We start from the raw sequence: 70,090 nt of genomic DNA, 5'->3' as shown, positions 1-70,090 counted from the left end.
CAGGGAAAAGAAAATGCGTCATTCCAGAGGCGAAGCCGGAGCACCCGGAATTTGCCCCCCTGCCAGGCTTGTTTTGGAGGAGATGCTTCACCTGTGGCGGGCTCAGCAGGAGAACAAAACATTCGGGGAGAAGAATGGAAAAAGCTCTTTGATGCATTCCCACAGCTGCCTGTGAGGGAGACACAGGAAAGGCCTGGGAACAGCGAGGTTTGGAGCTTTGGAACCCTTCAGTGTCCCAGATTTTGGCAGGATGGAAGGTCCCAGATGCCAAGAGCAGCTCAGCAGGTCGCCGAGGCAAAGTCTCACCTGGGAGCTCCCACATTCTGCAGGCTGCCTGCACACGCTGTGGTACTGAACCCAGTTTCTCAGGGAGAGTCCAAGATCACTTCAGGACTTTTTTCTAGACCCAGACTAACTTTAGGCTGAGCAAGACTCTGTGGGAGTCCCAGCAAAGCAGAAGGCAAAGCTCTTATTTGGCAAGGTGCAAATGGGGTGACAACAGCAGAGGAAGATGAAAATCTGATTTGGCAATCTGGGATGAGAATTTCTCCTGAGCTCCTTCCCCTCTGCCCTTGCACCCGAAGGAAGGGATGCTGCCAAGAAAGACCAGGACAATCTCTCCTCCTTCCTGGGATATCTGGGCTCTCCCAAACCCCAGTCCCTCCTGGATTTGATTCCAAAATCTCCATGTGCACAACCAAGTAGGACTCTGGGAGAAGCATTTTGCTTTCTACATAAAAAGGAATGGTCTTAAAACTCTACGTTTCTTTTAAATCACACTTGAACCCAAAATATTTTGCTAGAGCCTCGCTCTATTGGTCATGCAGAGATTTCAATCCACGAGGAAGTTTCCTTGCCTAATTCCCGTGTCCCTGCTGACCTTCCCTCTGTCCCACATCCCAGCAAAGCCAGCTGAGGACCCGAGGAACTCTCTCCGACCACTCCGCCTCACTGGGGCATCACTTCTGCCCCTGAGCCCTGCTTTTGGGAGCTCCGAGCTGTAAACTCTGTCAGTGTTTGTTGGTTTTCCTTCGTCTGTTACCCATTTAACATCTTTACACGTCAGAGCAGCCTATTTACGGTCGCCTTCTCCGGGAGGTTCCAGTGGCTCCCTGGGCTGGAGCAGGAGCTCGTAGCCACTGGCCACCTCAAGCAAACACAGCCTGAGAGATCTCTTTGTGCTGCAAATTGTGCTGCTCTTTCAACTCCGCCTGCAGCTGAAGCCGAGCGGGAACACGGAGCCCAAATCTCCCAAGGATTCTCCATTTCACAAGTGAAAATTGAAATTTCCTCGCGTTTTGCTTTCATTACACTCAACTTTTCGTTTGTTCTTTGGCAAAAATGGGAAGAAGCATCTCATCACCAGCCTGAAATGGCAGTTAAGGACTTAATCTGTAGAGGGCTTCTCACACTGCTTGGGAGTTAATTATTCCGCTAGATGGACCCAAGAGCGTTCCCAGTGTCCTGTGCCCCCCAGGAAAGGTCTGAGCAAGGGGACACCAATTACTCAACACAGTCCTCCAAGACAGGATTGCGGGATCCCAAGATGGAAAATCTCATGACAACGTCTTCCTTTGTCCCACATCAACACTGCATCCCCAGGGAAACAATTTCCTTCGGTTCTTTGCTTTAATTAAGTGTGTGTGTAACAACAATCTATTTAAATAAAGTTACAGCGAGACAGCCGAGCTCTGCTCCGAGCCCTCAGCCAGCACTGGGCATTCTCCTCTGCTCTTTATTGACTGCGGTAGTCCCAAAAAATGGGGGAAAAAGGATGCAGATTCCTAGCAAGCTGTGCCATCTGTCACCCTGGCCACTTGTCCTGGAGGATGGGTGTCCATCAGGCCAGTTGGTGTTTGTGCTCCCCAGCCCGTGCAGCAGTTACAGATGGCCTGGCCCTTCAATATTTTATCAGCCTCTGCCACCACCAAAAATCCCCAAAGCAGCTTCATTTCTGCTTTCCTAAATCTACTGGAATGGAAAGTTTACCCAGAGTGATTTTCAGCCAAGATGACTCAAGCCAGAGTCCTCAACTGAACTCACCTCCCTCTGCAGCACCAGAGCCGTCCTGAGTTCTCTCTACCTTCAAACAGAGGTGGGATGAAAGGATTCTGCTCTCAGAAGGCTCAGCTGAGCTCAGCTCATCCCTGCCAGTGCCTGGCCACAGCCATGGAGCTGCTGAAGCTCTGCCAAATATCCTCATGCCACAAATCCTTGTGGCATCCCACAGCCCAGCAAGACGAGGAGTGGTCCGGGGAGGATCTGTGACCATGCTGGCAGCCTCACTCCAAAGGGCTTTCCAGTGTCCTAGAGAACTCCTGGAAAAACAGCAGCCTCAGAGAAAGCAAATCACTGCAGCTACTGCCTGATCCTCTGTCCTGAGCAAGTGTTAAGATATTTATAATTAACCACATTGAAATTAAAAGCAGCTCTGATGACCAGGCTCGGTTTAGTGCTGGGGTGTCACTTGTGGGCTGCACTCCTGGCACTGCAGAAAAAATCACGGCATTATTTAGGCTGGAAAAGACCTCTCTGACCATCGGGTCCAGCCTCTAAACCCTGTCCCCAAGGGCCACCTCCATGGGATTTTTGAACCCTTCCAAGGATGGGGTTCCAGCACTTCCCTGGGCAGCCTGTTCCAAACCCAAGTGAATGGAGTAACAATTGTTGCTTCAGAGGAGATGCTCAAGCAAATACAGGAATTACACAGCATCGCTGAACTTGCCTTGATTCCTCTCAAAATCCTCCCCAGCCCGATTTTTCCATGAGTCTGACCCTTCCTTGCTGGTGCTGTCAGCACCTGGTGGCTCCCTCCTCTAACCACAGCACACCCAAACTGGAATGTCACCCCAGAGGAGGTGACAGTCCCCTCTGCCTTGGCACAACACTGCCAGTGACCAAAACAGACAGAAGGATGGATGAACTTCAAGGATGTCCAGTTTATTCCCTGCAACAGCTTCCAAACCCAGGCTCTGGAGAGGGAATGCTGAGGATCCCTCCAGGCAGGACTTCTTGTGTTTCCACAACACTGGAGCTGCTCCAAGGAAACTGGGGAAGGATGTACTCACCCAATTCCTCTGTCCCGTTCACAAACTGAAGACACTGCCCCAGATTTGGTCCCAGGCATAGGTGCAGCTTCCTGGTCAAACCCCACCACGAGGAAGGTGCTCCTGACCCAGAGGGTCGTGGCTTTGGGCACATGGAAGCCAATTATCCCTTTCCTCATTTCCCCATTCATTTTCACCTGTTCCTCCTGCCAACCCCGGGCCCTTCAGTTCAATTAGCACCCTCCCCACGTGAGATGAGGAACAAGCCTTGGCAGCAGAGATTTAATCCTTCCAAAGCCAGAAAAGATGGAATGAGACCCCAGGCAAGGAAATGTCCTCTCCCCAGGTCCTGCTGCATGGTGGCTCTGCGCTGGGGGCACCTCCTTGCTTACGGCATTGCTGCAGAGCAGCTTCACTTCCAATGGGCATTCCCTGCTCGAGGAAACGCTGGTTTTCCTACAGATTTACTGCTCTGCTCAGCTGACAGCAGCAATTACCTGCTTTGCTTTGTCACATTTGTATTACGGCAAGCAGACGTTTTGATCCGGGCGCTGGGGAATTGCTGCACCATCCAGACTTTCCTGAGATGACTGGAAAAGAAAGGAGCTGGGTTTTTTGTGGTGGGTTTTTTTTTTTCTTCATTTATTTTGATCCTAAAGGTTTGAGGTTCTGCCTAGTGGCTGCTGATAAATGGTAATTCAGTCACCCCCTGCAACTCAATCTCCTGCAACCATCATCCCATATCTTGGGGAACATGAAAAAGATTGACTGGGAAAATACAGTAATTCCTAGGGATGCTTGGATTCCTAAGGATCGACCCCCTAGGGATCCTAGGATTCCTAGGGCACCACAAATCACCTAATCTTTGGATGTAATTTATATTTATGTACCCATAGAGCACCTTTGTCTCTCCAGCTGGATGTTAAACCAGCCTGACCAGATCCACAAACACAACACAAAGCAGCAGAATTCCCTGGCTCCTCTTGCCAGCTCCTGGGTATTGATGTTTGTTTGGGTATTTGCAGAGTCTCCCGTGCTGAATTTTCCACTGGCTCCCACTCAGGTGGCTCCCAAGGGCACTAATTGGGATTCCCTTCATGGCAGAGCAACCTGAGTCCCTGGGCAGGCTCAGCAGCCTCCATTAGCATTCCAGGGTGGCTCCACTCATCAGATTTTCTCTGGAATAATTATCCAGAATCTAGAACTGGGTGACATGGCCCAAGAAAAAAAAAAAAAACTCCCCAGCTGGAGATGCAGCAGCGTGGCTGATTTCTGCAGGTTGCATTATAATCCTCCATCAGACTTTCTAATGACAATCCCAGCGCCGGCTGGGTTTGCCCTCCTGGAATATATTAATGTCAGCTGCTCTGCCCCATTCCAGGCATTAAAAGCCCTGCTGGATTTGAGCTGTAATCCTTGAAAAGTGTAATCCAAGCAGGACTGGTACACGTGTGCAGAACTGGCCAAAAGACCAGATTAAAGCAGCAGCATCTGCCTGGGAGCAGCCTTTGGAATTCCTGCGCTGCTCAGCACAAGGAAATGAAACCCTGCCCTGCTTTAATTTTCATTTCTAGTGCAAATCCTCATTTCTCATCTTCTCCCTGAGTTTTGGGGAGGATTACAGGGAATGTTTTGGGCTTGCTCTCCCCTCCCCAGCACACAGTTACTCGCTCACACTCCTGGGCTTGCTCTGCTGGGTGACACAGAGGGTCTCACACACCCTGTGGGCACGAGTCCCCCTCCCCAGCCCTGCTCTCCTGGAGGGTGCAGTGAAATCCAGCAAAAATCAGGGGCTGTTTGCTCGGCCCTTCCACATTCCTCCCAGGTTTTGGGCTGGCAGCAGGAGGGATGTGTGAGAGGCACCTGGAGCCCGAGGAGGCTGCAGGGCCGAGCGGAACAGCTTTCAGTTCTCACGAGCCTCAGCCCTGGGAATGAAAATACCACCATCCTGCCGTGCTGCAGGGGCTGCCAGCAAGGACATCTTCCCAAAGCCGTGGTTTCTCTCTCCTGCGTGTCCTGCTCGCATCCAAACCACCTTGGCTGCAGAGAAACAGGGATGAGAGAGGACAAACTCCTGGAAGCAAAAGGAACAGGATGAATTTGCAGCAGTTGAGGCTCCTGCTGGATCTGCTGGATCCGGGCAGTGCCGGCTGCTGCCTGGACCTTTAGGACCAGGGTCCAGCCCATTCACACGTAGAATGGGGAGCTCACCTCGGGAAGTGAGAAGGAATTGTGTCCCTGCTCCAGGTTTTGCTTCTCCCAGCTCGGAGGTGCTGAGCTGGAGCCCTGGAGCGAGGCTGCTCGGTTGTCTGAGCACGCTGTGCCCAACCCCACCCCCTGGTCCCCTGTCACGGAGCGGCGGGGCAGGGACCCGTTTGCACATCCTCATCACAATCGCTCCTTGTCTTTCCCCCTGCTCCTCCCAGCACCCTCATTTGCAATTTTGCCGTGTTTCTGCTCTGCCTCCCCGGCCCATAAATCACATCACCGAGAGAGGCAAGCTGAGCTGACAGAAGACATCAGCAATAAGTCAGACGAGAGAAGAGATACCATGGCAGCAGAAAACAGGAGAGGGCTGTAATAATAGCATCTCTTTTATTTATCATGCCATCTCAAAGTTCTCACTGGCTGCGTCTCGGTGCTCCGTGCCAGGGGACAGGAGGGACAGCTGAAGGTAATAAGAGCTGACCTGAGCTGTTGTGGAGAGCTCAAACAAAAGACAACTAGGAAAGAACCCAGAACAGTCTCACTAACACAGTTCTGCTGCTGCTGCCTCGTTTTTCTGAGATCTTCCAGGGGTGATACTGACCCAACAGCGCTGCTGGATCTGTCCCTCCTTCTGGGACTAACGCCTGGGATGGGGTTGTTGGGTTTCCTGTTACAGCTGGCATTGTTTGCACTGCTCAAAAGGGTGTGAAATGCCACCACCACCATCGGGAGTGCCTGGCACTGGTTTTGCCACCCAAAATGCCATGGGATAACAACCAGATTCCTCAGGCTCCCAGAGCTTCCTGTAAGGATGTTCCATGTGTTGACCTGGACATGCTCATCCCACCCATTGCCCTTCCCCAGGCTGTGCTGCTGTTTGGCACACGGCAAAGTGGGACAGGACCTTCTAAATATAGAGCTTTCCTAATGGCTGCGAGGGGGGAAAAATATCCTGGATCCATTTATCTTTGCAAGGGAGCACCGTGGGGATTTCATAATTAAACTGTGCACATCCAGTTGCTATGGAGCTTTTCCCAGTGCCTGTCTCCATCAGCCAGAGGAAAATGGGTCAGTGTAGCTCTCTGCAGGCACCAGGTCCCAAATCTGGTTCTTCCCTTGCAGAAGAGGCTCTGAGCTCGTGGTATTGGTGGAGGTGGCCAAGGTTTGCACCAGCAGCCGGGTGATGCTGAGCCAGGACCTCCCAGGGGCATTTTGTAGCTCTCACCTTCACACCTGAGCCACGGCCAAGCCCTTGGAAGTCTCCACCGGGTCACAGCAATGGCCTTGCAAGGACACGTTGGAAAATCCGCCTTAATTTTTCATTCCTTCAACAGAGACAGTCCCAACTTCAAAAAAGATAAATAGAATTAAAACCCCAGCCTTGCTGAAGAGCCCAGAGCAGGCTGGCTGCTGATTCTGTGTTTCCTTTTCTAGCCATACAATTCCAGTTGTAGCCAGGGATGTTCTTCCTGCAGGTTGCCTGTCCCTACTTATCTTGATTTTCCATGGAAGCCATTGGGAGCCCTTCCCCTCTGAGTGATTCTTTGGGAATCACACCCAAACCACTTCATTCAAACGGCTCTGGGAGTTGTATTTTGTGCATTCCTTGGTCACCTTTAACGAGGTTTATGTGAAAGGTCAGAGCAGCTGCGTCCTCCGTGGATCCCAAAGAGGAACAGACAGCGGAGCAGCTGTGCTCAAGGTGGGCTTGACCTTATCAGATGGAGGCAATGTAGGAAAAATTAAAAAAAACCTTGCTGGTGCAATTAAGCAGCTGCCTGTGAGCCTGGGACAGTGACAATTCCTGCACAGCCAGCGTGGGATGTGGGCTGGAGCAGCATCACCCCCGGAAAGCAGCAGGCTCTGGGAAGCAGTGGGGGTGTGCATAGATTGTGGATTTAATTATCATCTCCCAGCCCACCTTTTGGAGCAGCCAGAGGGAGAGGTTGTTGTTGTTATTATTAATATTATTACTCACTTGCAAGAACTTTCAGATCTGCTCACTTTTAATCAGTCAGACTCCTGGAGATGATTTGTGCTGTGCTGCCTCAAAAAAAAAAGGTCCTTGGCAAAAGTCATCCTGCTTTAATTCACTGCCTTCAGCAAGGGACAGCCACCTCCTCCTGGGCATGGCCACCAAGGGCAGCAGGATGGCACCAGGGCAGCCAAGGATTCTTCCCATTATCCCAAACTGGTTTGGGGTGGAAAAGACCTTAAGGACCATCCCATTCCACCCCCCTGCCCTGGGCAGGGACACCTCCCATGATTTTTCCTGCTGTCACCCTGAAGGCACCATAAAAACCCCCACGGGCGTGGCAGAAGGAAGACACCGAGGGCTTTCTTTCCTCACAAACACCCAAAGCTCCTGGCCAAGGCGGTGATTTATCAGCCTCGTTATGCCATCAAAACCAATCGCCTCAAAACACAACCAAGGCCTCTCCCGGCGCGTTAACAGCCAGGGTTGGAGGAGGGAAAAAGGGCCGTAAAAATAACGAGGAAGGGTTTTATGGGAAAGACTTCCGCAGGGAAGAGTTGATGGCTGTGCACGTCCAGAGGCCAGGAACGCTCAGCTCAGGATGGGAAAATGTCAGGCAACCACCAGCAGGTCGAAAACCCTGGGAACAGAGGGACGTGCAGGGGGAACCCCCGCAGCGGCCCCGCACAGCTGGGGATTGGACCAAAAAAGCCAAATCATTCCCAGCTCCCACTCGGGACTACGCAGGGTCTCACCTACTCCTGAGTCAAACGCAAAGCCCTTTAATGAGGTTAATTAACACACAGAGCCGGTGCCGTCCCGCAGCTGCCGGCACATCAGCCTGGCCATCAGTGCAGCGGGTGCCGGCAATTAGAGAAGCACCAGTAATTAATTGCTCTGTTTTTCTTGGTTTTGCTGTTGTTTTTCCCTCTCTTCCAAAAAAGGGATGCAGACCCCACGCACCCTTGGATAGAGCTGGGAAGTGGACCCTGCTCTGAGTTAGATTTGGAGGGTTATCAAAGCCTTGGTGTACCCGAGGCTCAGCTGAACTGCAGGGACAGAGGAAATTACTGAATTTTGGTGCAAAAAACTAATACTGCAACAGAAAAATGAATCAAAAAATCCCATTCTTTGATATTTCTAAACAAAAGGGTGGTCCCAGAGGTGAGCTCCAGCCCTGCCAGGGAGGGGAAAAGCATATTGTGCATTTCTGAGGTTTTCCAGTGCTGTTCTGCGCTCCCGAGGTTGTACTTGGTACATTTATTTATACACGGCCGACTTAATTAGATGTTCTTTTGTCTCCAGTGGCAGCGAGGTGAATCAGCACTCTCTGTACACACGGCAAGGTCTCTGCTCAGGACCAACTCCTCGGAAACTCACATTCCCAGCCTTCCAAAAAACCCTGGCAGGGGTAAGGGGGCTGTGTTTGCCCTGACCCAAAGCTCCCAGCGCTGCGTTTCTCCAACGCGGCTTTGATAACGCAACCACAGAGGTTAAAAGCAAAGGCAGCACTTTAAGGGGGAAAGAAATCCCCAGGAATCACCACATTCCCAGGAATGAGGGGCTCACTCAGGGCAGAGAGTGGCAGCACGAGTGGAGCTGCTCCTGCCTCTCCCTGCCACCGTGAATCACCTGCAGCTTGTGTTGCTCCAACTCCTCAGGCACAGGAGACAAACACAAGCTGATGAAAAGGATTTTTACCATTATTTCTTTTCCTACCTTTGGGGGTTATCCCCGGAGAGAGCAGTGCCCCCCCCCCCCCCCCCAGTCCTGCACACCATCCCAAACCCCACGGGAGCGCTCTCGCCTTCCAGCCCAAGCCAGGTGTCCTCTGAGAAGGCTGTGGAAAAGCTGCAGAGCTGAAGTAATTTATCCAATTAACAAACGCACACAAGCACCTGCGAACCCGAGGGTGTGGTGGGGACATCACCGCCTTGCTGAGCCCCAAACCCGCCCAGCTCACAGCAAAGCCACCCAAAGGACCTGGGCATGAGGCAGCCTGGGGACATTTGAGTACTGAGAGGTGTTGATCTGCCCCAAAACAGGATTCGAGGGTGGTTCCACACCCACTGGAGCAGCCACAGCCGTGTCAGCGCAGCTGCTGCAAAGGGGCCCTGATTTATACATTGATTTTTGCTGATTTTTTTCCATCAGCAGACCCGGTCACTTGCTGTTTTATCCTCCAAACCCACTCGGCCATGTTCAAAGCAATGCAAGACTGAATGCCAAAGTTTTACACATTTTTTTTCCCCCCTCTCAGTGTCTGGCTTCATTTTTCATCAATGTTTTCATGCAACATTGCCAACATCGTATTGTGAGGCGAACGCGTGGCTGTGTCAGCCAGATGTCTGCATTCCAGCACTTCCATTTGCAACCAGCAATTCCTCCTGCCTCGGGAAAAGCGCTGCCCACCCTGCTGGAATACTGGAATGTGGAGAATGGAGCAGGTGCTGATGCCCAGGGGAGGATGTAGGATGAGGCGATTCCTCCCGGCTTTCACTCGGGCGGGATTTTTCTCTGGCAGATGGGAGTGGGCTGCAGCATTCATTATTTCATTGCCACCTATTCCTGGCAGTCTCACAATCTTCTGTTCCACCGGGGCGAGGAGCCATTTGTGGGCTTTGGACGCGTGAGTGGGAAGTCGTTATCAGGCGCTTTCTCCTCAGCCCAGCGATTATGCAACAGGAGGTGGGGTGTCCAACCCGCAGCCTTGCAGAAAGTCCTGGTCTGGGTTGGTTTTGGGTTCGTGGAATCCCAGACTGGTGTGAGTTGGAAGGAATCTTAAATCTCATCTCCTTCCACCCCCGGAGACTTCTCCCTAGCACAGGGAGGAGGTGACAACCCACCCTGCTCCCACCTCCTCGTTCAAGCCTTGCTTGTTGCTCCTCCAAAAGCAGTTGGATTGAGGGCTTGCAGAAAGTCTCCTTGCACCTGTGTTTTCCATGGGACATGGTGGATTAGCAAGGAGAAGCTGGCTGTTCTTGCTGCCCGCTGAATCCCCCTTAACGAGCTTTCCTCAACAACCCCATTTCGGAGCTAAACCCATTCCCAGGGTGAGAGGGAAATACCCTGAAAGTGTGGATAACTTCAGCACAGGAGGGAATTCAGCAGGAGTGAGGCCTCCCAGGCCTTTGCACAGCTCTGGGTGTCTCCCACATTCCCAAGCCCTGCTGTTGGAATCGTGCATGGAATTTGCCCAGCTCCCAGCCGCGGCATCCCAGGCACGGGCATCAGAGCAAACTTCCCCCTCCACCTGCTGCTGTTATTGCATCCACAGCAGGCACAATTTAATTTATTGGAGCGTTTTTTATTTCCCAGTGGTTTCCCCAGTGCTGTGTGTGGAGGGAAGATGAACTCCCTCACTCCTGCCCTGCTCTCTGATCTCATCACTCTTCCAGCTGCTCCGTGGTGACGGTGACACGTTGGTGTTTGGGCCTGCCCTGATGCCAAGATACAAACAAAAAGAGGGGAAAGAGGATGGGATGGAAGTGCAAGTGTGATGTTCACTCCAAAATCCCATTATCCCGGCTTTTCCTGGGAGATGAGCATGTGCAAATGTGACTCTGCTTGTCTGGGGTGTCGCCGGACACAATGTGTGATATCTGCAGGCAGGTAGGGAATTTGGGGATTTCCAAAAAGCATCTGTGACCTCCCAGCTGCGCCTGCAAGGGGCTGTGTGCCCAGAGTGAGGGGAGATGGAGTTCCCAGAAGAGAGATGGATTTCCCAGAGCACAGAACTTTGCTGCTCAAATCATCCACCCCAGGACATCCTAAGCAGGCCCAGAACAGTCCTGTAAAGGCTCCAGGAGTTTTATTCCGGTTCATAAAAGAAAAATGAGATTTTTTTATCCCTCCATGTAGCACAGCACCACACATAAGGCAGGGAAAACCTCCTGGAACTTGAAAGCTCAAAGGGTGCTCGCAGAGAGGTTACGGGGCCTCTGTCACCTGCCTGAAGTGGGATATTTAGGGCAAAAACTCCACAGAAACTCATGGAGTATTTTAGGATATAAAAAGCAAAGGGAGAACATGACCAGATGCTCTCTGGATTCGTCAGTGAACAACAGAGACACCGAATGGTTCAACTTGCTGGATACTGAAAGACAGCAGAGATTAATTTCAGCACTTAATTAGAATCCCTCTCATCTCCCTCTTCATCCCTGTTTCCCTTCCCTTCCCTTCCCTTCCCTTCCCTTCCCTTCCCTTCCCTTGTTTGTCCACATGTGTTTCCAGGGAGCGTCCTTCAGGGAAGAGGGAGGTGTGAGATATGCCAATGTTTATTTTAACAGCTCCTTTTTTAGGGCTCTGCTGTGAACATGCTCCTCCTGTTGAACGGGCTTGTTGCTATGGGATGAAGTGCTCCAAGTTCCTTGGGCTTGTTCTTCTTCTCCCTTCCACTTACACTCAGGTCCCCACTGAAGGATATTTTTGGGGGTGTTCCCATGGGGTGTCCCTCCTTCCCCTCGCTAATGCTTCCAGGGAATTAATGACCCACTGAGTTCGATGTCCTCACGGAGTTTCAGCTGCAGCTGGGCTGAGGCCCAGGCTGGACAGGGCTTGGAGCAACCTGGGCTGGGGAAAATCCCCGGGGTGGAAGGAGATGAGATTTGAGATTCCTTCCAACCCAAACTGGTCTGGGAGACCATGAACCCCAAACCAGCTCAAACCAGGACTTCCTGCAGTGCTCGAGCACTCCTGTGAGGCTCGAGGTGGGTGTAGAGCACCTACCACACCTCCCTGCTACACCTCCCGCAGCACCCCCAAAAATCCTGCCTTAACAGCCGGCAATCCCGGCATTAACACTCTATTTATTATTTAAATAAACCGCATTAGAGCATCGCCGAGCACTGCCAGCTCTGGTGGCCTCTTTCCAGCTTTCAGCAGAGCATTTCAGCTCCTCACACAGTCCATTAGACACCATCACCCCCAGGACAAATTTCCTGCTGACCCTTCGCTGATTGCCCTGCCGCAGGTTTTCTCCCATCTGCTCGAGCTGCGCGGGGCTATTTTTACGCCGAGGGCTGGAACATTTTCCAGCTCTTTATCCCGGCTTTGTGCGTGCCCGGGGCTGGACCGGGCAGTGGGGAGCCTGTGGCTGCTGGAGGGAGCAGGGATGGGAACATCTGGCAGCGGCAGAGCAGCGCGATTCGCTCCCGTTACGGTAACGCGGTAACGAGGGCTGGTAATTAAACGGCTGGCGGCTTTTTCCTGTGCAAAAAAACCCCGGTTTATCGAGTTTCCCAAAGCAAGTGTTGTGGCTGGAATCTGGGCACGGAGCCCTGCTGGTTTACAGCGCTTCAGCTTCCTCTGCTGCTGCTGCTGCTGCTGCTGCAGCGAGGGCTGCTCTGGGAACGCAGCAAACGGCTGCAAACAGCTGCAAACACACCCCAAACACCTCTAAACACACCCCAGACACACCTGCAAACACCTTCGAACACACCCCAAACACCTCCAAAACCACCCCAAACACACCAAACACCTTCAAACACACCCCAAACACCTCCAAAACCACCCCAAACACACCAAACACCTGCAAACACACCCCAAACACCTGCAAACACACCCCAGACCCCTGAAACACCTGCAAACACCTGCACCTGGCCTCTGTCGCAGACTGGGGAATGCTCAGCAGGAATTGGGGATCTCCTCCTGCACAACATCCTCTGTTTGCAAGGGCTGGTTTTCTTCCCAGGGATAAGAGATCCTAAAATCCCCAGAGGAGAGCCAGTGAGGAGACAGAGGTGTACACCTGGCCTGGTGTCACCATCATCATCATCATCATCATCATCACCATCATCATCATCATCATCACTGCTGCCACCACAGCTGTCCCAGAGGATCCCAGCCCTGTTTGGCTCCATCCCCTGCAAACCCCAAATACCTCTGGCCACTGCTGCATCCACTGCTCCGGGTGTTTCAGGGGAAATGCCAGAAATGCCAGGAAAGAAGGAATGTGGGTGTCTGGAAGAGTTTCTCTGCTGCTGCCAGCCCTCAGGTGGGGTTGCAAGAGAAAATTTTATTTGAGAGCACAAATATTTGTGCTTGAAGACAGTGGGCCTCACCTAACACCTTTTCTCCAGGAACACTCCTCTTGGATTGCAGGACTCACCCAAATCTCACTTCCCAAAGCGCCCAGAGCCACCCCCTGTCCCTCTCACCACGGCAGATCTGTCCTTTCCTCCTCCAGCGTTTGCTGCCAGGTGATCCCACGCTATTCCTTGCTCATCCCTGTATTTCCCTGGACTTTGCTCCCTCAGCAGAGCACAGCTCCTCCCGGCCAGGATCCCTGGCAAATTCCTGCCCAGCTGCTCCTTTAAAACCCCAGCACAGCCACCGAGCCTCCTCCGCGTGGCTCCGCGCTGCAGAACCGCAATAAAACTTGAATTAACTGAACGCCTCCCTCCAGAGGGGACCTCCCTGGCCCCTCTGAGTGACTCGTGCAGCCACAGGGTGTCTGTTTTATTAGGGAATGCCAGGGCCAATTTGATGGGAACTGGAGGCTGCTCAGGCCACGGAGAGGAAGCAACATTCAATTCCGAGTGACAGTGCCCCGGTGCAGAATGACTGGTAAGCGCTGAGTTGCCACAGATGGCAGATCTGTGTTTCCTCTCCCCAAGGCCCCTCGCCTCTGTGAGCGTTTGAGGAAGGGCCCACGGTGCTGCTCTGCCTGCAGACACCTTTTCTGGTAGCTCAGAAAGCGCCAAAATGGGATAAATGGAAAGATTCTCCTCAGAGTGAGGAGGTTCTCTAAAAGCCAGATCAAAAAGGCAGGAAGAGGGTGAGAAAAAGCTCAGCCCTTGCCTGGAAAGATGGAGCTGATTCACTCTCGAAGCTGGCAGGATGCTGAGGACCAGCAGGAAGCAGCAGACTCTGGACAAACCTATGGAGAGGTCCCAGCTGCTGGTCTGGGATGCTGCTCCCTGTCCCAGACCTGTCCCTGAGGACACCAAACTCACGGAGCCACCGGTGACCGCGGCTGCCGGCCCAGGCAGTTCCTTATGCAATCGCTCCTCTTTTTGTTCCTTTTTTTGGTTTGATTTGACAGATTTGTTCAAAACCAGCGTGGGAATACAAATGACACGTTCAATCCAGATCAGCTCCCGGCTTTACAGCATCCCAGAGAAGATCAGCGCTGTATTATCACAAGTGCTCCGCTCGGGCTGAGAACAAAAGCCCAGCTCAGGTTGTAGCTCGTGGGGTATTGGCACAGCTCTGCCACACCCCAAAGCCACTTCTCTCTGTCCTCCCGTGGTGGTTACACAGCAGACTCCTACCAGCCATGAATTTCTTCTTCCCAGCACTGTTTTTCAGGAGGAAGATGCAGTTTGGGGTGAGGGCTGGTGCCTGTTCTGCTGCATCCCTCCTTTATCGTCATGGATGTGATGGGAGCGCCGCCATCCCTTCCGAAAGTCTGAGGAACCACGTTTGAGAGGTTTTCAGCACATCCCTTAATCCCTCTTCAGGTCGGCAGAACCACAGCTGCTCCCCTTCTCTGCAGATTTTGGGAAGACCTCATCCCTGGGCTTGTCAAGTGGTCACTCACCTCCTCAGATTTTTGGCCACCACGATAAATCCGGCCATGGACCCATCTGTGCTTCACAGAAGACCCAATTTCCCTCCTGTGTTTGCAGCTGCACTCCTCCAGCTCCCAGCTTGTGTGATCCACGGAATATAATCCATGCCCATCTGGCCTTTACTTCTTCCGGATGGTCCTGAGCCTGCAATGTGCTGGAACAGAGGGTCTCAGGAGCTGTCAACAGGCAGAAGCACATCCAAGGTCAATTAATATAACGAGGGATGGGTACATTTGTTGTTACAGTGCTGTGAGAGTGGAGTCATTAGGAAATCAGCCTCTAATTGCCCTCTTAATGATTCTAACTCCTCTGCACTCATTCAGAAGCATCTCTATTGTATCAGGTATAAAAAGAGCAGCCTCCCTGACACGGTTTATGACTTTATTGAAACCCAGGGTTTTATGCTAATAACCCTCAGCTCCTGGGCTGTATTTCCCCAGTGAAGGAAATGTGTGCGTTGGTGTGGGTCCAAGGCAATTTGTAAACACGAAGTATTAAAGGGGCTCAACATTTGAAAAAGTTTTAATTGGAAACTCAACAAATTGCTTCGCAAGTTCTTAATGCTTCAATATGGAGCTCTCAGATAATGAGGAGCTAATTAAGGGGCCAGGATTCAGTATTTTATGATAACTGTCTCCATATGGGCTCAGCACTCAGTGCTTGCAGAACTAATGAAGGTCAGGGAAGTAACAGCAAAGGAAGAAAGGGAAATGTTTAGCTCTCAGAGTTGTGATGATGCTAAGCAATGGCCAGGGTTTGTGCCTGGCTTCTAGGCCAGGTGCTGAGTGAGCTTCATTTAACTCCTGGGACAGGCTGGGGAAGTGTTCCAGCAGCTCTGGGCTGCACTTCACAGCCCAGAGCTGCTTTTCATGGCCCAGAGCTGCATTTCAAGGCCCAAACCTGCACTTCACAGCCCTGAGCCAGGCAAGATCCCCTGGGATGGGCTGAGGGCTCCAGGGAAGGGGGATGGATCAGAGCCAAGGGTAGGGAAGGACCATGGCTTGGTGAAGTGTAGGAACGAGAGCAGATCCCATCAGGTGCCCCCTTCATCCCAAGGCAGGTGTCACCCAGCTGGAGGGCACTGGTCCCTCTGACTCAGGACGAAGGCAAAATTAAATAATGGAATGGTTTGGGTTGGAAGGGACCACAAAGATCATCCTGTGCCGGGATGACACTTTCCACTGCCCCAGGTTGCTCCAAGCCCCATCCAGCCTGGCCTTGGACACTTCCAGGGATCCAGGGGCAGCCAAAGCTTCTCTGGGCACCCTGTGCCAGGGTCTCCCCACCCTCACAGGGGGAAATTTCTCCCTAGTATCTCATGTACATCTCCCCTATTTCCGTTTTAAGCCATTCCCCCTTGCCTTGTCATTCATAAAAATCCCCTCTCCATCCAATCCATCCCAGCTATGGAGCTGGGACTCGGCTGGTGGGGCTGGGAGCAGCTTGGGTTCTGCAGCAAGGCCTCCCAAACTCCTGGAGCAGGGCTTCCCAAGGAATACCTTGGCAAACATGAACGATACATAAACACACAGAACTATGGTCAGATGTTCCTCTGAAGCAGCTCACTGACTCCCAGGACTAAATTTGGACCAACAAGCCTCGTGCATCAAATCATTAAGTCACAGGGCTATAGAAAGCAATCCTCTGGGACGTTCTTGCCTTTGAGTGGCTCATCCACTCCCAGTCTAATCCATACCATTAAGTGTACGGCCATATGGCATCCATTTATAGAATATCGCACTGCAGGCAAATAGGACAAAGGTACACCCCTCAAAGCACTCCTCTCATCTCATTAACTTTGGGTCCATGTTACACAGGAGCTGCTCCGGCTCTGCTGCGTTCAAGGACATTTTGTGCTGCGGAGCCTTTGTCTTAAATGAATTGCACAGGGAAAATTAGAATCTAAATGTAGCCGTGCCCTAAAGCAAACAGCATTATTTTAATAGCCTTTCTGTAACTCGATTTATTTCTGCAGATCGATGTTGTGAAGCAGGCGTCTTCTTTTGTCCTCGACTCCTGTCTAATGACCACGCCGGCTGTGGGGAATTTGGCACGGGGTGGTGTTGTTGTGGCAGGGTGCCTGGGTGGGCTGTGCAGGTTTCGGTGGTGCCCTGCCATGTGCTGTGCTTCTGCCTGAAACCTCTCCCCAAAACTGGACACATTGGCTGGGGCAAACTCTGTGAATACCTGCAGAGGTCTTAGAGAGGAACCATCTCCTCGTTAGAACACCTCCTAGGATGGAGGACGCCAAGCCTGGCTGTGGGACAATAAACCACACCAAAAAGCAATCCAGCACGTGGTACAGCCAGGATTCCCAGCTGCTTTTCCACCCTGAAGCCCTCGAGGAGCTGGGCAGGAGCAGCTCCAGTGCAAAGCCCAGCCCTCATGCCATCATCAGCCTCTGTCCCATCGATTGCAGCATCCCTGGATCCAGCTCTAACCCTTACAAAACCAGTGTGCTGCCCTTCAGTGAGTTTGCACTGAAGAAATACATTAATTAAATAGAAATGACTGCAGGTGCCTTCCTGCTTTTTGGCTTAACAGATTTCTCCTGCCTGTCGAGGATCAATACTGCTGCCAATTGCACAATGGGTCTCCAGCCCCTCTTTTTGAGCTTCTTGGGGGGAAAACCACTGCTAAATAGTGAAGTTCTCCCCAAACCTGGCAGTCCAAAGTGCTGGAATTACACAGTGTAGCAGAGGAATGAGTCCTCAGAGAGCTGTCCCCATTCTGCATCCAGCCACGGCTTCAGTGAGAGCAGCAGTGCTGACACAGGGCAGCCTCTCAGCCCCGTGGAACTGCCTGGAACACCTTCACCACGAGGATTGCTCAGTGCTTGTGGTTTAATCCAGCTCTGAGAAACCACATCAGACTGGTTTTCTTTCCCCTTTCCCTCCTCCTGTTGAAGAGCCCAGCAGGGAACTGCTGCAAAGGCCAAGAGGTTGAAATCCATATGTGCAGCTTGCAGCAAACACCGATTGCTGATATTCAATTTCCTGACCTTGGTGATCCCTGCTCCTTCCCAGGGCCCTAAACCATCCATCTGCTGAGTCCAAAGGCTGAGCCTCATTGGGCCACTTGGCTGAAAAATTGTCATTCCTGGTGGTGCTAAACATGGTCACTTCTGTGGGGGAAGAGGCAACAGGGATCTCACACCAGCCCAGCGAGGCCTTTGCAGCTGGCACAGGGACCATGCCCCTGCTGCCCTCGAGATCCAGCTCAGGGGGCTCCCTGGGAGGGCAGGAAAGGTGCTGTTCCTTCACCTGGAGCTGGTTGGAGTGGGAATTGCTAAATATTGTTCTCCTGAGGGTGCAGGGGAGAGATGGGACCCCACATCTCGCAGCAGAGAGAGAGAAGAGCCCACATCTCACACCAGAGAGATGATGGGACCCCAAATCTCACAGCAGAGAGAGGTGAGACCCCACATCTCACACCAGAGGGAGATGGAACCCCAAATCTCACAGCAGAGAGAGGTGAGACCCCACATCTCACACCAGAGGGAGATGAGCATCCTGCAGCCCTGCGAGGGCCCTGCTTTGGCAGAAGCAGGAGGGCTGATCGTGCTGGGCACCCAGCCCCCAGCAGTGACAGTCACTCTTTAGAATAAGTTAAATGAAGGAGATTTGTACCTGCACAAGCCTGTAGCAAACTCAGGGTGGGGAGCACTCCAAGAATCCAAGAAGGAATGGGATCCAGCTGCACTCAGCAGTCCAAAGTGGTGTCTCCAGCTCCAATGAAGGTGACAGATGATGAGATTTCCTCCTGTTGTGGCAGCAACACCAGACACTGTCAGTCCCTGAGGGGGTGGCCGGACCCTGCCCACAGCAGGAGCAGCCACAGGATTTTATCTCCTTGAAGCAGGGCCTGCTCCAGATGAAAATGGGAAGGGAATCCCTACGGAGCAGAAAGCCAACCCTCCATCTTCCCAACCCCCAGCCGCAGCTACACATCAGGAAATATTCCCTGGAAGGAAACTCAGGATGGCTGCTCAGCATTTACCCCAAAAAATTCCTGTTCTCCCTCCCTCGCTCACTCACACAGAGAAGACAACAAACAAAGCAGGGAAGTCTCCTAATAGTTTTATTGTTCCTTAGATAACTGTGGATAGTACAAAGTTTTCCTCTTAAAAAAAATTAATTACCTTCACACTTCCATAAACAAAGCTTCCCATGGGAATCTGCTGCCACAGAATCTCCACGGAAGCGATTTCCAACCACCATAATGCTATGCAGATAGTATAACAGTAAGAGAATATTCTTGTAATTATCAACATGAAATTGGTTACCTGTGTATAAGGGTGAACACTGATATCTTTTTTTTTTTTTTTTTTTTTTTTGCCTTTTTAGAAACGAAAGAACCATCATTTATTAAATCCAAACTACATCATTGCATTTACAACATTCATTGCATAAACTGGACATACAAAGTTTTGCCACCTCTGGTAAATAACAGACATACATTATACAATATAGCTGCTGAATACATAAGTTCAAACAATATGGGTACAACAACTTGTTCATAATACATACTTAAACCATCGTGTTTAATAAGTTACTAAGACACAGATCCATGAGCTACTTCGGGTCTCAGCACAGTTAATCTAAGTGACAAGAACACAGTTGAGAGAGACAGTAGCTGCAATGGAAGGCGAAGAAAACTAACCTGTGATAGGTCTTGTTGAGACAGCCAGAGCTCCTCACGGGTCAGCTTTTCCTGCTTTTCCTTTCCACACATCCATCACAGCTGCCCGTGACGCCGGGGGAATGTCCATGCAACCCACACACGGAGGAGAGCGAGGCTCCCGAGGGTGAACTTCCAACAGTCATTGCCTTACTGCTTGAGGATGTACTCTAGGTTTGCTATCGGAACAGAAACAAAACAAAACCCCAAACTGAAGTGGTTCTCTGAGTGCAGTTCCAGCTGCAAGTACATGGTTACTCGTGAGTCTATAACACAGGGCCAGACTTCTAGAAATGTAGAGGTAATGCTGATCTGTCAGGTTTATGCTGGGTAATCCTCCATGACGTTGGTCTTAATTTTGGCAGCTGTTTATATATTTACTTATCTGAAGTATGTTTCCTTATGAGCTTTTTTTTTTTTTCTTAAATTAGTTTCTCCCTTTTTTTCCCTTTTTATTTGTTTTTTCCCTTTTAAATTTTCACTCTTATTCTATTTATTTATTTTTTTTCCTAAACCCAGTTTCTAACCAAGGCCGGGCTACAACTCGTCGGAGCGGATGACGTGGAAGAGGGTGACGTTGTACAGGATTTGGTGCCCGTTGTTCCAGGCGTAGAGAGCCCGATCCTTGGGGTTGTAGTCCAACATGGAGATGTGGGAATACTTGTTCTGGAAGGGGATGTCGATGTACTCGTAGGTGGAGGCGTTGGTCTGGTAGGCGTAGTGCACCTTGGTGCCGCCCGAGTAGCCGTTGGTGACGTAGAGGGTGCCGCAGATGATGAAGGCCTCGCCGGCGCTGCGCTTCGGGTAGCTGGTGTTCCAGGTCTGCAGGCTCTGCAGGGTGTTGGGGTCCAACTTGCTGATGACGATGTTCCCGGCGTTCTGGTTGGTGGCGTAGACGGCCCAGAGCCCGTTCTCGTCCACCATGAGGTCGATGTCTGAGTGGCCGCCCCAGGCGTAGTGGTACATGTTGTTGTAGCCGGCGTAGTCCAGGCTGCGCGTCTTGAGGATGGTCTCCGTTTTCAAGTCGAACCTGATGATGATGTGGCTTTGGTATTTGTTGAAGTAAATGGAGCCGTTGTAGACCACCTGGCCCGTGCCTGACCACGGGTGGGGGAGGCGGTGGGAGGTGAAGTTGTCGGTGTTCATGAAATCCGCCATGGATTTGTACTCCCGGACGAAGCGGTTGTTGTGGTAGCTGTCCATGTACCACACCTGGACAACACAAACACGGGGGGGTTAGGAATCACCCCAAAAACTAGGCTGGGAGAGAAATCCACAGCCAGGAACTATGGAATTGTCATAAAATGGTTTGGAAGGGAGCTTAAAACTCATCCAGTCCCACCCTTGCCAGGGACTCCTTCCACCAGCCCAGGCTGCTCCAAATCCCGTCCAATCTGGCCTTGAATCCAGCCAACATCTGTCACCTACACCCAGAAATAACCCCAATTTCTGGACCCCCGAAATCAGCTAAGAAATCAACCGAACAGCAAAGCTTTCCCTGGGGGATAACCTGGTATCTCCTTGGCTTAAGTGCTCCCCTGGGAATGCTGAACCACTGCCACCATCCTTCCTTCCTGAGGGCAATTAGCAACATTTCCCTGGCTAAACCCACATTTTCTGTCACTGCTGCTTTTGTTTCCCGAGGTGGCACTCAGTAAATTCCAGCAGCTGCTGTGCACAACTCCATTAATTTGGAATGCGGGAGCGAGGGATGCAATCACTCATTGTCAGGCAAATTCAGGCAAAAAGTCCATATTGGTTTAAAAATCATACACTGCTGCATCAAAAAGCTTAAAGTGAGGCTGCTGAAATATAAGAGACAAAGACATCTAAATCTTGCTCTGGGTAGATTGAGGGGAGATTTTAGATTATCATTTAAGTGCCAGTTCACTGGGGACACTGTCTAGACTCCTTAAAAAAAAAAAAAGCTTTTGTTATATGAAACCAATTCCGAGGCAAATGACCAAGCTGTGCAGTTAATATCCACGAGAAATATCCAGCCAGCCACTGACATTCTGGATGCAGTTGCTGCCTGAAAATGAGAGAGCTGCTTTCTGTAAGAGCCATTTAGGAAGGAGAAAAGGTAAATTTAGGAAGGAGAAAAAGTAAATTTAGGAAGGAGAAAAGGTAAATTTAGGAAGGAGAAAAGGTAAATTTAGCAAGAGGGAAGCCTTTAAGGCTGCAGATTTGGGTGATGTAGTGCAGATTTCTTCTGCAAACCCCTTGCAAAATGTGACAGCTCCGTGTCTGGAGTGTGATCATCAGTCTCTGAGAAGGACAGCCCAACATTTGGCTGCTGCCTTTGGGAAGTCAAATGGGGTCTCCAAAAACTTTGTAGGGAATTTCAGCCTTCCAGCATTACCTCCCTGGAAAACCTGCAGAGGTGGGGAATGAGGGTGTGGCAAATGGTTCTGACCCCCAGCCCCAAACCTTGGTGGGTTTGGGGGTGGCTGCAAAGCACCAGAGAACACCCAGAGCTGGAAATGAAACTCCTGCCTTCAACTGAACCAGCTTGGGAAATTAGAAGGGGAAAAATATCCAAAACCAGGCTGTCCCTTTGCTGTTCCCACTTCATGATCTGGTATGAAGAATTTGACACGCAAACATGTTGTGCTCTGTTTTTAAAGCCCAGCAGAGCCCTGTGTCACCATGCAGGGGCTGCAGGACCCAACAGCATTCCAAGGTCTGGAAAAGCAGCGAATGATGGATGAGCCATGTCCCATCACAGCAGCTGGCTCTGAGCAGTCTCCTCCTGTCCACACACAGCAATCCCAGCTCTCAGCATCCACCTGCTGCTCCCCCGGGGCTCACAAACCTCCCCCAGTTGTATTCCGTGGTTTCGTGACATGAACAAATGATCACACGAGCACCAAACACCTCCTGGGGCTCGGGGCCAGAAGCTGGGGATGATAAACTGCCCACCTCTGCCCATCCCCACTTTGCCACTCTGCTGAGCAGCCAATGAAGTTCCCTTAATGGTGTGTTCCTAAGGAAATTCCCAGCAGGTTTTATATATTAAATACACAGAGAGGCTTGGGAAGCTTCAGCTCCAGCTCGCAGCCTACTCGTACAACAAAAATGCACGGCAGAAAAAGGCATGCCTAAAAACATATCAAAAAACAGTGGTTTGAGGCAAAAACCTCTGAAGACTCAGGAGGATGTGAACCACCAGCTTCAGCTGAAAATTATCTTAGTGCCAAGGGAAGCAGCAAACACAGCCTGAAGGGGACAATTCTGTCCCCTCTCTCGAGCAAAATGAGACGTGATGTGGGTAAAACCTCCCCGCCTCACCTCTAAGCAGGGTTTTATTTGGGCTGGAAGTGAAATTTTGCTTAATAACCGTAAAATATGGAGGTGTTGAATTGGGGAACCAGTGCCAGCCAGTTGGCTGCTGGAGGGGACAACTCAAGTCACCTTCAAAGAAACCACCCAGGGGTGACTTCTCCAGAGCATCCCTCGTCCTCTCTTAGCTACAGAGCTGATACCAGGGCACAGCTCCCAGAATAGGTGCCCTGATCCAGCCCTTGCCGGTGCCTTTATCCTTTGAGGGATGCTGCATGCAGGAGGGAATTACAGGCAGCCAAGCTTTGTGCTTTTTGTTTTGTTTTGCTGCCTGCAAATCCTCGGCAAACACTCGAGATATTTTCCATTCCATCAGTCATGGGGAGCCAGGATTGATTTTCAGCCAGTTATTGGCCTCCTACCTCCTTGGGATCAAAATTGAATGGTCTGAATGGAAAAAAAAAAGAGACCAAAACAAAGCAAAACAAATCTCTCTCTCTGGCTGCAGTCAGTTAATTCCTCACAACAATGAGGGTGGAGGATGGAGGGCAAATGCAGGCAGATGACATTATCAGAGGCGCTGCCAGCAGAAGAGCAGCAGGGACCAGGACCACGGGTCCCTCTGCTGGGCCCCAGCTCCCTTCTGGCTGCTAAACACGGATTAGAAACCCAATACTTGATTTTTTTTCCCATGCAGACCTTGTGGTGACAATTCTGAGCCCGTGAACTCTCATCACTGCAATGAGTTTCACCTGCCCAGGAACCGGACCACTGCAGGGGCCGCTCAACTTTCCCTCATCCTCCCTCCCTGGGGATGCTCAGCCCCCTCCCACTGCCAGCAGAGCCCTGTGGGATGAATGAGGACATTCCCCAGGTTTCCCAGGGCACGATCTGGGCTGTGAGGAGTGTTCACTGTCCTCAGCCACACTGCTGGGACACAGGCATGACGCTGTCACACCCTTACCTTGTTCTCTCCCTCGGGAGCCAGAGGATCCGTCATCCACGATCCAAACCGGGAGCCCGAAGTTTTAATTGTGATCGGGTCACTTATTCCCGTCAGCTTCCCACAGGCTGGAAAAGAGGGGAAGGCTGGTGAGCACATCAGCCCCGTGAGGGGCACGGGAGCCAGTCCCACCCACCCCGCTCTGCCCACGGCTCTGCCCTGCTGAGGGTTGGTTTAATTACAGGGAATTAGGTCAGGAACAAGTGTGGGATGTTTTTGTTTGTTTCACGCCTCTTGGTGACAATTGTCCTTATCGCTGTCCCCAAGAAAAGGAGCTTTGCTGAAGCAGCCGGAGCTGCGAATGCCACAGAATTGAGAATGAGAGCAGCGAGCCAGGGCCGAGCAGCCCGGCGGAGGAACGAGCTCAAGAGCTGCTCGCCAAGAGAAAAAGGCAGCCGTGCCTATTCCAGCCCTGCTGGAAACGTGCGTTTGTTACAGGTTATGCAGAGGAGAGAAAAGAGAAAGGTGGAAAATGGCACACAATAAAAATCTCCTCCCTGCAAAGGTCATTTAGCAGCCGCTTTCCCTGCTCCCTCTCGGGTTGCACACTTAGCAAACGCTGATGGATCCAGCAGCCAGCTCTGCGACAGGAACCCCAGCGCAGCAGGGTGAAGGTGGGAGCGTCCCGAGGATCCCCCAGCAGCTGCCCCGGGAATCCTGCCAGACTCAGCCTCACCACCACAGGGATGGGCACCGGCAGAGCGCTGCGAGCCAGGTTTGAGGCACGCTCAGGTGCTCCACGTCTGCTGAATTCAGGGAGCCAGCTCAGCGCCTCGCTGCGTTTTCAAGCCCTAAATAAGAGGGGAAACAGCAGCACCTCTCCTCCAGCTCGTTTCCCACCCCTGGCTCTGTCCCCAGCCCCCCTCTGGGGCTGAGCATGGATAGGAGCCTGCTCTGCAACGCTGCAGCCTCAGCTCGGAAGGTGCAGCCACATCCAAGTTCCTTTTCCCAACACCATCCCCAAGTTTCAGCAAAGCTGCCACTCTGGTTCCCTGCCTCACCAACATTTGAACGCGTGTGCAGTGAGGAGGGACAGGTGAGGAGATGAAAACACCTCAGGAAGGACTGGGGCTGGTGGCGGATGTCCTGTTGGGCAGGGAGAGCTCATTTAAAACTCAGACACACCCAGGGCAGAGCTGGTCCTGAGCAAGACAAGCTCAGGGCAGAGGCAACAGGGGACAGCCACCACCTGAAGTTCAGGAGGTGTTTCCTAACTTCTCCTTTTTGATGTGGAAGCCTCTGGCAGGCTGGGGAAGGGGAAGGTGGCAGTGCTGGGGTGAAGAAGCTGCTCTGGGTGCTGTGGTGGGCGGCACTGCGGTACTTGCTCAGTGGTACCCAGGGCTGGGCTGCAGGTGGGAGCCCCTGCAGGTGCTGCTGGAACACAGGGAGAGCTCTGCCAGCTCAGGACAAGGTCAGCCTGCTCCAAATTACCAATTAAAATCATAGGATGGTTTGTTATGAGGGACCACTAAAGGTCGTTTAGTCCAACCCCCTGCAATGAGCAGGGATGTCTTCAAGCAGATCAGGTTGCTCAGAGCTCTGTCCAACCTGACCTTCATAGAATCATGGATTTGAGACCTTGAGTGTTTCCAGAACTCTGCAATCTCTCTCAGCTGCCTCTCTCCTTAGCCTGTTCTCACCTGCATTTTAATTGCTGATCAGACACATCCACCTGCTCCAGCTCTGAGCTGTGGCCAAAGGGATCCCCTTAGCCCAGGGCAGAAAACAGATGAAGATACTCCTGATATGCACCAGCAGGTCATGACCAAGGGGACCATCAGTGTTCCCACAGCCTCCAGACCCAGGCAGATAACGAGAGATGCCACCAAAAAGCAGAGATTTCCTAACACACGAGGCACAGGAATTTGCCCTCCTGCTGCACTCCAAACCTCTCAGCTCAGAGGGAGAGCAAAGTACTGGAGAAAGGATGCAATGGGTTAAAATAACAGATTTTAATGTCTCACAGGGGTCCAGCCTTCCCCTAATCCCAGATCTGCTCAGCGCTGCCTTCCATTATCGCAGCCCTACATTGCTGTCACTTTTATCTCTTCCTCCCATTTCCCTGGAGAGGAGCGTTGTATAAAAGCCCATTGATTTAAAAAAAAAAAAAAGTTTAAAAAGAAAAAAAGCAGCAGCAGCTGATAAGGGTAAAGCAGTGTTGTTTGCAACATCTCCTACACGTTTAGCTAGAGGCACACACACCCCAGCTCCTCAGCAGCGCAAGGGGGTTGTTCTTACACAGGGCAGTGTGTTCTCTCTCCCGGTGTAAACCTATCCCAAGCTGCTGGGAGGGAATTTAACATGGATTCAAGATCCCTGCTTAGCTTTCCTGGGTTTGCCACCCAGGCGTGGCCAGTTCCAGCCCCTGGGATCCTCACCCACCTGAGGAGATCCACACCACACTCGGAATATCAGCAGCTGAGCCTCTTGCAAACCCAGCCTCCTGGTGGGATCCAGGAGGATGGGATGCTATGGGTATTCCAGGTCACTCAGGGACAAATGTGCCACAGAAAAGCATGTCCTGGTGCTCACCCAGGAGTCCAGGACACGGGAAACCTGTTGAGGAGCCACTTTTAGGGCCTCACAGAGGAGCTGCTTTCAGTCCTCTTTGCCCAGCACTATTCAGGTCCTTTTTCCAGGACAAAAATCAGCCTCTTCCCAAGTGTCCCTCCAGCCACCTGCCTCTGTCCTGCCCCCGCTGCAGCCCTGCCACAAAATGCATCCCCACAGAGCCCCTTCCTTCAGGAATTTTCCAGCAGGATCGGGTGCTGCTCCCCTCCCGCCGGTGAAAGCGGGCGCTCCCCTCCTCCCAGGATGCCAACACCTCCGCTCCAGATCTCGGATCCTGCCCACAAGTCCTGCTTGGCAGCTCACAGCAACTCCTCCACCAACGCACAGACACCAGCACCGGCTCCTTCTGGGCTCCGTGGCTCTGCTGCTACAGCTGGGATCTTTCCCTGCTCTGGCTTCCCAGGAAGCCAAGGACTGATCCCCCCATCCCAATCCAATCCCTCCACAGCAGGGATGGGGCTGTGGCAGCTGAGCTGTGCCTGGATCTTGCCTCTCTGTTGCCTGGCCAGGAGCACTCCAGCCCAAAACCATCAGGGATGGGGCTCCATCCCCATTCCCACACCAGGATTTTTCCCAAGACTCAGGGAAAGCTTGTGCTGCCTGAGTGAAATTCCCCCTTGATCCAAGGAGTGACAACCCCTACACTTCCTCTTAGGAACATTAATGGAAAGGCTAAAATCCCTGTATCAATAGGGATCTTCAGGAGTGTAAACAGAAACACAGATTGAAGCTGCCATTATTGATTTTCTTTTTTCCCTCCACACACATGCCAGGGTCAGGAAGTGTTTTCACTATTGATCCATCAATAATGCTTAGGAAACCCAAAATGCAGAACAGGACCTTGGCTAAGGAAAAGGCTGCTGCTCTGTCAGAGCTTCCTGGGAGAGGTGAACTGGATGGGAATGTGGCACATTCCCCCCCTGTCCTTGGCCTGTGCTTGTTGCAGCAGCTCCCTCACCCTGTTTGAGGCACACACACTCCAGGGCAGCAGCAAATCCCAGCTAAAATGTGCTCCTTGAGACATCAGTGAGCCCAGCTGAGCAGAAAACCTGCAGCAAAGTAAAATCCTCAGCAATCAGAGCTTCACTGTGTGGCAGCAAAGCATTTGTAAGGCTGTTATCTGAATTTAACTCAATTAACAACCATTTCCAGTGGTTTACATGCCACAGAGATAAACAGCATTGGAAATTCAATCCGTGCTGTTGCTTTTAAGTGACCAAATAAATCAGCCTCCTTAGTGAGCAGCAAATCCTCTGGGATGAACCTTTGTGAGGCACAGAACCCACCTCTGTGAGCATCCAGGGCTGCTGCGAGACAGCTGCCCTGACCCCACGGTCACAGACAGAGAGCAAGGGCAGGGAGAAGCCAAAAGGCCCAGCTAAAGACTTAAAAAGATTAAAAAAAACACCCAAAAGTTGCTAGACAAGGCTGCCTGCAAGAGCTCAGCATCCCTACCTGCCTCATTCTTATCTGGGCTACTGGTCCCAGCTGGACCTGAGCATGAGAGGATGGGATGAGTAGAAAGGGTTAATGGTCCAAGAGCAAATTCTATTTTTTCAGAGCCCTGAATGGTTTGGGAGCTACTCCTTAAAGCCTGCCCAGGGTCTGTGGGGGGATTGTCCCAGCTTCCCTGGCTGCACAGGGGCTGTGGGGGCCAGGGTGGCTTTGTTTAAAGAGCTGTCCCTGAGTTTAAAGTCTCAAATCTCTGCTCCTGCTGCTGCTCCCTCTCTCTATGACCCACAGCTCCTCCTCATCTTCAAGGGATGGGCTGAAGGCTCTGGGTACAGCAAGGGGATCCCTCTTTGGGCAGCTTCTCCTCCTTCACCTCTGCCTTCAGCAGGGGCAGGATGAGAGGATCCATTTGCAGGGCAGAGCTGCCCTTGCTGGGGCTGTGGGGCTGCCAGGAGGTCTCTCTGTGCCCTTAGTCCCACCCCACCCTCCTGGGCCTGTTCTCCTTTCTTATCTTTCTCCCTTATCTGTTCATCCTTCCTTATCTTTCTCACTGCAGTTCTCTCATTCCTGCACGGTGCCCACCTGATAAAGCTCCAGGAATTAGGGACCAAGTCATGACAGCCCTGCTCATTCCTGTCCCCCCTGAGCCTTCATGGGGAAATTCGAGTGGGTGAGGGCACGGTCAGAATTTCCCTCCATCCCCAACCCTGCTGCCGTCCCTGGGACCATTGTGGGGTGAGGGGAGGGACAACAGAACGAGGCAGAAAGGCCCAGCCTGTCCTGCTCTCATCCCAAAGCTGGGGCACCTGTGCTTGTTAATTAATGAGAAATCAAACGCTGATCTCTCTCTTGGCAGGGGGTTTTACCTGTCCCAGGGGTATCTTGGTGCCTGATTTGTAGTTCAAATCCAGATTTAAGTGGGAATTTTACTCTCTGAGTGAGATGGAGCCTACAAGGGATGGATCCCTACGTGGAATCACAGGATGGAAATGCAGGGGGAATAGAGGGGAGGTGGCTGCTCACAGAGGTGTGGAGGCACCTAGAAACAAGCAAAAGCAACCCCAGCAGCAGAGCCGAGAGAGAAACAAAGCATTACCTTGCCAAGGATATAAAGTGCTCAGAAGAGATCTGATCTTCCACGAAGTTACCTGAGAGTGTAATTTCGTATGTGCTACCAAAATAGACTGCAGAGCAGTTAATGTGTTTGGATTATCTAAATGGCGTAGCAAGAAAGTCAATAATGGAAGGAGAAATTAAATCAAGTCAGAGCTGGCCCAACAAATGGTGCAGAGAGTCCTTGCAGCTGTGGAAGGCGGTGCCCTCCTCCTTGCCCCTGTGTTTGGGGTCACACACTGGGTTTGGCAACACGTGCTTTGGTTTGAGTCTCCCCACAACTGACCCACGGCTTTCAGTCAATTAAAACCCTCTGAATGAGGTTGGAGATGAATCCCTGGTGGTTTAGCAGCAGCCTGATGGAAATGGCTCCCTGCTCCCTCAGGGAACGGGAGAGGGAGGATTCGCATCCCGCACAGGGGCAGGACCGCACCGCGCCCCCGCGCCAGCTCCGTCATGCTTTGCTCCGGGGGGACTGTCAAGATGCAAAAAAAAGAAAGGGAAACGAGGGAAACCGAGGCACAGCCTGCACAGCCCCACACCCCCCACCACGAGCAGAGCCCTTTGCTGGCGGGCCAGGTCCAGGGATGCAGAAGCAAAAGGGGTGCAAGTGTTGGCTTTGCATAAGTGTGAGCTGCCACTTATGCAAGCGCTGCCCACACGCCCGCTCCCGGGGCAGGATCCTGAAGCGCTCACACCGCGAGCAGCATTGCTCCTGCCAGTAATCCTGGGCAGGACTACTCCCAGGAGGAATGCTCCTGGTGGCGTAACTCTTGGCAGGATCGCCCCTGGCTGTGTGGAGCTCATCCCTCGCGGCCGGGCACGGCACCAGATGTCCAGCGGGGCATCTCTGCCTCCGGCCGGGATGCGTGCGTTGGCACCGGTGGTGTTGGAGCCAGGGCCACCATGGTGGTTCTGAGCCTACCTAATTTTTGCATGCATGCACGAAGCCTTTCTTCAAGATTTGACACTCTGTTCTGAAGCTCTTCGTAGTCATAGGCGCCAATCTCCTCCTGGAGTTCGTTTAGAACTGACGTCAGATTCTGGACCTCCTCTTTAAACTGCAATACCAATTTGGCATCGGCTTTGTACTCTTCCAACACTGGTATCAAAGGCCTAAGTTCCTCCATTTTCGCTTTTATTGCCTGCAAGGTTAAAATAAGCTCGGTTCAGTGCTATGCGTGCAAAAATCTGCAACACTCTGCCTTGACCTGGGTGCTTCCTATGGGAGCGAAATGTTCACATATCCCACAATTATTAGCATTAAAATTAGTTCAATTATTATTTTTGGTCCGAATGATGTCTTGGCAAGAACATATTAAACAGGCTGCAGAACACCAAAATATTTGGGAAAGGCCTTTATTTGTCATTTTTAGAATGCAACATCTTAGGGTTACATGCTTCAGATCACATACACAAAGAGTTGTTGTTTTTTTTTCTTTTTTTCTTTCCAAAAAATAAAAGAAAATAAGATATATATGCATTGACAAGGGTTTCAAACTATTCATGAAATGCATCTACAATTGCATGCAAAGGAAGATCTCGGTTGTGTGGTTCAAGGTTCCTTAGTGAGATATGGTGCTAATTTGGAAAATAATCAAAAAAATCAATGCATGGTGCAAAATGCTCTGTGGCCCTCTTTTCATGGTTACATGGGAGTGAACTGCTTCTTCAGTCACTGCAGCATTGAAAAAACTTGCTTTTTAGTTAGCCCTGTAAGCAAGAAAATGAAATACTGTTGAGGATCTAGCTCACTAACCTGCCTTATATAGATAGCCATTCATAGACAAATACTCTTATGGCACTAAAGAGAGAAAAAAAACCAACACAAGAGCTCCAAAGCACTCACAGTTTAATGCTGGCATTAGCAGGAACAAAATGCTGTGGCTGTTCTTTCAAATGCTGCTTTGGCAGCAAATTAGACAAAAATTCCTCGCTGGTTTCGAGCGGGGAACAGAAAAACAAAAGTCATTATCAGATGGATTTTGCAGAAATTAATTTTTTCCTTTTTTTTGGGTGTTTTTTTTGGTTTTTTTTTTTTTTTTTTCTCATTTAAAGGCTCAGAATGCAGCATTTTGTTGCAGATGCTCTGCTCCAGCAGCTAATGAGTAGACATTAATATGCATGCACCTACCCGTTAATGAAGCGTGTTAGAACACCCAAAATCCCTGGTGCTGCTCAAATTACAGTGGCCATGCTCCCAGCACCCAGGGCTGTGACATCTGCCTGTGTCCTGAAGCTTTTTGGGGCTGAACAGGATCAGGAACTGCTCCTCAGCCTCATTGCCTTCCTTCCCATCCATCCCCTCCTATTTAAGCCACGAGGTTTTTTCCTCCTGCGCTTTGCATGTGGGGAATGCTTTAATTTTATTTCATTTTAACTTCCCTGGCAGGCAATGGGGAGGGTTAAACTCATCAGGATGGCGGGGAGGGGGGGGAAAAACAATAATAACTGAAACAAAGAAATAATTAAATAAAAGGAACTCATGCTCAAGTCTTTCCATCCAGACTGCAGAGCTAAATTTAGGGTCCTGCAGTAACTGGAGATGGGGAGCGGAGGAGGTGGAGTTGGTGAAAAGTTTTAAGAACCATCTTCCCAGCTTTTTATGAGATAATTGTGGTATTTCAGTATTTAGCATTAAAAAAATCTGCTTTAAAATACCAGCCAGCTGCCTGCAAATGAGGGTGGGAATCAGCTGGGTGGCTGATCAGAAAAGTCCCCAAATTCCACCCGAAATCTTCTCCATTTGATTTTTCATACCTATTAACCCACAGCACAGCTAAAATGTACAATTCCAATATTGCCCAGAACATCTTTTTGGCAATTTCATTCGTTCTCAAGCAACTTCCTGAGGGTTTGGCCACTGCTCCCAGTGCCAGCTGCATTCCAGAGGCTGGCAGCTCCGCTACCCCTCTGCCCAGCACCAGGACGCCACACAGAACCCATCACGAGGTGCTGTCTCTGCTGCCAACACCTTTAGCTCAAAACTGGACAAACTCCTGGAGATGTGCAGCTTGCCAGCCTGAGGACAGCTGTAATAATTGTATTTTTGGTTTTTTTTTCAGGTGGGGGTGATGTTTGATTGAGGAACTCCTGTCTCCAGCCACCCCGAGGGGAGCTGTGGTTTGGGGACAGCCCGCTGTGGTTTGCCACCTGCTGCAGGGATGGAAAGGGAGCCCCAGATCCTGGGCTTCCCCAAGAAATGGGTGCTGGGTGTGGCCACAGAGGGGAACCCACCTCACCCAGAGCTCACCCAGGGCTTGGGTGTCTCCCTGCAGACCCCCCTGATGGATTCACCCTGCACTGCCCTATTCGGGGCACCCAGGTGGGTGTGGGAACATGGAGTTTGTCCTTTTACCCTATAGGAATGTGCAGGGCTGAGGATGTGATGCCACAACCTGGATCTGGCTGTGCTCTGGACAGGAAGGACCCCACAGCTGGTCCCCTCATGGGAACCAGAGCCACAGTCCCGTGCCCATCCCGACAATTCCCTGGCCACAGCTCTGGTAGCAGTTTGGAAACCAGACCTACCTTAAACTGCCTTGCCAGGTGCTGCTTGTGGCTTTCTTCCACTTGCTTAAATTTGGATTCCAGTCCCCTCATCTGGTTTTCCATCTTCTCCACGTACTGTAGGTCTCTCTGAGTCCTCCTGTCCAACACCTCTATCGACTGGGACATGTTTTGCACCTGTCAGATGAGAAGGGACTCATTAAGAAGGTGCTGCCAGCAGCAAGGCAGCCCCCCTTGCATCCCAACGCTGACCTTTTCCACACTCTCAGCACAGCTAAAGGGCAATCAGCCCATGCATTATTTACTGCTTCATCAACAGCAGCTTCCAGATTACGACCCCGTGCTCCAAAACACAGCAAAACCCGTTTCATAAACATTTTTTTTTCCTGCAGAGAAGAATTCAGCAATCCCACATGGAAATGAGGGGTGTAGATGAGGTTAAAATGCATTACTCAGGCTGGCCTCTCTGAGAGGCACCTGAGGAGAGCTCAGAGGTGATGGCAGCACACCTGGCTGCGAGGCAAAGCTCCTGCCCAGGTGCTCATTTCCATCTCCTCGCGAGTGCAAACCTCACTGCCAGCCAGCAGAACTTCATTACCCAAGCAGCCTGCTCACACAGCATCTGCCACAACAAGCCCAGCGGCAGCGAGGGCATCCTGAAGGTGGGAAGCACCGGGGCACGCTTGGTACCCCACTGGTGCCCTCCCGCTTGGGAGCTTCGGCTTCCGGAGCCGTGCGGTGCCGCATTCCCGCGGCTCCCGCTTGGAGCCCATCTGGCCTTGCCAAGGGAATGATGCAAGGAGCTTGGCTGGGCTCACTGTGAGAAAATGAGCTGGAGGTGTGAGGAGGGGAGGGAAACGCCAGCGAGGCTGACCTGATTTTGAAGGTTGGCTGCCATCTGATTTATTAAGATATTCCCTCCTGTTTTGCAGTCTGGGAGAGGGGGAACAGAGCTCTGACGTCAGCGCCTCTTTAGCATCGAGCACTGAGCCATATTTAAGGGCTCTGCGGCGGGGCCGGATGCGTTTGTCCCACGGCGGGGACGTGCCGGGGCTCAGCCCACGGGCGCTGCTCCTGCCACCGCCACGTCACCCCCAGCAGTGCCACCACCGCGATGACGTCCGTGGGGAAAGTGAATCAGGCACCCAGCCTGCTGCTGCTGCTGCGTCAGGGCCTGGCTTTAGAGCCAGCCTGCTTCCAATCTGCTCAGCTGTGGGTGGCTGAGCCAAACCCAAGCGGGAGCCAGCCCTGTCCCCGCGGATCCGCTCCCCGGGTGCCACATCCCGCTCGGTGCCACAGCCAAGCGCCACAGCCAAGCGCGTTTGGGTTGGCATGGGGAAGGAAGGAGTGGTGCAAGTGCTGGCAAATCCTGCTGGGGGGGGGCTGGGACTTACCTCGAGTGGCAGAGCGAGGGCACGGCAGGACAAATGCCAACTGTGGTACCTCCAGCTTGGAAAAACCATCAAAATGCCCGCTGCTCATGCAGGATGACACCGAAACTATTACAGGGATCTTTTAAAAATGTATGGATGACCTGTGTGGCAAAGGCCAACAGCCTTTGGAGTGTTCTGTACAACTGCTCCGGGGACCAGAGTGTTCCTCAGCAAAGGTGAAGCTATTTTCAGTCTCAGAGCCTCAGAGATGAACCAGCACCATCCTGACCCCCCCAGGACCTGCTCAGGGAGGTGTGAGGAACAGGGAAGAGCAGAGCAAGGCAGGTTTGGAGGAGAAAAGAGCAAACCTGAGCTCAGCCCCAGGCTGGTCAGCTCCCATTAAGCTGTGCCTCCCCCAGGGAATGTGAGCTCTCAGTGGGTGTTAATTCACCTGGGCTGGATGTGGAGGAGTTTGAAGACCTCTCTGTGCCCTGAGGCAGGAGAAGGGAAGCCTCAGACAAGCGTGGCTAGGCTGGCAAGCTATTTTTATTCCCAGTTATCCAGCCTATCCTTCGAGTTGAGCTGTATCTACCCAGCAGGATTGTTCCAAGGACCAGAGACAGGGATGACTTGTAGGGCTCATACGAAATTAATCTCATTTATTCCACCAGTGCCTAACCCCAGCTGGAAATAATCAGAAAAGAGCATTTCTCTAATGACAGACCAATATCTGAGTCTGCTGAGCAAGATTTTGGGGGGCTCCTTATGCTTTTTTCAGGTGGTGGGAAGGGAGAGAGACTCTGCTCTTAGAGCATCTCGCTCAAGCTGCTGCCCTCAAACACCTCTGGAATGTTCCTGCTCCTCCCTGAAGCAGAGGAAAATAACCTCCTCACGTGCCCCTACACAGAGATGCCTAAAATTAGCAGCTGTGCTATTCTGGGGTGGATTTTACAAGCCCAGAGTGGGTATTTGTTGCCCGTGTTGTTTTCCATCAGGCAAGATCCGGGCCAGATTTGTAGGGAATGAGTCTCCCTCACTCCTGATCCCTGACAGCCTCGTGTGCTCCAGCAGCTGAGGAGCTGCTTGTTTTCCCTCATTAGCATATTATGCCCTTGATCCAGCAAAGTGCTTTGGCACATGATTAGGTTTCAATGAGCCTGTTGGAGCTCAGGCTGAGGCGTGCACAGAAGTGCTCTAATGAACTCAGGCCTAAGGATGCTGCCTCTTAAATTCCCTCAGCTCCATCCATCAGTTGCAGTCCTCAAACATGGCCTGAAATGCTTTTTGCCTCCTCTCTCAGCCTGAAAGCTCATTTTCACCAAGATAATGTGAGACAGATACCTGTGGCTGTCTGGGGGAAAAGAGTTATTTTTAGCAGTTGAAATAGGAAATTAATACAAATGAAGCTTCCAGTGCTGCTCTTGTCATCCTGTTTGACAAGGAGCTGTTTCACAGTTAAACCAGAGTTAACAGAGAGTCAATATTGGCCTGGTGACCTCAGTGAGGTTTGTAAGGTCAAATCCATGGTTTAAACCCTGCTCAAGCTTCCCTGTGGATCAGCCTTTCAGGCCAGCTCCAAAAGGGCTCTTCTGAGCCCAGCTTTGGGGTTTCAGCTGGGATGAACCTTTGGCCTTGGGGAGCTGCATAAACTGGTGGAGCAAGAGCAAGAGGAATCTTGAGGGAGATTTTCAAGGTCTAGGGAAAAAATCAGCAGAGAAATGGACTCAGCTGATGGCCCAGGATATGAAAAGTTCATCTTATAAGGTCTGTGGAAGGCAGAGTGATGGCTCAGATGCCACTTGTCCCCCTGTACACACCTGGGAGCGACTATCAGAGGAACAAAAAGAACTGTTAAATCTGGGAATCAGCACTGGCAAAGAGGAAGAAGCAGAACCAGAAATGGTTTCACCATCGGAGGAGGAAGTCCTGCCTGCTAAGAGGGCCAGAATAAATAAATAAATAAATAAACAAACAAATAAATAAATAAATATCCACTTGGAGCTCAGACTTAATCTGTTGATGAGCAGGACTGAGGTGATGTCTTGGTTTGGGCGCAGTCCAAGGCCTGGGCTCAGCACCTGACACATGTAAGGCTGGAAGGACTCCGTGTACTCCAGCCAAGGATGAGCTCAGACACCTCGAGTGTCAAACCATGGGCTGAACACTCTGTGCAGTGTGAGCAGCCCTGGCTGCCCTCCCCTCCCCTCTTTAACCTGTCAGGATGCCCAAGACTCGTTCCCAGCCACAGGAACTGCGGTTCCTGCACAGATCCTCATCCCTGTGAACTGAGCATGGATGGATGGCAGCTCTGAACTTCAAAATTCCAAAAGATTCTGCATGGAGATTTCGCCTGCAGATGCTGTAATTGCTTTGTGCACACACACACAAATGCAGCTGATTCCTTGCAACACCTCATCATTTCCACAGGTGACTTCAGGCCTGCTCCTTGGAAAATCCAAGCACAATTAACTCCTTGTGCTGCTTCCTCTGCTGCCAGGGAGAAACCAGGAGCTGCAATTTTCCCCCCTCACAAAGCTAGAGTTAGAATGTCAGCTGAGGGAAGGAGTTCCCAGGATTAAAATCCTTCCTGGGAAGCTGGAAGCCCTGCTCTGCAGTTGTTTTTTCCTACAGGGATTATCAGTTCAGCCTCCATCAAGATCAGCTGTCTGGCACTAAGAGCCTACTCTTTATTTTGGGGTTTTTCATATAGGTTAGCGTGGGAGTGAGATGCAGACAGATTAGCAGGCAGGTAACATACCCCAGAACACATGCCCAGAAATCCTGCTCCTCCCTCACTTTTTATCCATTGGCAGCCAGAAAGCTGCATTAAAAAAAAGCCCCACTGAGCACTTCCACCCTCTCCTGATGTTATCCCAGGTCTCCCATTCCCAACTCCTGCCCATCAGCAGATGGCATTGGGTCAAATCCTGCTCGTTTAGAGGAGTTCTGGGAACACAGTGGCTCTTGGACACCCCTGTGAGCTGTTGATAAATCCTGCTGCCTCTCAGGCAGATGCACCCAGGGCGTTATTGCTGCGAGGAAGAAAAGCTTGAGCGGGATTATTTTTAGCAGCCTCTGACAACCCAAAGAATTGTTTTAGGGCTGAATGTTTCCTGGCTGGCTTTATTGCCCTCAGCACATGGGGCAATCAGTTAAGTGGAGGTTTAATATTGTGATAGGGAATTAAAACAGCAGCTTCCCCCAAAGCAGCAGGATGGAAACTCTTTTGTCATGCACGGCACAGGCCAATATAGCATTAGGGCACGGGGTTTAATTCTGTACCCAGCACAGGAGCCAGCTCAGCTTTGCAAGAGAAGAGCACAATTTCACATGAAACAGCATTTCCTCACTGAAATCTGTTATCTGGAAAATTTCTTGTTATTGGGGATGTTTCCCTAATGAGATTCTTTGCTCTCTTTGGACAGCAGACTATTAAAAACTAATCAAGAGGATGTCAGCATTAGGAAGAAAAGCACTAAGTGTCATCTCTGTGCTACCTGATGGCAACAGCTTGCAGGGTTTTACTTGACCTTTTAAATTCCACCTTGCCTAGCAAAGCTTGGCTTTGGGCTTTTAATTCTCTCTCCTCTCCTGTTGTTGAGGCTGCTTTGACACTGCTTGTGCCAACGGAATGAAAAAAGGGGAATTTTTTTATTTTTTTAGGGTTTTTTTAGAGATACAGTTCAATATTGGTGCTTTGATCTCAGCAGTTTTACCTCGACCTTAGGCCAGGCTTTCCTCTCAGAAAACACTTGAGAGATTTCTCCTCCTGCCTGCAGCTGATTATTCCCCACTACACGCACAGGGACAACTACAGCACGGAAAACCCATCCCAAGGGGCCTTCCCTGGAAACCAAGGCTCAGCTCAGGTTTTTACCTCACCAAACCAAACCACTTTTGCCAGAAGAGGCCAAGCATTACCTTTTCTAGGAGTTGTCTCAGCTGCTTTGTCCTGGCGTCACGCGAGCACATCGTCTGCTGAGGTGCCACCACTGTGCATATACAACGTCCCTCGCTGTCCTGGGCAGAGCTGTACACCTGCCAGCTTTCCTCTGGGTTGGTAGGCAACACCTAATTAACACAGGGAAAGGTGGGTTAATGAAGCAGGGGAGGCCTGGCAGGGCTGTGGGAGGTGAAGGGGAATGAGAGAAGGAAGCAGGACGGCCGTGGCAGAGAGCGGAGCTGTGCTGGAGGCTCCTCCGAGGGCCCAGCTGGCAACATTCACTTGGAATGCAAAAATATGGATTGGGGACAAATCAAAGAAGGGGCTGAAAAGGAGAGCAAGAGCTGAAACACCAAGTGGGAAAGCGTGGACACACGGAAAGCCGGCCAAGCAGCGAGAATTCCGGGTGCTGGACATCGCTGGGCTCATCGGGGTGGGGACCCCGGGCCCCGCTGTGGTGACAGAGCACTTGGCGTGTCCTTAACACCGGGAGAGGGACGTGCCCGAGGCACCAGGGAGGGCACAGTGTCCTGCTGAGGGCTGAGCACTGCTCTCCCCGCTGCAGAGCCCTCCCGGATCCGGCAGCTCTCCCGAGCGCACGGACACCGCGAGTTCCGATCCCCCCTTTTCTCTGCCAGACTCCCCCGGCGATGAGGAGCTTCACCAGACAACACTTCCCTCCATTCCAGGCAGGGAAAGCCCGGAGCCGTGCCCCGTGCACAATTCCAGCAGGGATGGGATGCAGTTTGGAGGAACCAGCAGTGCCTGAGCTTCCAGGACACGCCAGGGAAGGGAGCCCAGCCCCAAACACGGCGCATTCCCAGCCCCTCGTGCTCCCCAAACCTCTCCCATCTTAATTTTCCTTTGATCTCGCGGCACGATCCATGATTTAATCCCAGCCCAGCCTCGGAGCACTTTGAAGGTGTCACAGTGTCCCCAGCCAGAGGGGGAATGTTCTTTGCACCGTTTCACTACGGAACAAATCACCGTGCAAATGCCCACGGTGACAGACATGCCCAGGCAGATGCACAATTGGATTCCCTGGCTTCAAACAACCGGGGGGGGGGGGGGAAATAATAAATGGATCTCATAAACCCTGGTAACATGGAAAAAGAAAAAAAATTCCCAGCTTCATTCACTCAGCAGCACAACCACGGCACGAAATACTCCGGGAACAGCAGAGCTGCAACAGCAGAGCTCCGTCAGAAGGCACGAGCGTGCAGCCTGCAGGAGGAAGGTGCCCGATTTTCCCTGCTCAGGGAAGACAGACACACAGACGGGAATGGTTTTCCCAGCCATTCCCAAAGTGGGAAGCTCAGGCACAGCCCCAGCCCTCCAGCAGAGCAGGGACAGGGGACGCCCAGCCCCACCGCCACACACGGCAACTTCCCGGCTGCATCTCCATCGCACCGAGGACGGACCGGGGAGGGAGGCAGGCGGAGGAGCCTCCCGGGACTCGCACCCGCTGTCCCGGCGGCTTTCGCAGCGGCGACGAGGGAAACTTTGCATCCCTTTGGCTGCAGGGACGATGCGGGAGGGGGCAGCCGGGTCGCCCCCAGCCGTGAACGAGGGATGGCTGAACCGGAGGAGAGGAGGGGAGAGATGCTCCCTGCAGAGCCACTCCATCTCCTGCCAGCACTCCCGGCCCCTCACCGCCCCGTCCCCGCTCCTGCACCGCCGCGGGGGACACTTTGCGGCGATGTCCCCGAGGGGCGGCGATCCTGCCCCTCCCCGGGGCGCTGCGGCTCCTGCAGGGAGGGACCCCCACGGCCACTGGGACACCTGGGCAAGGAGAGATGTGACAGCCCGGGGGACACCCAGGCGGGGAGGGACTGGGCGGCGGCGGGGAGCAGCCGCAGGGACGCTCCGGGATGCGGGGACGATCCGGGATGCGGGGACGCTCCGGGATGCGGGGACGCTCCGGGAGGCTGGGACGCTCCGGGCAGCCCTCCCCGTGCCCCGCCGCCCCCCGCACTTACTCCGGTGCTGCGGTCCAAGGTGCCGCCCGTGGCCGCCGTGAGTTTGGTGGTGTTGAGCCCCACGAGGGAGGGCAGCGTCTGCGACATCCAGTTGGTGATCATGGCCATGGTGCTGAGGACGACTCCAATCTTGAGTAAAGGCACAGACATGTCTGCGGGGGGGGGGCGGCAGGCACCCTTCATTCTGCACCGGCGCCGGGCTCCATGCCGCTGGGTTCGGGCTGCGCCAGCCGCCCGGCCGCCGCCGCCGCTCGCCTCCGGCCCATCGTCCTCCTCCGCCGCCCCGCCGCCCTGCCCGGCGCTGCTGCTGCTGCCGCTGCTGTGCCCGCTGTGCCCGCAGCCGGACCGAGCGGGGCTGGCTTCCTGCGCCCGCCGCCGCCGGGCGCGCCCCAGCCGGAGCGAGCGGCTGCAGGAGGCGGGACCGGGGCGGGCCGGCACCGGGAGGGAGCGCCCAACCAGCCGAGGACACTGCGGTGGGCGAGGGAGGGAGAGGGAGGGAGGTTTGGGGATGGGGGAGCGCAGGGAGGGAGGGGAGAAAAGGGTTGGGGAGAAGAGAGTGGGAGAAGAGGTTTGGGGGAAGGGGTGTGGAAGGATGGAGGGAGGAAAAGATATGGGGAGAAAAGATGAGAAGATAAGAGATCTGGGGATAAAAAATTTGGGGAGAAGAGATCTGGGGAAAGGGGAGAGAAGGGAAGAAGACAAGAAAAATTGGGAGAAAAGATTTGGGAACCGGGGAGTGGAGGGAAGGAGAAAAAAAAAAAGATATGGGGAGAAAAGATTTGGGGAGAAGAATTGGGAGAGAAGGTTTGCAGAGAGGGAAAAGAATTGGGAAGGAAAGGTTTGGAGAGAAAATGTTTGAGGAGAAAGAATTGGGGACTGAGCAGAGGCAAAAGGGCCTGGGGAAGGGAGAGAGATTTGGGGAGACGGGAAAAGATTTCGGAAAGGGGGAAAAACTGGGGAGAGAGAAGAAGATTTGAAGAGATGGATAAATGGGGTGGGGGGAAAGGAATGAGGAGAGAGGGAAAGAATTGGAGAGGAGGCGGAAAGGATTTTGGGGAGGAGGTGGAAGGGGTTTGGGGAGGAGGTAGAAGGGATTTGGGGGAGGTGGAAGGGATTTTGGGGAGGTGGTGGAAGGGGTTTGGGGAGGAGGTGGAAGGGGTTTTGGGGAGGTGGAAGGGGTTTGGGGTGGTGGAAGGGGTTTGGGGAGGTGGAAGGGGTTTGGGGTGGTGGAAGGGGTTTGGGGGAGGTGGAAGGGGTTTGGGGAGGAGGTGGAAGGGGTTTGGGGAGGTGGAAGGGGTTTGGGGAGGTGGAAGGGATTTGGGGAGGTGGAAGGGGTTTTGGGGGGGGCGCGGCTCCCCCGCTGCGGCGCTGTGGCTCCCCCTGGCGGCTGCGGGCGGTGCTGCGGGCCGGGGTCCCTCGGTGGTCGCGAGGACCCAGCGGGGACCCAGCGGGGACACAGTGGGGACACAGCGGGGACCCAGCGGGGACCCAGCGGGGACACAGCGGGGACCCAGCGGGGACACAGTGGGGACACAGCGGGGACCCAGCGGGGACACAGCGGGGACGAGGAGCCGGAGCAGTTCCCCGCAGTGCCACCCGCAAGGGCCGCACCCCTCCCGCACAGGCCCGCGGGCTGGGGGACCCCTGCGGGTCCCCTGTTGTCCCCAGCCCCGTGGGCTGTCAGAGCATCCCCCACGCCCCCGATTGTCACCTCCTGCCACGACAGCACGTCCTCAGCACGAAGGAGAAACCAAACCTGCCTGCCCTGTCCCTGCTCCCGCCTCATTCCCAGCACAGGAATTCCCTACCCAAGGATGCCAAGGGCACACAGCCTGTCTGGCCAGCCTGGAATGTCACCTGGGCTTGGTCACCACTCAGGTGTCCCAGAGCTGCCCTGGTGACTTCAGAACCAAAATCTCTGACCACGAACTCCACAGTTCCTGTGCATCCTTCCCTGAGAGAACCTTGACACTCCCTGGGCAAAGCAACACAGAAATGAATCCCCTGTCTCTCTCCAGAGGGCAGAAGTGACACTCCTCACTTTGCTGGCACAGCCCCAACCTTGACATGGGTGCAGGAGACCCTGAACTGTTCCACGACCCCAGCACCCCCAGCCTGGCTGGTCCCGGCAGCCACCACATTCCCACTGGAGTCTGATCAGCCCAGCCCCAAACCTGACACATCCAGAGCTGCTTTTCCAAGGGCAAGGATTCCTGGAGGTCTGTGTCTTCACAGCCCTTCCCCAGGAGCTGGCTGGGGTACATCTGAGGGGCACCCCGAAGCCCGGACCCACTGGTACTTCCTCAGCACCCAGGTGATGTACAGAGCACACCCCAGCAGGGAAGCAGGAAGCCCCGAAATGCAATCCCTGCTGAGCTGGCCTGTCCCACCTCACCAGGACCTCATCCCTCACTGGGGATGTGGCCCTTGGTGTGGGATCATCCCAGCACAGCCAGGCTGGGCAGAGGGAGCAGGACCAGGACAGCCCAGTGGAGCTGTTCCTGCAGGAAGAGCTGGGAGCTCCTGGAACACACTGAAATAAAGCACATTGAGCAATTCCACCAGGTGGAGAACACGAGATGAGTTCGAGCAGGAGCGCTGATGCCAGCTCGGATCCTGTCTCTGTGACGAGCCCGTGGCACAGCAGGGCACTGGCAGCCGGTTTGCGTCAGGCTGCAGCAGCTGAAATCCCATCCCTTCCCTCGCTTTCCAGCACCCTCCATCCCTGTTACCTTTCACCCTGCCCAGCTCCAATCCAGGTGAGCCAGCAAGCTGCTGGAATCCCGAAGGAAACCCTCCTGCCCTTCGAATCCCACAGTCCTGCGTTGGGAATACACAAACTGCCTCCATCCCACGGAATCAGCTTCTCGCAGCCCAACCATCAGCATCGCACCGCAAAACTGCTGCTGGGTGTGCAGTGTGGTACCTGTGGGGTCAGCACCCAGCAGCTGCTTCACGGGGTGCAGCAACAAGTTCCTTAGGCAAAAAAACCCTTGGATGGATTGCACCTTTTAGAAGGAATCCCAGCTTGGCTCCAGCTCAGCCTGTGCTGCTCTCCCAGGTGCTTCTGCTGTGCTCAGCACTGTGGCAGCCCAGGCCCTGATTGCTTCTCTGATCTCCCATCATATCAAACGCTCGAGTGCTGCACTTAAATCATCCCAGAGTTCATTCAGGAAAAGAGTTTGTCAGTGAAGTTTATCCCTCGTATTTGTCTGCTCCAGACACATGCAAAGGAATTAGTCCTATGGACACTTTAATATTTAAATTATATTAAATAAAGGCATTATATTAAATTATATTAAATAAAGGCACTCCTGTGCCCTGTTCTGGATTCAGTGGGGGTAAGAATCACTCCTGTGCCTCGCCCTGGATCCCACCTGGGCTGCAACCTCATTTCCCAGCAGTGCATGCAGGTGATTTCATTCACATTCCCTTCAAATGCTTTGCCATGATTAAAGCTCTCCCAAACAGGCAGAAAAGCACCGAGAGAGGAGCAGCAGCCACAAGGCCCTGCTAAGGAGGGGGCCCATTACTGGGAATCTTTTCCCATGGATCGTGCAGGTGGAGGGAGGCAGAGCTGCTCTGCTTCCCTGGAGAAAAGCCCTTCATGTCAGTTGAAAGAGGAGCTGTACCTGTAATAATGGGGGGAGAGAGAAATCCAGGGGATTTTCTTTCTTTCTCCTACTTTCAGTGTTTATGAAAGAATCAAAAGCAGCACTTTGGGGGGAATTTTTTTTGTTGTTGCTGCCACGATTAAGGGAGTTAAGGAAGGGACATCAAAATGTTCTTCCAGACCTTTTCAGGAAGTTCTTAGTGGATCAGTAACCTGCCAGGAGCAGGATGGTCCTGAGCCCATGGGGCAGAGAGCCACCACCCTTCCCCAAGGCATGACCATGGAAGCTGAGCCAACTCCAGCTGCTCCAAGATGGAAAAAGGCTCCCAGGAACGCTGCTGTTTCCCTTTTTCAGGGATGAAGGGCTGTGCAGAGGGAGGAATTGGTGGTTGCTGGTGTGTGATGAGGTGCATCAAGCATGACAATGACCTTTGTCACTCAGTGCCTCACACAGGTGACGTGCAAGCACAGAGACTCTGCCTCACCCCAATCATCTGCCTGGTTTTAAAAGCCCAGCATGGCAAAAAAATTAATAAACTGACCAAAAATCCAATGAATTTGATGTGGGAGACCTGCCTCTCCTCATGCTGAAGCACAACAGCAGAAACAAGGACGAAACCAAGAAGGAAGAAACTCAGGTGACCCTGTTTGACCTGATGGGGCTTTGCAGAGCACAGCTGGATATCGATCCTTAAAAAGCAACTTCCCATCACCACAGCTGCAGGAACCCTTCCAGCCCCACTCCTGCTGAGCTGGTGGAGCTCACCTTTCTCCTGGGCACTTCGGGGTTTTTGCACGAGAAAACCCTTCTGCTGTCACTGTTTTTGTTGTCCCCGTGCACTGGCTCTGCGTCCCCTCCCACGAGCGCCCCCCAAAAAAAGAGGGGCTCCAGGACTGCCCCCTCCACCCCTCTCCTGCTGCCAGCAGAGAGCAAACAGCAGGGAAAGAAAAGAACTGCTCGAGGAACAAAAGATCCTTTTGGCATTCATATATTCCGAGCAGAGAAAGAGCAGCGACGGGAGATAAAAGCGGGGAACAGGGTTTTCCAAAACAGCTGCCTGGTGGAAAATTCCGCTGCCGGGAAGGGATAACGCAGAGCGCGGCTCTGTGCCCGCAGCAGCCCTGCGAGGGTCAAGGTGTGCGAGCGGGGACAATCCCCGGCTGGCAGCGTGCGGGACACGGCGGTCGCTGTCTCCCTCTCCTGGCTGGTTCAGAGAAGAGGTGCCGAAGCTCCTGTTGCTCCCAAGTTCTGCTGGGGATGGTATCCAGGCACCCCGAGCAGAGAATTCCTGTTGCCTGCACGGTGGGAGGAAGGGAGCTGCTCTAAAACGCACCCCAAACCTTGCTGGTGCTCCCAGCTGGCTCGGGGAGCCTTGGGGACACCTCAGGTGATGCCCCAGGAGGATGAGGCCAGCTGAGCTGGCTGCCCCATGAGGGCAGTGCCCTTCCCAGGGCTGGCAGCTCCTGTCCTGGCAGCACAGGACTCGGGAGTTTGGCCGGGCACTGTAAGGGTCACTCCCTGGTGTGTGGTACAGCCCAGCTCCTGCTCTTTCCAGCTCCTCCTCTCCATCCTGGACACCTGTGGGGTGGGCTGGGCACTCTGGGGTCTGTCCTCTCTGGGAGGACCTGGCTGTGGAACTTCTGGGATCCTCATTAAATGCTTGGATTGAGATTTTCCTCCCTCCTGCAGCTGCTGGAGGGGCTCTGAACCATCCCTTTGGAGAATTTTCTGCCTCCACTGACCCTTTCCATCCCTCCTGGATTCCTGATCGATGCCAGCCTGCCCCTGTGCCAGGAGCTTCTGCACCCCAAGGGGTGTGCAGGGGGCAGGCGAGCTGTGGGGTGGAGAGAACCCAAAAAAACCCCAAAAACTAGGCTGAGGGGCTGTGCCCTCTGACACCACAGAGCTGCTGATGGCTGCGGGGTGCTGAGGGATGCTGGGCAGGGGCTCAATGCTGAGGAGACAGAGATGCCAGCCTGGCCAACTGCTGTCTGTCTGTCTGACCTGTCCTTCTGTCCTTTTGCTGGGATATTTCACTGAGAACCTCCTGGCATTCCTCAAAGTTTCCTCAAGAGCAGTGTGGTGCTCCCACATCCACCACCCCGGTAATTATGGGATCCACACAGGAAGCAACACCTTCCTGGAGCAGGCAGGTATGGAATATTTAGGGCTTCTGCAAGGGGGAAAAAAAACCTCTAACCCTAAGCCTGGCCCTGCCCTGGGGGCTCTCTGTGCCCTCTGCTTTCTGCCCATATGGGGACAGGCCTGGACTCTGCTCTGGGCAGAAGGAAGATGTTTCTCGTCTCTTAATAACCCTTTCATCCCTCATTCCCTTTTGGAGGAGGTATCCAAAATGCCTCCAGCCTGTCCTGGGGGGCAGCAGGGCAGCCACACCCTCCTGAGGGAACAAACCCTTTGTACCCCTCCCCTCTGGGGCACAGCACAACCTCTGCTGTGTCTGCCATGGGGCACCCGTACCCCAGCAGGTCTCAGCTGCCACAGCTATAAATGGCATCGGGTTTCCCTCATTTTTGGGTCGCACTTCCAAACATCCTGGGTTTTTTTTGCCCGGTTTTTGTCACTCTTGTGCCACCACCACTCGCACAAACCTCACTGGACGCTGTCACATCGCAGAGGGGGCTTTTCCTCTCATCATGGGAGGGTAGAAATGGACAGAAAATAAAAGTGAAGAAGGAAAGAAAGTGGTAATTTAAGATGCCAGAGAGTGACTACGATGAAGGGGATCACTCCTGGTAGAGCTCCAAGTGAAAACTGTGGCTGACTCCAGGAGCAGCCACATTTTGGGATCAGGCAGCAAAGTGAACTCCCAGCTCTGGACACTCCCTACCCCTGCATGAAAAACACTCCAAAACATCTCCTTTCCTTTGGGAGAAAGAACTCTGGAAGGAAACATCCCCTTCACAGGGCTTCACGTCACTAAACCTGCGTTTAGCTAAAGCTGCTGTTGACTTTAAGCCCAGGATCTCCCAGCAGGTGCCAAGACCTGTCAGAGCCTCTGGGGCAGAGCAGAGCCATCAAAGCCAGCCCAGCTTTCCCAGGTTCCTGGTTTTGGATGCTGTGGTTGGGGAGGAGGATGTTTCTGGCACATTTCCCTGGGTCAGGCACACGCCTCCGGTCACAGAGTGACTTCCCAGGGAAGAATTGCTCTGGGTCTCGCTTTCTAGCAAGCACAGCTCTGCTCCTGGCCCAGGGCTGAATCCTGGTATTGTCCCACTGTTATCCTTCCAGCATAAGGGCGGGCTGGGAATCAGGACTTGGGTTCTGAGCAGAGAAAAGGGGTCCTGAGCAGAGAAAAAGGGTCCTGAGCAGAGAAAAGGGGTCCTGAGCAGAGAAAAAGGGGCCCTGAGAACAGAAAAAGGGTCAAGACTCTGACTAAAGTCAGTCTGGAGACTGGGAGCAGGGCTCAGCTCCAGGAGAGCAGGAACAACCAACAGCTACAGCTTACAAAAGCAGGAAAATCAGGACTTGCAGCTGCTCTTCCCCCCCGTTTGGGATTTGCTGGTGCCTGACTGGTCCCCTGCCTAACTGGGCCATCCTCACAGGTATCCCAAAAAGCCTGACAGGCCACAAATCCCAGCTGGGCACTCCTGGGCTGTCCCTGCCTTGTTCCCTTTTGTTGGTAGCTCCACCAGAGCAGAGCCAAGACAACGCTTCTCCCTCCCAACTCCAGAAGGAGCTTTCCCCGCTGCCAGCACCGTGTGCAGCCCTCCTCTGCTTAATTCCCTCTGATAGTAATTAGTTTTGTATTACGTATGATGCTAATACTGATTACAAGGACTGATAACTCGAGCAATAAATACAACCCAGGGCTGGAAATTACCTCTCGTTTTTATTGGTTTGAGCTGAAGTTAGCGAGACGAGACACAAATTGGTTTATGAGACGAGGCAGCTGCCTCCTGTTCCAGGCTGCAGATTTGCAGCTTAATCCTACCCCCTTTCCACGTGTCTCCCTGAGAGACTGGCACCAGAGAGCCTGGGCACCAAACTGGGCACTGGGAAGTTCTCCATGGGCAGAAGGGAGCTGGGCTGGGCATTGCTGAGCCCTGGCACAGCTCTCCCTTCCCCTGCAAACAGCTCTGAGAGGGACCTGAGGTGCTTTTATGAAAATCAATGGCTAAATTAATATAATTAATATTTTTATGGATTTTTTTCCCCCCTTGCATAAGCCCTAAATGTTTCATACCTGCCTGCTCCAGGAAGGTGTTGCTTCCTGTGTGGCTCCCATAATTACCGGGGTGGGGGATCTGGGAGCACCGGAGGAAACTTTGAGGAATGCCAGGAGGTTCTCAGTGAAATATCCCAGCAAAAGGACAGAAGGACAGGTCAGACAGACAGACAGACAGCTGCTGGCATCCCAGCCCCCCTCTGCTGATCATCCACAGCAGCCCCAAGCTCTGCCCTCCTGGCAGCACACCACAGGCAGATCCTTGGAGAGCAGAAGTTGGCTCTGCTCCTTCATGGACACCAGGAGAGCTGCCCTGGGTGTCCCCAAGAAGAGGACGAGGAGAGGAAACCCCACACTTTGCCCAGGAAGGCCCTGCCCATGGCTGTGGGCATGGCCAGAGCCAGGGGCTGCACCCCAGGGTGCCCAAAGCACCTCTGCGCCCCACGACAGCACCCCGAATCCAGCCCCTCTGCCCAGCCAAAATGGGTCATTTCAGGATTTGATTCTGACCCGTGGAGAGGTGAGGCAAGGCACAAAGCAACTCAGGAGACCTCTGAAATCCCAGAGCCTTGTGCAGGTCTCACTCTGAGTTCCTGGCATGCCCTCAGCCCTGCTCAGGAGGGGATTGAGGGACAGGACAAAGAACTGGGGGGGTTTAGGGGCAGCTCCCCCCTCGTTTCACACACCCACCTCAGCCAGGCCTCCAAGCCCCCACCAAAGTGGGGGTGCAGCCCTCAGCATCCTTCCTCCCATCTGGGGGACCACCCGAGGCGATGGCAGCACTCACACCTTGCAGACAACTCCCTTCCCTCCAGGAGAGCTTCCCCAGCACCCCACTGGAAGGACAGGCCCGTGCTCACCCCTCCAGCCCCGTTTAAGAGCCATTTCTTCTCCCTTGCGAGCTGGCCTGTCACTGTCACTGCAGGGAGGGACAGGAGGGGACAGCAGCACTTTCTGTATCAGCAGGGAAAGCTGCCTCCATCAGCAACCTCTCTGCCCCGACCCTCCACCCTTCCTCCCCGGCCGTGGGATCTCTGTAGGGCACGGGAGGGAACCCCACGCGTGATGGAGACTGAGCCTGGCACGGAATTAACCCCGGAGGACACAGAGCTGGGCGGTGCCCGGGCTGAAAGGCGTTTTTGGGGATTGCATCTGGCAGCTGTGCCACAGCAAGGAGCCGCTGAAACTCCGGCAGGGCTCTGCAGTGCCAGGCGAGCCAGCAGGCAGCGGGGCGGTGGAGCTCCGCACGGCCTGGCAGGACACGGCCACCTGCCCAGGTGGGCACTGCAGAGCTGAACCCGGCCCCAGCAGGGCGGCTCAGCAAAGCCAGGCTTTAGCAGGGGCTCAAACCTCCTGCCTCCATCAGGGCAGGGCGCTCTGCCCAGGACCTGCAGCGCTCAGCCCCAGCCCAGGGCGGGCTGGGCTGGGTTGGGTTGGGTTCTCCGTGCCCACCCCGGCTGAAAGTTGCTGCCAAAGTTGCGGTGCTGCAGTCACAGAGGAAGCAGGGAAAGGAGAAAGCAGCCGGGCAGGGCGGCATCCTTGGATTTTCCTTGGAAAAACACCCCCTAAGAGCACAGCCACGCTGACAAGGCCGATAAGGGGGTGACACCACCCGGCTGCCCAGGCCGTGCGGGTGAGCCCTGGGGAAGCTGGAGGGGCAGCGAGGCAAGTGACAGCCCTGTCACCCCCTTGGCACTGTGGCCACCACTGGCCATGCCCTGGTGGCCAGGAGCCGCTGTGCTGGTGGTCCTGGCTCTTTGTCCAGCGCGGCGCATGCGCACGGCCCCGGCTTCCTCACACACAATGGGCTTCTCCCTCAGAGCTCTGCTTCCTCCCCACCCTCCTCATCCACACAGCCCCTGGCTTTCTCGGCTTCCCCCCCACTTGCCCGCCCCACATTCCGGGCTGCTCAGCCTTTCTCCGGAGGGCTCCGTGCAATTAAGGCAGCTCGGTGCTCTCCTTGCTGGGGGCAGCAGAAATCCTCGGAGGGTGCGAAGCCAAAAGGCTTCGGCGGCTCAAACTTCAGCAGTAGGGCAGGGACAGGGAGAGCTTTGTCACTGGGAGAAAGGGAAAAATAATCTCCATAAAGCATCCAGGATGAGAGCCCAGCTGCTAATTGCTCCTACATTAAGAAGCCTCCATTCCCCTCCTATTTATAGCTGCTTTTTCTTTCTTTCTTTCTTTTTTTTTTTCTTCGCTTCCAGGCAGCACCACGATTAACCCCACAATCTAGAGCATCCTCTTGCAATTACTTTTTTCTTCCTTTCCTCAGCGACTGGTGAAAAAAACCACAAACCCAAAAGACAACCACCCTGCCTGCCTCTCCCCAGTCAGCCTCAAGAAGTCAAATGGAGTTTTAATTCCACTTGCAAGGGATGGCTTTTGGGTGCCTCCTTTCCTCCCCCCACAACCCCACGCCTCACTCAGTCCAGGGGCCGGGACACGGAAGAAAAGCACGAAAATCCAGGCAAAAAAAAAAAAAGCAGGAGGAGCGGGGAGAGCGGGACTAATAAGCTGCTCCCGTCTCCCACAAAGCTGTCACAGATGGAAACATCAAGGGACATTTAAATGTCACCTAAAACCAGCACAGCTACCCCCACACGAGGAGCCGGCGGGGTGAGGGGTGGGGGTGCTGAGCAGGGACAGCCACCCAGCACGGCCACCTCGTCCCCGTGGCCACCCGGGACAGCAGCTCCCAACTTGGCCGAGCCCGAGCCCGGCGCGGGGGTCCCGCAGCCCCTCCGGCCCCGCTACGTTCCCGCAAGTGGGGCCGGGGGAAGGCGTCCCCGCCACCCCGCCATGGGGCAGCCCCTTCTCTGCCCATCGCGGGGGTCCCACAGCCCGAGCCCCCCCCTCGCCCTGTGCCCCCACCCCGGCGCCGAGGGTCCCCGAACGCGGCGGGCTGGGCACAGGTGATGCTCGGGGGAAGGGGCGGCACGGCAGGTGCAGCATCTCCCGGCAGCTTTCTTCCGTGCTCTCGAGGTTTAGCAGAAAATGGCGTTGGGGAGAAAGGGAGAGGAGGAGGGGGAGTGGGGAAAGGAAGAGATGGACCTACTTGGGTGAGTTCTGTGCCCATCAGGATGAGGAAGCAGAGGGTCAGCAGCTTGCTTGCCGGTTGCATCTCTCGCACCCCGTTCTAGGCACCTCGCATACAGATCACCTCCGGGCGAGCCTCCCCTGCGCCGTCCCCGAGCCTCGCTGCCTCCTCACTCCTTTATTCTTATTAATATTTTAATTTTAAAAAAATTTAAAAAAAAATATAGACAACAAAACGCGATTAAAAAAAAAAAAGCCCTAAAACCCAAAAAATCAGCCTGATTTTGCGGGTGGCTCTCAGCACCCTCGGGAAGCGATGCCAGAAATCTGCTCAGCAGAGCCTTCACTTTGCATATTTATTGGGATCCCAGTTTCTCTCCTCTGCTCTCGGTGCTGACTGTCTGGTAATTTATTTAATTTTTTTTTTTTAATGGCTCCCCTGCTCCAAAGACATTTGCGAAGAGAAATTCAGCGGAGCACGCAATGATTATCTCTGCTATTGCCAAAAGTTTGCCTGGAAAAGGGGGGTGATGGGGAGAGGACAGGGATTTAAAAAAAAAAAAAAAAAAAAGGAAAAAAGAAAGGAATTGGTAGGGCTGGCTACTAGCAGGGGATGGCTGTGGAACAGGATGTGACATCAAGTAAGGCGGGGGAAATTTAACTAAACACGGCAAAGGGAGAGGGGGAAAAGCAGCCGCGGGAGCACCGGTGAGGCTGCGGGGACCCCGCGGGGAGCAGGGGGTTAAACCCATCCTTAACCCCATCCTTAACCCCCTCCTTAATTCCTTCTTTAGCCCCGTTTTTAATTCCCTCTCTAACCCCCTCCCCGCCCTCCCCCGATCTCCGGGGATCCCTCGGAGCAGCGGGAGGGTGCCCAGGGATCTGATCCCCCCCAAAATACCAACCCCAAACTCCCAAACCAACCCCCCGGGGAGGCTCCGAGCTCCATCCTCTGCCAGGCTCAGCTCCAGAGGAATTTCAGGCAGCGGGAGGATGTGAGGATCCTTTGTCACAGAGCATCCTCACCTGCAGGTGGGTGCCCCAGGGGCTGCGGGCAGTGCCCACCCCACACTGGGTTCTTCCCCTCCCCAAGGGGCTGCTTCTCCCTCATTTCTCTCTCTCTCACACCCCTCTGCGTGCTTTCCAAACCCCAGTTTCTTCCAGGAGCTCATAAATGTTATGAAATCTTCTTGTGTGCAGTGCTGCAGGTGAAAAGCATCACCCCCCTGCTCCAGAGATCGTCTCTCAGTGATTATTTAATAATACAACAGAAATTCCTTGCCCACAATTAGCAGAGGCCCCACAAGAGGATTTCCCCCGTTGATTACTCCAGGGTTTCTTCACCTGGAGCCCTTGGGACTGGAGCAGGACATGAGATCTCTGTAGGGATGAGCTGAGGGGAGTGTCTCAGGGGGGATCTCTGTGGGATAGTCAGACATTCCAGCTCTTTCCTTTCCCTGGGATCACAGAATTCAGCAGGGACCAGGAAATTTGCAGCATTGTGACTGAGCCTCTGTGGGGACAAATGGCTGAAAACAAAGTGGAAAAAGCTTTCTGCATGTTCCCATCAGCAAATATCCAAAGGAAAGTTGTCCCAGCCCTCCTAGGAGGGTCCTAGCAGCTCCAGATGGGAAATCATCCCATCCCTTTACAGTGAGCTCGGAACAGGCAGCCCAGGGAGCAGCTATGGGGAGCTGGAATGTCTGACTATCCCACAGAGATCCCCCCTGAGACACTCCCCTCAGCACCTGCCTTTAAGGTTGATCCTCTAGAGCCCATAAAAGCTGAGGGCTTTTAAAAAAAGCATTAAACTCCTCTTGACTTTATGAAGAGCAGCACAACGAGGCCAAAAGCATCAGTGGAGCGACAGGGTTTGAACACCTCCTCCCCTGGCACCTCGGGAGGTGTTTGATTACCACAGGCAGGGATCACAGGAGGGCAAAAAAAATTCCCAAAATTCAGAGGAAGGAGGAGGAGTAGCGAGTTCCACGTGCCTCTGTGGGGATTTCTCTGTTTAAAGTGCCTTCAAAACCCACCTGAGCAGCTTCTCATTAACCCACGAGGCAGAGGCAGCACAGGGCTGATGCAGCTCCAGAGGCTCCAGGTGCAGCTGGAGCTCCCAGGGCTGAAAATAGATCAGGGAGAGGCAGAAGGCAGCAATGAGAGCTCCCTTCACACAAAAATGTTCAACAAACGAGCTCAACTTCACCTGAAATTGTTGTGCCCATGGAGGGTGCTTTCAATTTGGGTGGTTTAGACCTCAAAGAAGAAACCCCACCTTGTTTTCCACAGACAAGGCTCTGAAATGAACTTTTTCCAAGGCACCAACTGCATATTCCCAAAGGGGAATCCCTTTTTCCCCCCTCCTTTGGTTTTGTACACATCCAGTTTTATTGACCTTCATGGCTTGCACTCGGGCAGAAGCATCAGCCCTGCAATTTGTTTAATTTATTCCTCTTTTGAAGTATTTCTGAATTTGTATCAACAGCCTCATGATCGAACTGGAGCTCCAGAGGGTGAGGCCCTGCCTGGTCCTTCCTCCAGGGAAGAGCCCTGCCCCAGGGAGCTCCGCTCCCAGGACAGAAATCAGAGAAACCAAGAGAAATAAACGGCAAAAAAAAAATTGCCCAGTGGGAGCACAGCTCAGATCTTTTGATTCCCACAGTGTCTTCCCCAGACTTTGAAAAGTACCTCCTCGAAATTTGGAAGGAGTTCAAGGTCTGGAGAACCTCTGCCCATGGAGTGTGACTAAAGAGGCTCCGGCTTTTTCCCCGGGAAAAGGGAGCGCTGGGAGGAGGCTGCCTGGGGGAAGCTTTCTGTACATGAAGGCTCTTTTATCTCCTTAAAAAAAAAAAAAAAAAAAAGAAAAAGGCAAAGCGAGAGTCCACAGTTTGGAGTAGAAATAGGGCCTGGGTTTTTTTTCTTTCCCTCAGGGGAGGAAAATCAGGCTGTGAAATAACTCAGCTGAAGGCATGGTGCCCTCTGCACCAGTTAAACCAGAGCCAGGAGCTGCATCCCTGCTCCTCCAGAAATGGAGAGGTTCCTCCCATGAAACTCTTGCTGTGTGATGGAGGAGAGGAGAGAAAAGCACAGCTGCTTTCTCTTCTTGATGGATAGGATGAGGAGCTTTGCTCTCCAGATCCTGCTGTCCTCTGGAGCAGCTGCCAGGACACAGAATGGGACAGCAGGGGACATCAGGGGATAGCAGGGGAGGGCAGGGGACAGCAGGGGACATCGGGAGATGGCAGGGGACAGCAGGCAGCCCCTTCCTCTGTGCTGGGAACCTGCAGAGCCTTCCCCTGCTCATCGCTCCTGCACAATCAGTGAGCCCAGATGGATTTTGTCCCCTCCCGGGTCTGCTGGCTCTCCTGATATTCTGATGGAGCTCCTTCAAGGGCTGCCCAGTGCTGAATTGATTTTCCAAACAGACCCAAAGCATCGATCCCTTTGTCAGAAACATGTCAGGGCTGCCAGGCAGGAGCATCAATGTCATGGGGCCTCAGGGTATGTGACAGGAGGACTCGCTGCAAGGAGCCCTCTGGGAGCTCTCATTCCACACATGGGGATGGTTTGGCACAATCTGACCCTGGGGGACTGGGAAATGCATCCCTGAGGAATTCAGAGCTGTGTGATCCCCCCAACAGCCCATTCCGTGCAGGTGGGCTCAGGGATGGGCACAGGCCGTGGCTCCTGGCAGAGCTCCCTGTGCTGAGCTCTCTCTCTGCTCCTGGGGGCTGTTTTCACCCACAGGATCCTCCTGCCAGAGCCTCCGGTGCCTGGGGTTGTCCCTCCTCACCTTCACCACCACAGGAGAGCCTCTGGACATGCACAGAGCATGAGGATGGCATGGAAAAGTCATGGATTAGCCAAGGCAGGAAGGTGACAACACCTCCAGGTCCTGAAGAGAGTTGTTAGGAGGGAAGGAGCTGAGGTAAAGCGCAGGATCCACCCATACCCTGGAGCTCAGCAATTTCAGCTGATTTCAGGCAAATTCCACAGATTTATCACCTTCTCTTGGACCTGATCTCTTGATTTGGGGTTAGACAAAGCCACTTCCATGCATTTTCACTTGGTCCCTCAGCACTGGGGATTCAAACTGCCCCCAAAGGGCAGTGGGGATGGGAATGAAAAGCAAGGTGCATACCCAGCTCTGAAATCATGGCATGGGGGTTTATTTTTAAAGCCAACATCTCTCATTCTGTGCATCTCTTCACCTCCCTGCTCAGGAGTGGGCTGAGGAGCAGACACTGCCAGACTTCAATTTATCCACCAAAGCTTCAGGGAGAGCGAGGGAGAACAGGTCAGGATGCAGGAGTGTGCGCAAGGAATGGCAAAAGGAATAACACAGGAAACGGGGAGGAGCAGGAGGCAAAGGGCAGGAAGGGAACTGGAAAAGGCAGAACTAAAGGCGAGAGAAAAACCAAACCTCGTCCAGGCTGGGTTTTTTTGAGGAGTTGTCTCTGTTTGCTGCACTGAATCAGAGCATGGCTGGTGGGGAGGATGGGGGGATGTGGGAGGCAGCCTTGGTGACATCCAGGCTCTGATTTCTGGGAGCTGCTGAATCCTTTCCCTTTGCCACAGGAAGCCTCAGCAACCCCCTGCTCTCCGCACCCCTGCCCCGGGCAGGAACAGATCTGTCACACTCCTCTCCCTGTCATTCACCTGGAATTCCCCCTTTTCCCGATGCAAACAGATCCTTCCTTTTGTCCCAGTGACTTCCCAGCCCTTCCCAGGTGTATCCAGGCTTTCCAGATGGTTTCACAGCCAGTTCCATTAGCACCGCTGTGCTTTCCTTTGCTCTCTGCTACTCTTGTACTTTTCTCTCCTCATCAAGTGCTTCAGTCCGAGCCTCACAGCTGGAAATTTTGTTTTTGCTGCTTCTGAAGAGCAGAATGCTGCTTTTCCTGGGCTTTTCATTATCCAAATAATTCAAGGACCTAAGCAAAGGAGATGAAACCCCACATCAGGCAGACCTGAGCGGTCTGAGGCAGTTCCTCTGCAAACATCCCCTCCCTGCCTGGCACTTTAAAGTTGTTTTTGCACCTTGGAAAGCAAATGAATTCCACACTAGCAGCTTTTAAAGGGTTTGCAGCCTCCCAGCCCTGAACGCACACAAGGATCATCATCACCATAACAAACTCTGCTGCTCAAGCAGCACCACCAGCGAATTCCCAGATTTTTTTGGCACCTGGAGGGAATCCACACATTTTTGTATCAACAAATGGGGTCAAGGAGGATCAGAACTGACAGCAGAGCCTCAGAGAGCTCGAGTCACCCAGGGTGATCTCTTCTAAGACAGCATTAAAGGGGAACCCCTTGCTTGGGAGAGATTTCAGTGGGAAAGGTGAGGCTCGAGTGATTTAGCAGAGTTTACCTCTTTATTTGTGGTGCACAGATGAGAGGCTGAGTGCTCGCTGTGCTCTCTGAGTTTCCATGGTATTTCTGGAGGGCAGCTCTTGGGTGGAGAGCAGGATTTGGTGCCACTCGAGGTTCTGCCTTCTCAGAGGTTTTCCGAGTAGTGGAAAGGTGCAAAAAGCCACAGATTACAAAGAAAAGAAAATTAAAAAATTAAAAATATGACCAATAATTCCCGAATTTCCAGAAGTTCAAAGCTCAAAGGGAGGAAAGTGCAGAGAGCAGCTTCTGTTGCTAAAACCCCAAGTTCACCCTGGTTTGGGATCAGCTTTTCAGCCAACTGCCGAGAACTTTGGAGTAAACCTCATCCTTTCCCAGGGCCCAGATTGCATATACCCCAAAATGTTTTTATTTAATTTGAGCCCACATTATGCTGCCTGCATATGGTGACACACACATTTCATTTTATGGAGCAGATGCTGCTTTGCTGTTGAGGCTGTGATGTACTGAGTGCATTATAGCATCGTTTGGGCCGGGGGAACTGCAGTGTTTTCTAACTCTGATTAGCCTTAATTTGAAACCTGATTTCCTGAGGAAATGAAGCCTGTGGCATCCCACTCTGGATGCATGCCCGTGGATGCCTTGGGTCCATTTGCTTGGCCATCATTCTCCTGGTTTTTTTCAGTGCTCCAGGGCCTGTTTCAATGGAATAGGGGAAAATCCAGTTTGCTTCTCTCCCAAAATGACTTCGTGAGTCCGGGGAAACTGAGCTGACCCAGCACTTTCCCCTAAACCACCCCTGGAAATGAACGAGATAAGGGTAGGAAGCACCCAAGATGCATCAGCCAGGCTGAATTCTGCTCAACCCAAGGCCAAAAACCCAGCTCAGTTTTAGTTAGGAGCTGATTAAAGTCTGGAAGGGATTTCAGCTTTGCTGACCTCCCTGCTGGCTCATCCTCTGCTTCCCAGTTCATTCCACAGACACCAGTTCCCCTTCCAGCAGTGAGGATGCTGCTCCCAGGCGAACCTAAATCCTGGGATTTGTTATTTAACCCCCCCTGCTGATTGCACCCACTCCCGTTTGCAGCTGATTTCCAGGGAATCAGCAGAGCTCTGCCAGGAGCCAGCAGGGCACAGCTGTGTCTGCAACAAACGCTGGGAGCACCGGGAGCAGAATTCCTGCAGCTGATGCTGATGCTGGGGCTCTGCACTCCCCTGGTGCTTCACAGCCAAACATCTCAAAAGAAAAAGCATCACCCACCCTCCAGCTGGCACAAACTGGAGCTTGGCCCTTTTTTAAGGGACCAGCCACGGTGGCATCTTCACTCCACGGATCTCCAGAGCTTAAGGCAAAGTTTAGGGAATATTTTTGTGGGCCAACACCACGAGTGGGTCTGTGGCAGGACAAGAAGGACCCTGCAGGAGCTCAGCTGTGCCCACCCCAGCAGAGCCCATGCCCAGGATGATGCCAACATCCCCGAGCCCTGCACAGCCCCAGATTCACAAACTCTGCCGGGATCCAGTGCCAAAAATGGCCATGAACAGCACTTAGTGATGCATAATATATGAAAATGGCTCATGCTGAGCTTTTAGATGGAGAAGTGTTTTTTTTCCTCTTAATACTATTATAACATTCTCCTGCATCCATGGAAGCACCATCATAAATATTTAAAAGGAGGTTGAAAAGACCCAGCCTGTGAGGTTTGAATATTTATGGCCACCAAACCCTTGACCTTTAGATTTAGGGTGCAGCATACATAAACCAGCCTTATTTAACTCTACACCACAGGTTGCCTAGGGATCAAATCCGAGCTGAAACCCTGGAAGCATTTAGCACTTTTAAGGTTTCTAGTGGTAAACAGAGTGCCATAAATAGGGACTTCAGGCAGGGAGAGGAGGGGGGTGCAAGGCTGAGCACAGGGCTGGGACTCCCAAGGCACAAATTCCCCGTGAGCCTCGATTTTGCAGCATCTAAAGCAGAGTGAAAAACAGCAACGGGAGAAATGAACAAAAGGTGGTAAATGCAGAGAAAAATGAAGTATCAGTGATAACAGGAATCACTTGGTTTTGGGGTTTCCTCCAGCCAGTTCCGCTGCTGTGGGTTTGTCCCATAAAACACAGCCGGGTGTGCTCAGCCAAATCCAGGTCTCAGCGCCTTCATTCAGGATTTTCCAGCAGCCCCAGTGCTGTTGAATGCTTCAATCAGAGCCAATCAGAGATTTTCAGAGCCCCTGTGCTTCCCAGCTGGCGTGGAGTTGTTATTTGTTCCATTTTTTTGGGAGAATTATGACTCACGCACAGTGTTGTTGACTTAAAGCCTCGCATTCCCTCTGCTCAGCATCCCAGCGCTTTCTTCCTCAAAACCTCTGCCTGAAACAGAGCTGATCCCACCCTGGACAGGGATAAAAAGTGGAACTCTGTTCCTCTGCACCCCAGAAAATTCCCCACAAAGTGAGCAGGTGATGCTGGGACTGGTAGGACAAAGGTAGGAGCTGCTGGGAGCCGGGGCTGGACTCACAGCAGATCCGAGTGGAGGTGCGGCACAGGGAATGCACAACATCCATGAATTTGTGGCTGTTTGTTTGGTTAGGGTAAGTCAGGAGTCTCTCAGAAGCCCTTCAGGTCTCTTTTCAGGCAGGAGTTTGAAACGCTCCTCTGAGGGAGGCGAGGAGCTGAAAGGGAGGAGCTGGTGCAAGGCAAGGGCTGCCCTGCAGACCCCAGCAAGGGAACACCTGCTGAAATCACATCCAAACTACAGGAAAAAACAAAATGTGTGAACTTTTAATCCATTTTTGTTCATTCTTGGCCTACTCCTGCCCCTTTTTTCTTTTTTTCCCCTCATGATTTCTGTGGTTTTTCCTCCAGGAGCGCGCAGCAGGGCTGGGGCTGCAGGTGTGAGCGGTGGGATTTTGGCAGCTCCTGCTTTATCTGCACCCTGTGTGCCCGAGCCCACATGTGGAACAGCCAGGGATGAGCAGGGAGCAAGGCTCCAGAGCTGGTCACAGCTTGATGGGGCTGGTGGCAAACGCTGGTGGCTCCGTTTGGATTGTCACACTCTGAACTCAGGGACACCAGACGGGCACTGCTCGGATGCCACCTCCAGCCCTCGCTTTGCAGCTGAGGTTTTGTGTGTTCTGCCCTCTTTCCAAGTGCAATTTTCCCATCCAGCCAGCGGCCAGGGATAGTCAAGGGGGCAAATGTGCTTTTAGGGCTTTCCTGGTGACGAGGTTTTGCACGATCTGCTGCTCCTGTGCCACAGTGCCGGATTAATTACAGTGCTAACGAGTGTCTACCAGGTGCCTGTCACAAATTATCTGTGGGAACTGGACAGCACTTTCCAGACGTTCCCAGTTTCGTTCTCTGGAACTGCTCCTGCTGCTCCATTAGCTGGAAAATAAACAAACCCACAGCCAAGCTGGCTGCGTGCCCGCTGCTGGGAACCTGCTGGAAAAGGAGGAAGATCCAATATTGCAATTAATAGGTCCACTGGGGTGTTTTGAGGAGTGTTCCAGTGTCTCCAGCCCTGTGTAATGGGTTCAGTGCCGCCTTTCAGACCCAGCCAAGAGCTGCTGGGGATAACCCCTGCGCTTCCCAAGCTCGCTCCCCGTGGAGACCCACCAGGTTCTGCCTTTCTCCTCCTGTTAACGTCCTCCCAGGACTGCTGACAGCTTGAGGGGTTGCAAGGGGAAGCAGGGACAGCTGGCTCCACTCTTCCCATCTCATTTCCTCGTGGAGACACCAACTCAGAGAAGCCTTTTGCCATCCCAAGCCCCGACTGAAAATCCCTTGGTGCACTATAGGTGCTCAAAGGCTGGAGCCTTTCACTTGGGTCTTTCAACCCAACCCCTAGGGTTCTTTTTTTTAAGGAAATAACCTTAAAATCCCTCTCCTTCTCTCCAGTTTGGATGGTGCCAGGGTTCCTGGGGGTGGAGCTGGCACAGAGGCGAGGCGGCTGCTTGTCCTTGCTTCCCCAGGAAACTCCTGCCTGCCAAAGCAGCCAGCGATGGTTCCTGCAGCCTGGGGAGGCACAAACACAAACCACAATGATGATTTTTGTGTGGAAATAATCGGGAGATGCCCAGATGGGAAGAGCTGTGTGGATCACTAAAGGATTTAGTGGGTGTAGGAAAGATTGCTGTGGGAATGGCTGTAGGATGCAGAGAAACCTGTTCTGGCTTTTGGGGGGATTCAAATTGTTGGGGTCCAGCTCTCATTTGGGGTGAAAAAGGCAAAGATAATAGGTGGAACCAGACCTGTTTATGTCACTAAAGGATCTGTCCCTCTCCTGGTGCTTTTGGGAGCCTCTTTAATAAACTTTGCAGAGGGAAACGTTTCCTCAGAGTCACCCAAGGTGCGCTGGGGAATCTTTGGCCCAGGAGAATTTGGGAATGTTCCCACTGTTCCCTTGTGTGTTCAGCAATCCTGTCTCCTGTTCCTGCTGTTTGTACAGGATTTCTTCCACTCCATCCCCATCCCTGAGCCTGCTGGGCTCCACAGCAGGGAGGGAGCTCAGGGAATCACATCGCTCCCTGGGCATCCCTCCCTCCCCACCTGCTGTCCCAAGGTTTGTGGTTTCGGTGCTCCAGCTCCCTGAATTTTCCTTGCCTGCCTGGAAAGGGGCAGGGATGGAGTTAAGGCAGGAAGGGGAAGGTTATGTCCCTCATCAAAGCCAAGCTTTTGGGCGTTTGGCTGGGAGCAGTTTGTGGGCACTGAGCACAGTAACGAGGCTGCTGCTGTTTATTGTGCAATGATCGCTTCAAACCCTCTCCTTTTCCTCTTCCCCTCGCTCCCTTATAACCCAAATGGAGCCATAAAAATCCAGCCTGAGGGGGACAAATAATTCCCTTTAAAGTTTATCCCTGGGCCTGGTCTCCTGCTGGTGGAAAGCTGCATGGGAGCATCACAGCTTTTCTGCACTGCCTGAGGAGGGGGAGCAGCCCAGGGCCGCCCCAAACCTCTGCTGCCACCCTGCCCGGGGTGCCAGGACCCCCAGGTGGGACCTGAAAAGCTCTGAAGGCCATTTCAGAGCAATCCCAGCCAAGCCACCTGCCAAAACCTCTCCAGTCTGACGCTGGGCCTGGTTCCCTTCCCTGTCCTCAGGGAGAATAAAGAGCCAAGGCCATGAAGGGAGCTAAACTGTTGTTTTCACTGGCTCAGAGGCACTGCAGTAGCCGTGTTTTTTAAAATTTAAATGCTTGCATCCAGTTGTATTTGCACTGAGTAATGTCCTTATCCAATGCAATCACTTCAAATCACTGTTTTTCAAATCCTCTGGGGCGTCTGCAGCGAGCAGAGGGCCCAGGTCAAATACAAACCTCCTGGCTTGTTTGGGAATGGCTGTGGCAGTGTTGCCATTGCATTAATGAACCATGTAAATCATAGCCAGTTGTTAAATAACAGCGGGGGCAGAAGGAGGAGAAGGCAGGAGGGACTTTCCACCCTTTCTCCAGAGAGCTTTGCAGCTACAAGGAAATGTGTGTCAGTGCTGTGACTCGCCAGCTTGGAGGACATAAATTTCCCATCCAAATATCGCTTCTTCAGAGGTCTCGCTGCTCCCGAGAGATTCCCGTGGAAATTTGTGAAGCCCGGCCTCAGCCCGCCTTTGGAGGCACTCACAGAAGGCTAATGGGGATATTTTTAGTTATTAAAAAAAGAAGAAGAGGCAAGAAGAAGGTAGAGAGAGACAGGTTGCTGTGAGTGTTCCCCGCAGCGCTGGGATGATGGGGACGGGCTCTGCCGTCTGTCACCGGCTCCCAAACGCACAGGGACGCATCTCGGTGTGTCACTCACCCTTCAGACTGCACAGGATGAAATCCCAGCCCAGAGGGGTTTCTCAGCTCCACAGAATGCTCCAAGCTCGGCTGTTATTGCGTTAATATTGAAGGGAAAGAGCCTGGGTAACTGGACATATGGCTTGGCTGGAACTGTGGGTTTTTCCTGCTGTCTCCCTTTCCTCTCCATCTGTCCCGAGAGGCAACGGCCTCTCCATTTCAAAGCCCTGCACTGAAGAATTCCTGGCTTTGCCATTCCATCCCTGGATAAGTCCCTTTCCCTCGTGGGCATCGGGGTGGGCTGGTTCTGGGCCACCCCCCAGGTTATTGAACAGCTGGGGAGGAGGCAGATATCCCAACCAGAGCAGGGTACAACATCCACCCAGGAAGCTCCTGCCCTAGGACCAGCCCCCACTGCTCATCCATAGGCACTGATGTTAAACAGTTCCTGGATCAGGAGTGGTTTGAGGGGTTATGCTCTGCTTTTCATTCCTGCTCATGTAAAACATTTGTATTTCCTATCCATTTCATCCAGGACCCTTGATTCCCACTGCTTTTCCTCTCAAAAAGCTTGGCACTGACCTGTCCAGCTGAAATCTGTATTTGCTTCGAGGGGTTGAAATCCTAACCCAGCTTCATGCCCCGTTCCTGAATACAAACCAGGAGGTGAAAGGCAGCATTGTCACCCCAGTCATCGTTTTCCTGAGCCATCTTTACTGAATTTATGCAATCATGGAATGGTTTGGGTTGGAAGGGACCTTAAAGACACCTCATCCCACCCCTTTTGCACTTTCCACTATCCCAGGTGGCTCCAAGCCCTGTCCAACCTGGCCTTGGACACTTCCAGGGATGGGGCAGCCACAGATTCCCTGGGCAGCCAGGACCTCCCCACCCTCCCAGGGAAGGGGAACATCCTCACAATGCCCCTCCTTGCAGTTTCCCTTGGGATACCACAGGCAGAGCTGTTTTGGGAGCTCTGTGTTTTGATAAAACAAGTGGGATAAAAAATAAACAGTTCTTAATGACCCTCATCTAGTACAGATAAACAAATGTGTTGTTCCTAAAGCTGGCTTGGACTATTTCAGGTTTTAAATGCTGTCACCAAAAAGAAAAGCACTGATTTTTTGCAATTATGGGATGCCCAGCAGCTCTGTCCCTCCCAACACTAAGAGAGAGGGACCCTCCCTGAGACCCTCAGGGCTGAACACACCGCACAGGGAGAGAGTTGGGGTCTGTACTGGAGAACACTTGGAAAACCTTTGGAGAAACAGTTCTAAAAGCTGGGGGCTGGGCTGAGTGTGACAAAAGGGACTTGGAATCGAGGTGAATCATCCCCAGGCTCCACACGTGAGCTGGATGGAAACGTCACACCCACCATGGAGCCGCACGTCACCTGAGCTCTGAGGGACACGGATCCAAAACAAGGAAAAAACCCCATTAATCTCCCCCAGCAGCACTGGGACAGCGTTCTCCCTCCTCTCCTCAGTGCCAGCATTGGATTGTTTAGATCATTTACGGAGGAGCTGTGTCTGCTTCCACTGCCTTGTGCTGGGGCAGGGCTGGAATCGCTCATCCAGGGGGGAAAGCGTGACAATATTTCATGCCCGAGCTATCTGCCTTGTGAAAGAAATGAGGCTTACACGGTGTTTGGGCTCAGCTGCTCCTTATCTCCTGATGAGACACATTTCCAGGGCTCATCATCGTCACGAAACCAACTGTGCACAGCCCTGTGCACCAGGCAGCTGCTGGGAGGCATCCGAGTGGATTCTGTTTTTCTGGCTCTAGGAACAGAGCTGGTCCTGGAGGAGCCGAGCTGGAAGCTGATAAATGAGGGTCGCTGAGGGATTTAGTGCCTTGATTCCAATTTTGGCTCAGCTGGCTGTGATTCCCAGTTCCCTATTCTCAGTGGGTGCAGCTCTTGCTTTTCCCTTCTTTTTGGGATGACCAAAGAGACTGAGCAGTGGAGTGACCCCCAAAGTGATAGACCCAAAGTTACAGGTCTGTGATGGAGATGTTGGCCTGGCTGTCAAGTTTGGGGTGGTTACAGCTGCACCAGACCAGCACCTTCTCTTCCTTAAACATCCTCTTCCAGTCAACTCCACGCCAGAAGCCCCCCACTTTGTGTCCGCTGAGGGGGGATGCAGGTAGGGTATGGCCAAGGTGGGGTTGTCCATAGAAAAAAGAAGTTGGAAAAGCTCTGTTTAATTCAGGGAGCTCAGGGAAGACAAAAATCCTGCCTGAATGTCCTTCCCTTGCTCCTAACGCAGCCCACTGCTCCTGCATCCCTGGAGCAGGGCTAATCCTTTACATCACCATCCACTTCCCGTGGCAGATCCTGAACAAGATGGATTGGTGACTTAGGAAGGAGGGCAAAAAATCCCTCAGGAACTGCAGAAGGCAGTGGTTTACTGCTCCAGCCCTTGCTAACTGAAGCTGTTGTACACTTGTTCTCTGCTCTGAAGCCTGATGGAATGTGCTGGCACCTGGGATGTGATTTGACTTCCCTAATTTTCTCCATCACCAAAAAAACCCCACAGCAAAACCCCGTTTGTTCCGCTGAGCTCCCTCTGACCTTGCCGTGGGAAACCAATCCTTCCCCATCCCTGGCAGACTCCCAGATTCTCCTTATTTTGAGGCTGGCATTTGCAAATCTCTGTATTTACACCCAATCCCTGCTTTTGCTGAGGTGCTGTTGGTTAAACCAGGCTGGAATGAGGCAGGGACACGTTTCATTTTCGAGCTGCACATTTGGGTTTTGGTGTGGATTAATGGCCCATCAGCTGAGGCCTGCAGAGGAACAGGGACATTCTGCACTTGATGGCTGTTTGGGACAACAGGTCCAGGCAGTAAAACTGGGTTTTTTCAGGAAGAGAAGACCATATTTATAATTGAGATTTTCAAACAAACAGGAAGCTCTGGGCTGGGATGAGTCTGGGCAACAGCACAGGGTGAGGTGTGGGAATATTGGAAATAGCCAATGATCACTTCAATTGATTGCTGCTCCTCTGGGACCTGAGAAATGGAATAACAGCATCAATTTCTGTTTTCTCTGCTGAGATCAGTGGCCTTGAAGCTCCATTACCCCTCCTTTCCCTGGGAACTGGGAAATGGGGTTGGGTTTAGGGATTTTTTGGCAATGGTGGATGCTCAGTGCAGCATCCTGGGGTGTGTTGGTGGCAGAGGGATGTCCCCTGAGGGGGTCACAGCTCTCTGCACTCATGGCCCATCCCCAACCTGCCAAGAGAAAGAGCAGAGCTGGACAAAACCCCAAATTCCCATTCCTTGAGCAATTCTAGCACTTCCAATCAAGAAAAAGAAGGAGGCACAGAGCTGAGTTGCAGGGTAGTGCAAGGGTTAACAACAGCAGCAGCAATAAAATGTTTGAAATGTTTGATAAGGAACTGTTCCTTGCTCCCAGGCTTGAAGCTCCCCTTATTTTTCTCCCTCTTTGAAAGATCTCAGAGCGGTGAGGATTTTAAACACATCCCTATAATGCAGCTTCAGACAGCAAACAGGATTAAAAGCTGCCTCCAGAAAAGGAAAGGAAGTCAGATTACTTGTCAAAATTAAATTTGCCTTTGGATGCCATTACATTCTGCATTAAAAAGCTCTGGGGATTAGGAGATAAAAGAGCTAAATCCAATCTGGAGACAGGCTCAGAGGAAAATGTCAGCCTGCCAGTAATCCAGGCTCTTTGCTCTAATAGGATCTTCCTGGAGTCAAAGAAAGTGAGAATAATTATTTAATTCCATTTTTGGAGCCTGGCTTCTTTATCGACCTGGCTCAGCATCGCTGAATCAACTGGTGGTACAGAATTCCCAGCTCCAGCCACCTCCAGGAGCAGTTCCCATCACCCTCTGTGCCAAGTGGGATTTGTGTCACTCAGGGATGGGTTTCATGGGACTGCACCGTGCCCAGCGAGGAGCAGGGAATGCTCCAACAGCTCCAGCTGGGTCATTTGGATGTAACTCCTCACCACAGCCCATGGCCAACGGGAAAAGTCCTCTCTGGGACATTTCTTCCTTTTTTAAGGGCGCTAAATAAATCAAAAAGCAAAATTACACCGGACGCAAAGGCGCCATCACCACCACCATAAACCCTGACACCTTCCCTCTCCCAGCCACCCGGAGGAAGAGCCTTTCCCGGCACATTCCCCTTCATCTCTCGAAGATGCCAAAATTACAGCCTGCCCCAAATATCCCAGCACCTCCACGCCTGTAACCATGGTTGCAGAGCGCTGGCAGCCGTGCCAGCCCGCACAGCCACGCCTGGCTTGACTCAGAGGATGAGTTCATCCTCCAGCGTGCTGCAGGAGCCACGAGACGCTCTGTGCCATCTGATGGAGCCGTGCCAACCTGAGCAAGCTCTTGGGCTGCCACCCTGGATGGGAATTAACGATCAACAAACACCAGAAAGTGTCAGGGCTGAGCGACGTCCACGAGCAGGGCTCTGGCTGCCAGACCCAGGAGAGCAGGAATGGGATGTGCAGCCCATAATGAGGTGATCCTGGCAGTTCAGAGCGAAGGCAGATGTGAAAATGTTATTTTTAATAGGAGAGGAGAGCAGGTGTCTCTGGAGAGCTCGAGCTCGTGCACGGGGGTTCGGCTGAGCACACGTGCCAAGCTGCAGGTCAGGAATTATTTATCCAGAGGCACTGTTCTGCTCCAAAAAGGAGGCAGAGAATTGTCTTGGGAAGAAGCCACAGGACTCTACCACCAAGCAGGGGAAAAAAAAATGGGTCTAGGAAACCCCAGTGATTTTGGGGCTGGAACTGGACCTGCTCCTGCCAGCTGTGCAGCTCGGAGGTGCTGCAGAAGGCAAATAAATGTCACATAGGATGGAAAAAACCCCACTTTTCATGCCTCTCGTTGCTTGCTAAGAGCTGTTTTCTGCTGGTCCAGTGCAGGAAGAAAAGCCAGCAACCCTCAGCCCCTTCAAATCCAGAGCCAGGGGGCCCCCAGTACCTCCCTTCCAAAATTAAAACCTGTCCTGTCCTTCAGATCTTCGATAACACAGGCAAGAGATAAGGACAGCGAGGCCATTGCCACCAGCCCTGGCAGCCTGGCTGGTGCCACCCGGGAGCAGGACACGGACAGAGGAATCACTCCCTGCTTTTCCTTCTCCTTTTGCAGCATCTCAGATGTCTGAGCCTGGGGGGATGTGAATTTATCCAAGGAAAAGGGCAGTGAGGGGAAAAACTGCAGCAAATCTGGCCAAGTGGAGGCACTGGAGGGGTTTCTGGAGCTGGCAGTGTGGCTTTAGTGACAGAGGGTGACACGGGCTGCCCGTGCCAGCCCTGCCCTTCCTGCCTTGGCACCAGGGACGAGGCCCGCCAGGCCTGATGCATTGCCTTTTTTAATTAAACAGGCTGTAGGGAAATATAACATTTTCCTTCAGTAATTCATCCCCACGGCTCCCCTGTTTTGTCATTTTAATTAAAACCAGCCCCAGCCAGGGTTTGGATGTTTGCAGCCACGAGTATTAAATCAAGCCCAGGCCTCGGGGACTGGCCCCTCTCTTGCATTTTCTTGGGTTTTTACAGTAGAAAACTGCAGGTTCTGAGGGTGAACGTGTGAAAAGGGCAAACCAGAGACACCAGGCTTTGCCAGGAGGAGTTTTCCCAGTTTGCTGAGCTCCTGCTGGCTTTGCTCATCAGCTGGGAGAGGCAGCCAGGTCCGGGGCTTGGATGGGCAATGTGGGAAGCAGCAGCTCCTGGGAATTTGCTGCTGATGGAGGCAGGACCAGCACTGCCCCGAGCAGCTCCTCACAGGTTTCTTTAGGATGGAGAGCAGGCAGTGGGGTTGTGACACCCCAAAACTCAGCCTTGGGGACTCCTGAATTTTTCAACCAGAGGTCTGCATTCCATTTTGTTTTGGAGAACTGCCAGTTCTATTTATTATTATTACTATTACTATTATTACTATTATTACTATTATTACTATTATTACTATTATTATTATTATCTGAGTAAATCCAGTGTTATCCCTCATCCTGCATACACAGAGCAAAAGACCATCCCAGATCTTATAATGTGGAATTTTTTTCCATGCCCTGGGCACATGGAATCAGTCCCATCCCTGGCCAACCATTCCTCCCTCCCACCTGGAATTTTCCTCAATACATCTCCTGAACTTCCCTTTCTTCAAGGTTAAATAACCTGCCCAGGCTGCTTTGATCCCTGGCAGGGTTTTTATCGTGATCTATGAGGTTTTCAGTGTTTTTCTTAAACCCACAGCTTCAAGGCTGGGCTGTTACCTGGGAATCACACGTTTCACTTCAAAAAAAAAGAAAAGCTTTTCATGTTGGCCTTTAGAGTGGGAAAACATGATCAGTGCCTCAGCTAATGGCTCAGAGACAAAGGAAAGAAGGCAAAAGAAAGGAATCCAAGAAGAATTTGCGAAATTCGATTTTTTTGGACACAAGTTTTCCCTGGGCCTGATTCTGAGTATTCCTGAGAAGCACAGCAGTGCTCAGGGATGGGGGGGAGGAAAAGGGAAGCAGCCCAGCCAATTCCAACTACCTGAGCAGCAGCAGAAGGAAAAAACAGGAGGAAGTCTTGCAGGATGACTCAAGAGTGGGTTTTGCACAAGGGAAAACTGTTCTTTCCAAAAGCACAAAACCCCCGAAACGCAGAGATGCTGTCACCAAGTCCCTGGGATCGTGGCAGCCTCACACCCAGCTTCCCACACGCCACGACTGAGGGGAAAATGGGAGCCTGCAGAGCCAGGGAAGCATCAAGTCAGGCTCTTTCCTGCTCTCCTGTTCCCCTGGGTCACAGGATTGCCTGGGGAATGCTGAGGGAGGCCAGCTAGAAACAGAGACGAGACAGGAGTAAGGGAATAAAGGGAGGTGTTTATTTGAAAGGCCTTCAAAGGTACCCCTGGGGAGCCTGAGGCTGTTCTCAAAATGGACCCCGAGATGGACGGCAGGGCACGAGTTCTTCACACTTTTATAGGTTTGGTTCATTTGCATAGCAGGGTTCATTCTCCAATTAAAGCTTCAGTTAATGAGGTAATTTTCCCTCCACTTGCCCTCCCTTTAGAGGCTTTTGGTTTATAGTTTTAGGGCCTAGGACAGTCTGGGTGTCCTTGGAGAGCAGGTCTGGAGAGGCTTTGTTACGTCTGCCTGGGACGAGAGAGCAGAAATGAACAGGCTCCAAGAAACTCCAGAGTTACACACCAGGCAGTGCAGGATTGGAAAATAGAAAAATTAAAACCTAAGGCATCAGATGCAGCCCCCAGGAACACTGTGGATTGCGAGGAAACACTGAAAATTCCCTCCTCTGACCTCCCCATGAGCAGAGGGAAGCTCGTGCCCACCAGCACAGCTTTATGGGAGAGCTCCAGCAAGGCTGGAGAATAAATTAAACCATCCAAGTCCCCTCAAAAAAATGAATCAATCTCATTTGCACGTCTCCCCCACAACTCTCAAAGTGCTGATGCTGGGAGAAAGTTCCTCAGATTTTCCCTTCTTTCTCATTTTCCTCACAGACTGTTGTGGTTTAACCCCCGGCAGCTGGTGCTGGGTTTGGGGGAGAAAAAAGCAAAGATTTGTGGATGCTCTTCTCCTTGGAGGAGACAAACAAGATTGGGAGCCCTGGGCAGGAACCCTTTGGATTGAGGCACTTTGGGATGTGAAGCATTTCTGAGATTTCCTCCTAATCACTCCCAGTATTTTATCTACTTCCAGACTGAACCTGGCTCGTGGTCAGGAAATCTTTGGTCATAAATTGATGAGGTCTAAATGAATCAGAGGCAGCTGGGAAAGGGCTCTGGAGCCCAGTGTGGTTTTTCCCATTAAAATATCAGGCGGAAGAGCAACTGGAAGGGTCTGACCTGGGACTGTAGAACTGGGCAGGAAACATTCAAAGGGTTTAAAGTGCCAGAGAACAGGATTAGATGAGATATTGGGAAGGAATCCTTGCCTGTGAGGGTGGGGAGGTCCTGGCACAGATTCCCAGAGAGGCTGTGGCTGCCCCTGGATCCCTGGAAGTGCCCAAAGCCAGGTTGGAGCAACCCAGGATAGTGGAAGGTGTCCCTGCCCATGGCATGGGGTGGGATGAGATGAGTTTTAAATCCTTTCCAACCCCAACCATGCTGTGATTCCATGAAAGGGATGCTTGAGATAAACGAAGGACAAGTTTTATCTGCAAAACTGCTTTTTAAAAGTGAGAATTAGAGGTGAAAGCTGGAGGCTCTGGGCACACCACCCTCCCAGGTTAACCCCCAGCAGCACAGGGGGATGTTTACCCACTGCTTCCCTTGGAGGGAATATTTACAAGCCATGAAATCAAAATAATGATGCAGGATCAGCTTTCCGGGCTTGGCTCAACGGAGAGGGAGGAAGAATCCTGCAAACCCAGAGCCTCCCGTCCTCGCCTGTGCCTGGGAAGAGTCTGTTCCTAATGAAGCTTGAACT

The 70,090-nt window shown here is 52.6% G+C and overlaps 1 protein-coding gene across 3 annotated transcripts; it reads right to left on the bottom strand.

Moving 5' to 3' along the window:
* Positions 1-18,867: 18,867 nt before the first annotated feature.
* On the bottom strand, positions 18,868-51,180 carry OLFM1 (olfactomedin 1). 3 transcript variants are annotated; one of them, XM_042051984.1, is made up of 6 exons: positions 50,566-51,180; positions 37,710-37,859; positions 32,437-32,592; positions 29,831-30,050; positions 23,731-23,837; positions 18,868-20,696 (listed from the first exon to the last, which is right to left on the bottom strand). In XM_042051984.1, exons 1-6 carry the CDS (start codon positions 50,629-50,631, stop codon positions 20,022-20,024), a joined length of 1,374 nt encoding a protein of 457 aa, XP_041907918.1. In that variant the 5' UTR covers positions 50,632-51,180; the 3' UTR covers positions 18,868-20,021. The 3 variants fall into 3 exon arrangements, with proteins under 3 accessions (XP_041907918.1, XP_041907916.1, XP_041907915.1); XM_042051982.1 differs by lacking the exon at positions 50,566-51,180 and adding an exon at positions 39,711-40,174; XM_042051981.1 differs by lacking the exons at positions 18,868-20,696; positions 23,731-23,837; positions 29,831-30,050; positions 32,437-32,592; positions 50,566-51,180 and adding an exon at positions 39,711-42,151 and having other exon boundaries at positions 37,708-37,859.
* Between the last annotated feature and the right edge of the window lie 18,910 nt (positions 51,181-70,090).

This window comes from Corvus kubaryi, unplaced genomic scaffold (assembly GCF_017639235.1).
Source record: "Corvus kubaryi isolate FWS band 111438036 unplaced genomic scaffold, C.kubaryi_AGA036_p1.0 78, whole genome shotgun sequence".
Lineage (NCBI taxonomy): Eukaryota > Metazoa > Chordata > Aves > Passeriformes > Corvidae > Corvus > Corvus kubaryi.
This window is presented reverse-complemented; position numbering and strand designations above follow the sequence as displayed.

What these genes read in the sequence shown, in the direction of transcription:
- OLFM1 (XM_042051981.1), bottom strand. Translation starts at nt 41,496, where the DNA reads ATGAGGCGGGAGCAGGGACAGGGCAGGCAGGTTTGGTTTCTCCTTCGT. An exon ending in CCTTGGACCGCAGCACCGGA is followed by an intron (nt 37,860 to 39,710) that starts GTAAGTGCGGGG and finishes TGTGTTAATTAG; the next exon opens with GTGTTGCCTACCAACCCAGA.